The sequence below is a fragment of the Protopterus annectens genome, chromosome 11.part0 (assembly GCF_019279795.1).
Source record: "Protopterus annectens isolate FY-2018-M chromosome 11.part0, PAN1.0, whole genome shotgun sequence".
Taxonomy (NCBI): Eukaryota; Metazoa; Chordata; order Ceratodontiformes; family Protopteridae; genus Protopterus; species Protopterus annectens.
Genome location: NC_056745.1, coordinates 355,452,560 through 355,524,648, shown reverse-complemented (window position 1 = coordinate 355,524,648; position 72,089 = coordinate 355,452,560).

Genomic DNA, 72,089 nt, shown 5'->3' with positions numbered 1-72,089 from the left:
CAAAGAGTCCAATAATTCTTCACAAACTAAGGTAGGTCAAGATGGGTTACAATTTACATTATACATAAGGCAAACAAAGCAATATATAATACAAACATAGAAGTTTATATTCCCCTACTAGAACTTAATGAATAATCATCTTGTTCATTTTTCATTGATTTTACTTTAATAATTTAAGTAATTAATTAACTAATTCAGCAAGGTACCATTCATCAGAGTTCAGACTCAAATGTAACAAATTAACAACATATATAACAATAGTAACAGTAGAGTGTTTTGAAAAAAAAATGCTGTCATGGAGACTAATGCCTTCTTCAGCTAAAGTATGATTTAGAAATGTCATGATCTGTTTTTTTCTAGGTTATTTTTCTGGCTGTTGCCTCACTGAAAGGGACAGAATTTAGGCTTGAAGTTGCAGTAAAGTGAAGCTTTGCTTCAGGTGCATCGTGAGCCTCTTGTATGCAGTACACAGACACACTAACAGAAACAGATGCTCCCAGGTTGCTATGGTAATGGAGACAGAGTGATGATAATGCTTAATGGCTCTGAGGAGCCTCCGAGATGATTCTTGGCAATGAAGTTTTTGGTTTAAAACCACATGTACACATATTGAATGTCTCCCAAAACTTCATTTAGCTCATTAAGTTGATTCTTAATAAAAAAAATAAATAAAATAAGCAAGATTTTATATTTAAAATGTATTTTGGTCCAAACACATTAAGGACTTACATAAGAGTGGAAGTCTGAGTTATTGTGAAAGACTGAGAGCATTTGGTCTTGTGCAGTACTCTTTGCAGTGGTCTGGGAGGTGAGCTTGCTCGGACGTATTGGGCATATGAGGATAGCTGATTCTAGGGGTGTTTGGGATTGCCAGGAAGTAGTAGAGAGTCATCAGATTTCCTTCATGGAAATATCTGTGGGAATGGAAGGTGTGTTGAGTGGTTCACTGGCAGAGTGGCCACTGCATGGAACAGGCTGGTAAAATGGAATAGGGCAGATATTGGTTTGGTTATTTTAAGAACAGCCTGGAAGCACAACACATGAACTAATAAATGGTATTCTGGCAAAACTGGCTGGGCATTGTTGCCCGTGCTTGAAGTATTGATATGTGTGTATGTAAGGATGGAAATATACTTATAAAAAATAAGAAACTAGAAAAGTCTCATGATTTAAAGTCTATGGACTATATAAACATGCTTAGAAGGAGCTAATAATAAGAATAAGCATTGCATCTTGTGGTCTCTCAAATAACTAAGCAACAGCCAAAAAAAAAAAAAAAAAACGCACACTAGTTATGTAATGTATGATTTTAGTAAATCTAGACATACAATATTTAATTGTCATATAAGATGAAGCAGTCTGCTTTATTTAGGTATTAAAGACAGGATTTAATAACATGGGCTTGTGAATAATAACACTACTGTCTTAACTTGTCATAAATGACATACAATACAATGAACATCAAGGGGAAGCATGATGATTTTCTTATATAAGTAAATATGCATAACAAGTCATGTAATTGCTTTAACTTGAATGAATTGTAGTTTTTGTAACCCATCTTGACGATATATAATACTTAAGTGGTTACCAAGGTAACTAATGTTTTATACATGACATCAAACTAACAAAGTTGTTCAAGGGAAACAATAGAAGCCTGAACTAGGAATGTCACAGAATGTAACAATCACATTCGGAACAAACTAAACAAACAAATCGTATTAAATTGACAATAATCACTCAGTTTAACCTTTGCTGATTATACAAAATAGAATGTTGCCATGTAAATCTAAAAACTTTCAGTATATGCCATAAAATTGCAATTTATGAATATGGAAATGGAACTTGTAATCATTAATCACAATAAGTAATTTTTTTTGTTTTTAACCTATAATTTCACTCATTTTATAATAAGAAATGGCAGATATGAAAATCATTATGTGTAGGAAATGGGGGGAAGAGGGATGCACTGATAATTAAAATGTACTAAATTTCGTCAATGTTCACAGAAAACAAACTTGATGCTTTAAGTACGTTAGCAACAAAGTGATTACTTAAATGCTGGCAAACAATGAAATATAACTTTTGATATATCCAGTAAAATACATTGTATTATAGACATTGGATATAAATATTATTATCATCTATTTATATTAAGTAATAAGTTTTTAAAGACTTCATCAATAAGGGTGAATATGTTAAATAACTGTGTGCTATAATCTTTTACTGCGGTTTTATATATGATAAATCCTACTTTACTGTGAATGAATTGCTTGCCATTTATCTTTCATGTAAATATTAATTGCTTATACAATAAGTAGACATTTATATTGTATTAGAATTCTGTCTAATATACAATAGTATTATATGTGTTCAGAATAATATAAATATTGCTTATTCCTATTACACATATTCTCCATATGATAATTCAATTTATGGAGCTCAGATGTTCTGGATTGTCAAGGTATGAGTGATAATCTGATGGATTTAGGATTATCCATCAGATTAGGAATGATTTTCATTCCATGGCTAGTACGAATCTTAGTTTTGTTAACATTTATTAATTTAAATTTGTTTTTTCACAAAAACATTTTTAGTATGCCTGACCAAAACATTACTTTACTGGTAAACACTCAAACTATAAAACTGATAATTTCCTTTAAAAGCTCAAACATATACTTTATAGTTATCAGAGGAAAATGTTTAATAGTCACAGTAAAACAAAAAAATACATACCCCCGGATTCATGAAGCTCGGCGCAAGGCTGGTGTAAGGCCTGCGCCGGCCGTGCGGCGTATAAATGGTGTAGTAGCGCCATATGCATATTAATGAAGGTGCGCCGCTACCACATCCACGTGCATAGGACACGTGCGCGAGTGCATGGGGCGTTACTAAGCTGCGCCCGGAGGCGTGTCAATGTCGTCTGGCGATGAGCAACCTAAACTGCTGAATATTATAGCCTGCCTGCAATAGTAATCGCACCTATCAGTGTCCGTGGATAATGAAACATATGCAAAGCATGCAAGACAGTTCCCGGCCACACAAAATGGAGAACCAAACAGAAATGCACGCAACATAATATAAGGTTCCGTCCATGGAACAAATGACATTTAAAATCGTGTGTCCGTAATGTACTGCACTGTCAGAAGTTATACCCAGTGGAAGTGAAGCGCATCATGTCAGCGCGCCGCCAATACACACGTCTAGCCCCATGGGTATGGTCACCAGCAGTCCCACAGTGGTAGTGATAGTACACAGCAGGGCAGTTGTGGCTATATAACAACCGTAAAGAAACCTGACAGTCCATATTGTATATCAAACACACACAAACATATGTATATTAAAATGTGCTATACACATGAACAGGAACATAACCATCACATACACATAGGATGCTATATGCAGAACCGGGATATCCAAAAGTAGAACCCATGCATGCAAATGCAATACGCAACAACCCCTGTATAGCACATAACCCGCACCCATGTCCGAATGTCCACCAAATCCAGCTACCAGCCTTGCGCATCCGTACACCTACACATAGCGGGTATTCCCCATATGTAGTAGGAAGTATTGTCCTAGGCAATGTCCAGATTGCAAATATGTATCCCACATTTGTAAACATCCCATCACAGGTACGTAAATCCAAATGGCCGCGCGTTAATGTTACGGCAAAATGTGTGTACATCCCGCATGGGATAAGTAACCTGTTGAAACCTCAGAGTTGTTTACACGCCACGGTGTCCATTACTGTACACATCTGGACAAAACATGTATGTGTAGTCATGGTACTGGTCAGTATCTACACAGACATGCAATTCATACTACGCAGGATGGAACAGCTGTCCACCATGCAGGTGACCCCACTAGGGTTGCCACCTGTTCAGATGGCCAAGGTGGGACATCCCTTGTAGAAATGTGAGAATTTGCAGGATAAAACATACCCCGGCCTGTGCAAAGTACAGAATTACACGTGTATGCCAAGATAAAAGCTAATGCCATAGCATTTGAATAGCTTATGCTATCCCAAATAATAGTTATGTGTACCAGATACAAAATACCTGTATCATGCAACTAGTACAGAAATTAAGAAATATATTATTGTCTTAAAATCACAGGACATTTGCCATGTCTTAGGTGTCATCGCAGGACACAACTGTCCAAAGTGGGACCTCGCAAAGAGGAACAAGTGGTAACCCTACTCCCCACTGAATTATCGACAGTATATATTCAACTCAATCACATACCGACACCACCTCTCAACCTATTACAGCAACAAAACCTGGACAAAGCCTAAAAGGATGGGTGGACAAATAGGGACAGATGTAATTACTGCTCTCACAAGCTTCGAAAGTTCAAGGAATAATAGTATGTACATAAGCAGGAAATGCTGTGAAGGATGTGGGGTAGTCCCCAGTATTACAGAGGTCTGTACATATATACTGTAACAAGCCGTCACATATGTTGACTGTACTACTGTATACCCGTAGTTAATTCATAGTTAAGTCATGTGCAAAATAATAACCCTCGTAAGAATGAATATAGGAAATAGTCAAACGTGAATGGGAACACCACTCACCGTGGATTATGTATCGTAACCGCCCCCACCCATATTATGTATTGCCAACATCATAAGCTGCTGACAGGTGCCCAAACACCTGTGTCTGTAAACACAGATTAAATGTTTAAAATGGACAAACCCTGTCCATGTGCTTTGTCTGACATTTGAACACGGTCAGGGCAGTTCCGTTCACCAGGCGGACAAGCCTAAACCCAGATCACCACATGAACACCCTGACAATTAAAGACCTGTATGTGTCAGGACTATAAGCCTTTGGGTTCTGAATATCCCTGCAGTGATGAAATATGTAGCGTGGGTTCAGAGCAGTAGGGAATAGGGAATGTGTAACATGTAGTACCGCATTTCTCCCAGCAGGAGAATGGATGCCTGTGACGTAAGTGAAGCGGTGAGGCATATGTTAATGTAGCTATGTACTATGGGTATGCATATAAATGAGTCAGAACACCAAACGTATAGTGCTTACAGCATCCGGCCAACGTGAATGCAGTCCCGGTTGAACAACGACTACAGCACATATAATGTGAAAGTGTAATGAATGCGTCTGTGCTGTACAGACAGTTAAATATGTAAAGGTGAACGTGTGTTTCGCAAACGTCCGTTAACCGTAGTACAGATAATTACTGGTACTGTCACAAGTAATAAAGCCCACGTAAGCACAAAGACTTAGTAAACATATGTAACCCACAATAAGGATATGCATGCGCCTGCGTAACCCACAATAAGGAAATGCAAGTGCGCCTGTGTGTGATCCGCTCACAGCATAGTAAATGAATGCTGTTTCCCCCATGTTAGTTATACATGGCTCAAACCTGTTAACCTCGTAAAGTATGAAACCGGACAAAGCCATGCAAACTACCGGTACAAATAGGGACAAACACCAGATATGTGCCAGAACAAACATAGAAAGTGGATAGAATAACGGGTGTGTCAGTAGCATGGATTCTCTGAAGGGTATGCAGTCGTAACCTGAACTGCTTGCCAGAAATCCCCACTGTAAGTCTCAAATGAAATGCCACAACATTGCCAGATAGACACAGGTTTATTTAAAACACAGTGAAGATAAAGGGGCAAGCAGCTGTACACTCTGCGACAATCTGTATAGTGGAAAGATATGGTATGGATATAGATATATGTGTATACACATAATCCACAGACGTAAACCAAAGCAAGTTATGAAATGAGGATTGTACATGTATATATGTATACACAACAGACTTATGTCCCGTAGATATGACATATGTACATAAATAGGCAACGTTATATCTAATATGGGTAGACAAACAGACATGCAGGAAAGGTGAATAAACCGCAGCATTCCAAACCATTGGCCAGAAAGTGACAGTCCAGCAAGTTCTACACTTTAAACATGCAGATAGGTGTCCATTGCAGGACTCCAAAAATTGAATCTTATGTAGTGTCAACCGACATTGACGCAAAACAAGTGACCACAGCGAATACGAAATAGCTGTACATGCAACAGTATCAGGTGCAAGGGTGACGACACATGTGTCGATAGAATGTATGACGTACGAACTGATATCCGGAGAGTGGGGAGTGCATATAAGTGTCTCCACACTTCAGTACTGCACACATTAAACATGTGTAATGGGTACTGTAGAGGGTTGTCAGGTATGGGAATCATGGGTATGCAGAAATGGGCCTAGGTGTTGTTTGGCAGGGATTTTGTAGGCCCGCCCCATGGGAGTGATGTGGGTATAGCACACACCTATATTCTCAATAATGGGGCAAACCATCCACTGGATATTATGGAAACCATTTTGGCAATATGTAGGGCCCTATATCAGTGTCATGTAGGCGATTATCATGGATGGACATGCGTACGACCAAGATGGTCCCCATAACTGGCAAACTGTCAGAATAACACAGCTGCACTAAGGCATAGTACATGAAATACAAATAGGGACTATATTAGATATACCCCAGACAAAGTCAGAATGTCGTGAGAATACTGGCGTACCCATGAATATGGATGTTATGAGTGTTACTAATCATGTAATGGAAATGTCAGTCATTATTATCTACCGCACAATCCGTAATGCCTCGCCAGCAATTTACCAGAAAGGCACATCACTATGACAAATGTAACAAGGTCAAACGTCAGGGTGTTTACCCATAATGTGTACAGGTTAGGGGTATGAAGGTAACCTGTCCAAAATACATGTACAGAACTAGTGATACTAGGTGGACAGGTGAGAAGAAAGACATCAGGACAAATGAGAAAACATGTACAAGACACACGCATGTACTCTGAAAAATGTGAATGACAACGTATGCCCTGTGAATGTCAATGTGGAAGGTTAATAGACACAAAAGTAATGTGTCCCTCAGGGTGTCATGCAGTGTCACCGTAACAATGTCCAGTCCCCCAGACACGTACGTGAGCTCTGCCACTGATGGAAAGCGCAAATACATACGGTACATGATAGACCAATCAGTGTGGATAAGCAGCTGTTGGCCTGTGTGAGGAATACAACTGTCTGGGTGGGTGTGTCCTGTAATATAAATGTAATGGCATGTGGCCTGTGATGCCGCCATACAGTGTGTGTATTGGTGTCAGAAAGTTGATATTTTGTTACAGACACATACTCCGCAACTGTACAGATTTACGCAGAATGTGCAGAGTTCTGCCTCATATGTTTGGTGTGTTCCACGTAACAACAGTAACATTCTGGCACTTTCATGATAACTGAAGACATGAAATAATGACAAACATCTGAGTACGACACCAAATCCAACAGAAAAGCCATACTAATGCAAAACCTATTATTGTGTCAACTATCTACGTTTGTAAGAGCAACATGTCAATACTGCCCCTATGTGTCCCACTATCAGATAAGGCCTTGTCCAGCAACTTGCTCTAGGAGGTGGAGTGGTATGAACAGAAACAGATCCATGTGTGAGGAAACAACAATATCGACTGCAAGATAATGCAGAAGGTATGAAATGCGCTGCAGTAGGACGTGCAGTACTGTCCGCAGGTATGTGCTGACATGTCAAATGACACAGCAGTCTACATGAAGAACCTATAGGGCTGTCACCTTTACAAATGATGATAGTGGGACATACCCAGAGACATGCATACAGCACAAATAGACATACACACATCAAAACTAGGCCATGATACATGAAGCCTCCGGCGTGTACGAGTACAGTGAGAGTACAGCAAGGATAGATGTCTGCCAAGATATACAGCAAACGCCTGTAAGGGCATGTAACACCGCCCGTAACATGGACGTTGCATGGACAATGCTGGGAGTTGCAACATACCTCATTGGTATGTGAAAGCTATGCAAATATGCGATACATGAAACAGTCAGCTGTCCATGCAAGAGCAGAGGTATGGGCAGAAAATAGATTTTATATATATATATATATATATATATATAGAGAGAGAGAGAGAGAGATACAGACATACACACACACACACACACACACACACACACACACACACACACACACACATGTGGCAGGGCTGGTAATCGAACCTACACATGACTACCCTATCACACTACAGCATGACGCATTTACAGAACACACTTCCGAGATTACTAAACACAGCAGACACACAGGCATTCTACTAGGTGCATGTCAACATCTGCAAAGACAAAGACGTCAGCAGGGTACATCTGTGTTGCGAAGCGTCTAAAAGCATAACCTGAGTCCCCAGGCAGACGGGAGCATGCACACACGCACACACACACACACACACACACACACACACATTTGGCAGGCCTGGGAATCGAACTTACACCTAACTACCCTATCACACTACAACATGACACATTTACAGAACGCGTTACCGAGACTACTGAACACAGCACTCCCAGAGGCATACTTCTAGGTGGGTGACATCATCCGCAAAGGAAAAGATGCCGATAGGGAATGTATGTGTTGTGAGGCATCTAAAAGCTTTACTGTGTCCCCAGGCAGCTGGAAACACACACACACACACTTGGAAGAGCCGGGAGTTGAACATACACCTACTTACTCTAACACACTACAGCATTATGCATTTACAGAACGCGCTACCAAGATTACTGAACACAGCACTCCCAGAGGCATACTTCTAGGTGGGTGACATCATCCGCAAAGGCAAAGACGCAGATAGGGAATGTATGTGTTGTGAGGCATCTAAAAGCATTACTGTGTCCCCAGGCAGCTGGAAACACACACACAGACACACACACACACACTTGGAAGGGCCAGGAGTTGAACACACACCTACCTACTCTAACACACTAGAGCATTACGCATTTACAGAATGCGCTACCGAGATTACTGAACACAGCACTCCCAGAGGCATACTTCTAGGTGGGTGACATCATCCGCAAAGGCAAAGACACCGATAGGGAATGTATGTGTTGTGAGGCATCTAAATGCATTACTGTGCCCCCAGGCAGCTGGAAACACACACACACACTTGGAAGGGCTGGGAGTTGAACACACACCTACCTACTTTAACACACTACAGCATTACGCATTTACAGAATGCGCTACCGCGATTACTGAACACAGCACACGGAGAGGCATACTTCTAGGTGGGTGACATCATCCGCAAAGGCAAAGACGCCGATAGGGAATGTATGTGTTGTGAGGCATCTAAAAGCATTACTGTGTCCCCAGGCAGCTGGAAACACACACACACTCACACACACTTGGAAGGGCCAGGAGTTGAACACACACCTACCTACTCTAACACACTATAGCATTACGCATTTACAGAACGTGCTACCGAGATTACTGAACACAGCACTCCCACAGGCATACTTCTAGGTGGGTGACATCATCCACAAAGGCAAAGACGCTGATAGGGAATGTATGTGTTGTGAGGCATCTAAAAGTATTACTATGTCCCCAGGCAGCTGGAAACACACACAGACACACACTTGGAAGGGCCGGGAGGTGAACACACATCTATCTACTCTAACACACTACAGCATTACGCATTTACAGAACGCGCTACCGAGATTACTGAACACAGCACTCCCAGAGGCATACTTCTAGGTGGGTGACATCATCCACAAAGGCAAAGATGCCAATAGGGAATGTATGTGTTGTGAGGCATCTAAAAGCTTTACTGTGTCCCCAGGCAGCTGGAAACACACACACACTTGGAAGGGCCGGGAGTTGAACACACACCTACCTACTCTAACAGACTACAGCATTACGCATTTACAGAACGCGCTACCGAGATTACTGAACACAGCACACGGAGAGGCATACTTCTAGGTGGGTGACATCATCCGCAAAGGCAAAGACGCCGATAGGGAATGTATGTGTTGTGAGGCATCTAAAAGCATTACTGTGTCCCCAGGCAGCTGGAAACACACACACACACACACTTGGAAGGGCCAGGAGTTGAACACACACCTACCTACTGTAACACACAACAGCATTACGCATTTACAGAACACGCTACCAAGATTACTCAACACAGCACTCCCAGAGGCATACTTCTAGGTGGGTGACATCATCCGCAAAGGCAAAGACACCGATAGGGAATGTATGTGTTGTGAGGCATCTAAAAGCATTACTGTGCCCCCAGGCAGCTGGAAACACACACACACACACTTGGAAGGGCCGGGGGTTGAACACACACCTACCTATTCTAACACACTACAGCATTACGCATTTACAGAACATGCTACCGAGATTACTGAACACAGCACTCCAAGAGGCATACTTCTAGGTGGGTGACATCATCCGCAAAGGCAAAGATGCCGATAGGGAATGTTTAGAGAGTGAGCGGTCTGAAAGCATATTACCGTTCCAAGGTAGACGTACACAAACACGCCAGTGCTGTCAACGGGCCAACTGAATATCTATGGAGCACAACAACACTGAATAGATATGGGGTGCGCCACAGACAGTACACCCTTCAAGAGAGCAACAAGTGTGTTCAATGTAGGCATCCATCGTGACATTGAAATTGGACATCTGGTGCCTGGATGACCACCATGGCTATACAGGATGTCAATGGCCATGCCCACATGCTTAGTATCACACGTCTGTTTGGAATGTACTGTGTGTCCATCTACACAATGGTGTACTGGCATGCTCACACACTTAGCTGTTGCAAAGGGCCAACTTGCATGCACACGGAGTCTAATCATGGAAGGGCGCAGTGTGGAATGTACTGTGTGTCCATCTACACAACGGCGTACTGGGCATGCTCACACACTTAGCAGTTGCAAAGGGCCATCTTGCATGCACACGGAGTCTAATCACGGAAGGGCGCAGTGTGAAATGTACTGTGTGTCCATCTACACAATGGCGTACTGGGCATGCTCACACACTTAGCAGTTGCAAAGGGCCATCTTGCATGCACACGGAGTCTAATCACGGAAGGGCGCAGTGTCGAATGTACTGTGTGTCCATCTACACAACGGCGTACTGGGCATGCTCACACAGTTAGCTGTTGCAAAGGGCAATCTCGCATGGAGATGGAGTGTACACACAGAAGGGCACAGTAAGGTATAACTGCCCTCACGCACAGGGCAGTCACACATGCAGTGACCTGTACACACACAGCTGCCATCACAGCTGTCACAGGTGCAGGTCACACACGTACACACTGCAGTGTACACTGTAGCTGTCAGGTCAGCACCATGTCGTTGGTGCAGCACTACACAGCCATACAGTCCAACAACACCATGTGACACATGACCACTGGGCTGTACAGCGGTGTACACCAGCTGTGCAGAGTACACACGTACCAACAGGGATCCAACAGGTGTTATGCATTGCAATGATACCAGTATACATGAACAGGTCGGCTCAAGACATACCATGACCCTTACACAGCTGTGACACCTGACTGTTGCTGTACACCAATGAACACACGTCTGGGTATGTCATACATGTGATTGTGTGGATGTGTGCATGGACTGCACACACAACACATACATACATGGCCTTTGATGTACCTCGTGCATAACACTGGCCTAATCAATGCTACACACACGAATTGAATGTGGGCCCATGTCTGTTGAATGCTCACACTACACGGTGTAGCAGTGTTGACCGGGACACATACCCTTGTACTGGTCGCCTGTGACACCCGTGATATCATACCGCAGTCCATGTGTTATGTATGTCAACACACATGTCCAACAATAGCAATGCATACAAACATGGCAACAGGAGACACATGTGACATCTGTACTGTGCATGCAGCAAACATGCATGTGCAGTGGCCGATGTCCGTAACATAGTTGCACCTACGTACGACATGCAGATGCAATGCAGACCCATCATTGACATCTGTATACAGTGACATACAAACAGCACGTATGGAGGGATGTGTGTACATAACGTGGTGAACCACCTGTCTAGATGTATGTGTGCAGGGGGTGGCTCACAGTTGTGTCACACACCATCCTATCATGCCATGTGCTAACTGTACGCTATGTCGCTGTTACATGACGGTGCTGACATAATGCATACACAGCGGTCAGGTGTTAACAACTATATGTCATATGGCACCTGTAACACCTACAACCTTTCCTGTGTATATAGCAGCACATTTGCCAGATATAGCATTGGTACACATAATGCAATCAATACCGCTGCATGTCCATCAAACGTGTCATCATATGGCTGGTATATCATTCCCAGCACTGCCATGTGTGTCCGAATGTGTGACCAGGGATGCCACATATTGCGGGGAATATGTCCCAGTTGCTACACATCCCTGTACACCATTGTAGAGAAGCGTACATACGTCAGTGTGGGAAGCATGACGTTCGCCGGTGAGGTGCATCACACACATCGGCTGTCCGTATACACATGTGTGGTCACCACAGTGTGTGTGTCTGTATGTATGTCTGGTGCTTGGTGTGAGTGTATATGCTAATATACGGTGGGAAATTATCACTGGCCCCACGTGTTGACTAACCCGTAATGGTGATGCATTGCACAACCCTGTTGATGCCATAGGTCCCAGCCATACTGGCTACCTGTGCATGTCCCTTCTCTGTGACACATCGTGTGGGTGCATAGTACTATGAGGGTGATGACCACAAAGGCAAGGGTCCCCAGCTGCACACTATGGGGTGTGCGTTATAGTGGTGTACACCCCGTGACTGTGGCCATGTTCACGTACTGTTACAGGGTCCTACTGCTGCACAGTGTGGCCTCCAGCTACCAAGTGACACCTCACATCATCATTGGCCAGGCCACTGTGTACAACCCTGCACCATGTCACCATACCTGTAATGTGTCCTGCTATGTATGTCACGTCTCTGTCCAGTGTAGCCTGTGGCACTGACCACATGCGTCAGGTGCAGTATATGTGCGGACATCTGTGTCATGTTTGTGTGTCCAACAGTCAGGATGAAGGTACATGTAGCATGCTGATATTGCCAGACGTGCCTGTGTGTACTCCACAGTTACACGTGGGGGACTGCAAACACTGCTACCTGTAGGCACATGCAAGTACACCATAGGAGGGAACCAGGGTATCACAACCAACATGGTGCTACAGATGTAACCGAGACACATACCGTGAACACATCACAATGCATGCTGCACCTGCACTACATGGTGTGACTGGTGCATGTCGACAGTACATAACCTATGCCACATACACAACTCAGTATTCACACACAACCACTGCAACATACACATCCCTCACTATGCATACACAGGTATTACATACACCTCTCACTATGCTGTTCACCCTGTGCATCAGAATATTTGTGCATAACCCTGCACTGATGGAGTGGATGACAGGGATGCGGCACAGGCTTCATCATATGCACAGGGTGATATGTTTGCCAGGGGCATAGGCTGCACCAATGGATAACATCATGTGTGTGTGTAAGGGCCAGTGAGTTGACTGGACATGTCTGTGCAGAATGCATGTGGATGTTGTGGAGCCCTACAGTTGTGTTTGCTGTGTGCGTGTATGTGTGTACACAGTTGTGCCATTTGTGATGCCTACACGGGGTATAATTGACAGCCCCAGATTGTACAGTGCAGGTTGTACAGGTCACTGTGTCTGTCCACGGCCACGTGACCTGTGCCTGTCTTGGGTTGCGCGGGCACTACCAGGTGGAGGTACAGAGTGGCTACTGTCCGACGACACATGTTCGCTTGACATGTGTCCCCACTGAGACCGTCCAGGGCCATGTCCACGTGGCCTGCTGTGTCCTGGTGTTGACAGCACAGCAGCAGCTGCACTGCTACTGCTACCGGCACTATGGGAGCGGGCATGTGAGGTGGCATGCTCACGTCGACCTACACTAGGTGGTGTTGCTGGCCTACATCCACATGGCCAACGCCTCACTCCTACCAGGTATTCCAGCACAGACAGCTCCCGCTCGCGGATTGCCATGCCTCGGTCAAGGATTCCGACCATTTCACCTAGTCGCCTATCCAGAACATTAGCAATCTGCTGTTGAGCATTTGCCAATGCCTGGATGTTGTCATTTAGGGTATGGATAGCAGCCCTCTGCAGCCTCTGCCCTTCTCTGTTCTGCCGTTCAGCACGTGCCTGTGCCGCCATTACAGTCTGGAACATACGTCTGGTGATACCAGCTGCTGCGCTCTGTCCTGCAGGTGCATGTCTGCCAGAGGTCCTCCTACGAGCAGCACCGGCCGCATGCCTGTGTGGCACATCTGCAGTCATTACACTGACACTATGGTGTGTAGACACACCTTCTGTAGCCACCACACATTCCTGTTCCACGCCAACAGATGCTGACTGTCCTTCCACTATGGCCACCGGTGATGCGGTATGTGTTGGCAGCAGAACTGTCTGCAGGGAAGAGGGGGACATAGCTGGGATGGTAACCATTGGCACAGATTCAGCCCCTGACAACCCTGCCTGTACCTCATGCATATGTTCATCACCACTAGTATCTGTGGGGACACTAACATCAGATGGACCGCAGGAGGGTAACGCACCTACATCACCTGTGAATGCAAAGAAATACTGTAAAGTACAATAGACACAGACACACACACAGATACACACACAGATACACACACAGACACACACACACAGACACACACACAGACACACACACACAGACACACACAGACACACACAGACACACCATGCATGTGATTTGTCAGATGGCATGCAGCATGCCTGCGATAGAGCAGAGGGCATGCAGCTCAGACATTAATAGTGTTAGTAAGCATACCTCCCTGGGATGCACACTACAGCAAGCAGGTGTCATATCAGTAGGCATGCAGTTCACACAATCTTGGTAGTATGCATGCATCCCCGTGATACACCATGTGGCCCAGAACAGGATAACAGTACACATGGCTGACGTGACCTTGACATGTAATTTGCTGACATGTGCATTAACATGCATACATGTTTGACACAATGGTGTCCTGACACATGTACAGCATCATAATGGGCTTCACATTGCAGTGTTGTGTGTATGCCTTACAGATAGAAAGCACGTTTAGCAAATGTGCATGAGCACGGGAGGGTAGTGTGAGCAGTCTACATTGCTATACAGTGTGAAGTACAGACACTGTGCCATTGCATGGCAACACGAGGCATGTATGTTGCTGTAGAATGCATAATATGTACACATTGCATAGCCATAACTGCAACACAGTCGTGATGTTCGACAGATCGTATATGGTAGACTTCAGTGACACCTCCAGTAGCTGTGGACAGGCTTTTAGGTTGTCCACTGTACCACATCAACTGTATAATTGGTCATCTAAGGCTATAATTGGACCATGTGTGGACAATATGCAACAAGGTGTATACACATCCATTGTACTGTGTGGCTACATGTCTCTGGCCATCCCCCATGGCCATGTGTGCACATGTGGTGGCCAATTGTGTGTGATGGGCATCTTCTCCACATGTCTGTGTGGTCCCATATGACATACACCTATACATGTCAGATATGTCACATTCCACAGGTCTATGCAGACAACAGGTTGTATGTTTGGTATGTGGGGTATAGGTCATGTGATAGTGTGACAATATTGCAGACAGAACACTACATGTCTGGGACATGTCAGGTGGCACATCACAATGTGTGCACCCGATGCAGGGGCATATGACACAATGGTGAAACTTGTGGGCTGCCCATATCACAGCTCACTGTGTGGTACTGTGTGCGTACTACACATGTTGTTCCAATGCATACTACATATGCCTCCATTGTAGAACACCTCTACCGTTGTATGCACAGCTGACCACACATGTCGCAATGACAAGTACTGTGGTTTCAAGTCTGTGTATCATTACGTGTGAATATATTGCACATGGGTGGCATGTGTGAATGCATGGTGGTGTGACCTGCATATCGTGACTGGAACAAACATCAGGTGTGCAAGTGTTAACTGGCCACATGGCAAATAGATCTACACTGTAACATGCCTGATACTGATGACAGTCTCACCTGCAACGGACCCATGTCTGTGCGGCACGCCAGAGGTACCTGTATAGGGGTGACACACCAGTATGAACATTATCCATGACTGTATGACAGCCACAGTTTGCACTGCGCATGTGCATACATTCACCTGTGTAATAGCATATAGTATGCACATGTGTGCATACACAACGTAGCATACTGTAGTATGCAGCATGTGTGTCCACATAACTGGCATATGTTGTTACTTTACATTATGTACAGTGACACATGCAACTACATGGGATATAACAGCCATATGTGCATTACTGACTTACCAGGCAACTCCAGGCTCATTGGTTGGGAGACACCCACCTCCACGATGGCAGCTAGTGTTTCTGGATGCTGTTCCCTGGGTGTCCCCAGACTGGCCAGTAGCTCCTCGGTGTGTGTGAGTGGGGGCTGGGTTGGTGGCCCACCACCTGTTCCACCTTGTTCCCTGGTGATTGCAGTGGCATGCTGTTTTGCATGTCATATCAGGTCCGTGCAGTGTCTGAGCACCTGCTTTTAGGTGCGGTTATGGCCACCCACATCGTTCACCCTCCTGGGTAGATCTTGCCACAGGTCATCCTGCTGCTGGGCATGCTGTGGCACATGGCTGAACAACAAGTCATAGTTGTCAGGGAGCTGTGGGATGAGGACATCATCCTCCTGGCGGGTGTATGCTGGGAGGCGTGTACGGGGCATTATCTGTACAACATAATGATGGTGGCAGGTCACAGTTTCAGAGATGTACAGAGATACTGCTGCACATACATTTCTATGACATCTACTGCATCTGCACAGTTATCTTTGCAAAGCACCATGACACTGACATGACTGACATGTTTGTGTCACACATGTCACACCCATTATGCATTGGATATCATCACCATATATGTGTGTCACCTCATTACAGTGTTCATACTCCATGTAAATGCTGTCTTGCTGTGGGCATGTCTATTTGCCTGCACTTGTGTTCTTACCTATCTGCACATGCCTCGATGTGTCCACGGTACTACTGTTGACCTGGATGCTGTGTATATGTCACATATCAACACAGACACAGCCGGAATGGACTTGAGCAGTGACAATGCACACATACGCATGGACACCTGTACATGCATGTGTTTTGCTATATACATCTACACAGCACTGTACAACTGTTCAACATCCTGACACGGATCGCCTGTATTACACATGTGATAGACATGGGACAATGGATAGTCAGACGACATTCGCAGGGATGGTCATCAACCATAGCATGTGCGGGCACAGTTTCCACACTGTTACAGATGGCCATTGTGCCACTGCAAGCTGCATCAGTGCCACATTACTGATCCAGTCAGTTGATAGTACATCTACCATGCGACCATTACACCATGTATGACTGGGATGACATCTGCAGCTTTGATGGACAGGGTTGCATGGTATGGTGGGAGTATGTCACATATATGGCACAGGGATCTGTCCAGCCTGTGGCGATCCTAGTATTAGGATGGTGGCTGTCCATGACATATGTCATATAGATCAGGATATGGACATGTAGCATGTCCATCATCATGGTGTAGCAAATGTCCTTCTGCAAGGTAGACGGCATGCTGCATAGTGGAGGTGTGGATTGTGAAGGCTGTTATCGCACATCCATGCATAGCCATTACCCCTTACAGGTGGTATGTGATCCAATATTGGTCACCACAGTGCTGTATATGCCTGGCCACTGATCTCCGTGCTCATGGATGGCACCCTGACATGACATGGGTACCTCAGATGACTACCTAAGGGGCCTGGAGACGTCACCATGTCAGGGGTGCACTGCACAGCACCATCCCTTACACAGTGTCCATAATGTTGACCACAGCCTAGGTAGCAGTTTATGGATACAGGGATGTTTACCTAGCGGTGACACTGCTGGTATCATCCATCAGACTGTGCACATATGTCACACACGTCACACACACAGCCCATTCTGTATGTTGTTCACAACACTGACACAGCTAAACTGATAGGTCATGGCCATTCACAGCCTTACATACACAGATGCCTAACATTTGTGTGTGTGGTATGGGCTACAATGAGGGTGGGGTACAACACATTAACCCTGTTCTACTGTATCTGGCACAGATGTGCTGTGCACATGTCACTCTTGCACCTTTTGTAGTTGTGGGTCTGTCAACAGGCCACTGGTGGAACACACCTTTGACATGCAAAGGTATTTGTAATCAAATATCTGTGCTATCTTGTACAGCTGTACTGCTAACATCTACAGTGCTAATGGTTCATGGACATGCACACCATACTCAGCAGGGTTATAGTGCGGTGCCACCCTAAATGACTGTCATCACCACTTGTGGGTTGATATTATCCAACACCCTATCTGTATTGTATGGTCATGCTAGGCTCTTGTTCAGAACATGTGAGCATGTCATGACCTAATGATTACTATAGTGCCCATTCCACACCATTTCTCACAGGTACACTGGCTGTCCTACACTTCCCAGCTTGCTTAAGGTACGACAGCTGTTGTACACACGTAACGCACATATCCTGTGGGACATGGTTGTATATGCAGGCATGTCCAACTGTCACGTACCAGTGCTACTGCCTGTCTATATGAGGGATATGTCGTACATATGGCAATAGAGCAATTGTCTCATGTACACATTCAATGCTCACTTCCCAACATACGGCACTACAGCCTGTGGGGGATGCACGTCTGCAGCCGTGCTGGGTCCATAGCTCTCAGGTGTACCTCATTACGGGGAACGTACCTCATTTGGGGTTCTAAAAGATGCATGTTCCTCAAGGTTCCACATTGGAAGGGTCTGTCACACATTCATTGTTGTACATAGTTTACCTGCTAGCCATGGCTAGATAGATGAGAATCATAGTAATTCATCGGAATATCTGTTTTATACGTAAGACCAGCCTATTTTAGCCTTCATATGCCCTTCCTAGTTGACGCTGTTAGTAAGCCAGTTGTAAGTGTTCCACGTTTCGCCCATTGTCACACTGTATGAGGGCTAATGTTCCTCATTTTGGGGACAGGAGGCTGACAGCTATGGCTGGGGGTAATGCTGTCGCCAACCCTGACTGCACCTGAAAGTCATTTGGGGATGTGTAACATTCGCAACACACCCCACCCATCACATAGTCTCACATAATCTACACCACTGGCCACACCTACGAGGACAACCTGTGCAGTACGTCTCCATACTCACTGTAGGCACCAGAGGTAGCCCCCATCATGGAAGACAACATCACCAGCTTATAGCCCACAGACTCATGTGAGCCCACCACATACAGCCAATAGTGTGTTATAACATTCACAACACACCAGTCATAGCTGACTCTGTAGGGTGTCACACTGCAGTTCCACACAGCAGGCTACACATGGCGTTAGTCGCTTACATCTTGCTGTCGGGTAACTGCTTCTGCAACCTAACCTATGCACCCATGCCACACCTCACCAGGTATGATATGTCTGTCATTCGCCATGTTAGTGTGACTGCCCTGTGATGCCACTTCACAGACTACGTGTGCAGGGACATGCAATAGCTCACCAGTCTTATAGCCTTGAGGGTGTGGGCCTAGCCCTGGGGAGCATTTTGCATTCGTCCAGACACGATACCACTGTACAATGACCGACTGTGTCACTTCAACAGTTGCCTATGCTCCTATTGTCATTCCACAGGCATGTGGTATCTGTCCGCTATGACTGTCCTGGTCAAACACAATGCTGTGGCACAGATGACTTGCACCTGTCAGCCCTGGGAGTACAGCTCACATGCTAGGCTCTTGCTGCTGCTATACTGCCTGTCCTGCACAGTTTCCAATAACTGTCACCGGCAGGGCGGTAACTGGCATGCGCGACATGGGGTCATGTGACACATTGCTTGCATCTTCCCTGTGACGACGCAGGCAAGGCACACCTTATAATGCACCACTCCAACATCTCTGCAGTGACTGGGACCTGCCTGTAGGCTCTGCAGAGCACACCTGCAATGACAGGTTATAGACGGACCATACCTTCCAGGCACATACCTGGACCGGCACACCCACAGCTGAGGGGTTCCCATATCCCACTATGTTTTGCACACATCCTGGCAAGCTGCTTAACACAATGCATCAGAGGTGCTCCACGTGCAACTAACTGTGTCCGGGACTGCTATACACATTGTAACAAGCGACAGAGTCAACATCATACCCCATGGGTAACATACCTTCTATGGTGGTATAGTGGACAGTGGGCCTCAGCTACTACTGATGTGTGACTGACACTACCCCACACTTCACTGGGATAGCCACTCATGTACCAACACATCCATGAGTCATACCCTCCACTCTGCTGGATCAACACATACACACCACCTCCAAGACCTACATTACCCTTGGCATGAACACTACCACCATGTGACTGGTGTTACACACCTGGGGTTATCCCCTCATTGGTGGATTCCAAACATATGCTAATCTACCTTGTTAGCCACATCCCGGCAACACACCCATCACAGCATACACAGTACATGTGTACTACTACACCTACTACAGACGTCTGCTGACAGCGGTTGTTAACATCATGACACCCGTGCAGATGGACAATGCACATACAAATGCTGACACATACCCCAGTGCACTTAATTAGCATGGACACAACTGCATGGATCATGCTATTCCACACAGAGCCATGATGGTACACACCAGATAACAGACGCCACTCTGCTGGTCATGTTCCACTGACATATGATGTACAACAACAGGTGTAGGCTGTTGCACAGTGGAGTACATTCCCATGTGTGGGGTGGCTCACTGGTCAGCCATGGTGGGGCCACAGGGTCCCTCATCACATACTCCAAGACTAGCTACGTAAACATGACTGCCACACATTCCGGGGTGTACCACCAGGCATTATGGTGGTATGTCAGTATTCGATGGCAACCCCCACATCTGCTGTCACATACAACAGTCACTCAGGAACATTGCAGACCCAGGTATTGTTGGCAACATGCTGGAGGATGGATTCAATGCTGACAGTACACCCTCTCACTCACTACAGGGCTGCAATCCATACATGAACATTGTGGTGTCCCTGTGGTCACACCTACACAGTACTGACCTACACTCTATGTGTCCTGGGACACTGGCCCCATGTCACCTTCCAACATCCAAGGCTGTGATGTCCACCAACCTCTGAATTACTTGTCTCCCCACTAGGCCACCTTATTCAGTAATAGCCTTGTTTCAGACATTGTAGACCCTGAATGGCACACAGCAGCATTTATCACACTACACACAGGTGGCACCGCATTGCACGAGTGGGACTATAGTCCTACACACCTGACTGGACTGTTCTGCATGGCTATGGGGCACATCATCAAGGACGTCATTCTCAGAGACATTGCTGGTCTCCCGTCCTCTGCTGCCACCCGGGTTGGGCTTGTTAAGGCCAGAGCATGGCCCCTACACATGGTGGACTCCTTTCATACAGTTACCAGGGCAGTTGCTGATGGTACGGGAGTCCACACATCCTACATTGTCCTCTCATTGCCTTTCAGCACCATTCCCCATTCTGGTATTGACAACATACACATCCACCTGCACATCATACCCTGTGTCTCAGGATGTTATGCTATGTGGCTCATGGACAGGACACACAGTGAGGCCAGCATACCCTAGTACCTACTACATGTCAGGTACTTTGGCATACCACAGTCCTCAGTCATAGGGCCCCTCATGTTAAGTATATGCTTCCCTGCGGAACAGGCTGGCACAGGGGACTTTCCCTGCCTAGCTTTAGAACCCCTGCATACCAAGCGCCATGATTGCTCCACCAGCTGATACTGACTCCAACCATACGGGTGTCGCTGTGACAGATACATAATATGACTATCATGGCATCAAGCTGCATGACACAAGTGCATGCACATCACCTTTGCATTACACCATTCACCCACTGACTATCACATGGATGGTAGTCCCCTACATACATATCACATTGTACATGTTTGCAGTACACACATATGTCGAACCCACTCCTGTGGTTACTGTATTGCCACTGTCGCGTGGATATCCTCCTACGTGGCCACACCTATCTGTACTGGGTGTGTAACTGGTACATAGGCACCCATTGTACCTCTGAACTCAAGACATCTACACACATTCAAGGGTAGACCACCCCATTTAGGGTGTACCTTACACAACAGCTACAGCTTTACATGCCACAACATTAACACGCCATGACGTTTACTGAGCTCTGACAGTTTAAATATGCGGCTGCACTATGGACACCACATCTGTACACATTTGCATACTACATACTCAGGGGTGACCTCTGCTGATCAGACAGGGCCCATGTCCACAACATTATTGATGGATATACTCCTCATACGCAAGATAAGCAGAGGCCACTGTGAGCAACATGCTCATGGATATGTGCACACATGCCACAATGAGTGGGATGTGCTTCTGGGTTACATTCCCAAACAGGACACTCACCATGCTGTGGAACATAAGTCCTCTGTACATCACGAAGGGACACTCAGTAGCACTGTTCATGTGATACCTCCCTTGGTGGTTGGGAGACACATGTAGGCCTGGGATCACTGCAGTGGCTGTACTGTGCAGTGGTGCAGGTGACACCTGGCTCTGCTCTTCACAGGACACTACCCTGGAGAGGTGCCACTAGTGTGAACACTGTAGTTGTGCTTACACATGGACTTGACAGACTGCATAGTACCCCACTATGCACCTGTGCAGCTATTACATGTCCTTTGTGCATGGTTACTTGGTAGCCCTTCCATTTAGATTAGCTATCATGCTATTACTATGTCCCATACCTACAGGCCATATGTATCCTGTTATTGTACATACCAATAGACGGTACCTGTGGTATGCATGATATGCCTGTTATGCTGTGTAGAATATCTGTCATATCTACCTATAATTCTATACATTACACATATTTCACATAGTATCCCATAATGCAAAGCATACTTGCTCAGCGGGACCACCTTACATATGTCATTAACGTTATTTAACCATACACATGCGTGCTGTGACAGTATATCAACATATACTATCCCCTGCTATGGCACGTCCTTGTTGGACATACCCTACCACTGACAGCGGGTTGTATGGCATTGTTCTGTTTAATGGCCTCATGTAGCATCCCTTCTGGTGTCTGTGCTGTGTACCTTGTGTCCCACTGCTGGACGCACAGATTCCACAAGCGTTAGTATGCTCAGCAAGACATCACTACATCAATACCTTTCCCCACTTTATGCATTGCGGACACGTTTAATTAATGCAAACCAGGCTATACATACAGTAAAACTAATTAATACAGATCATGCTATACATAACCTTACATATCGGGCGTTCTACATACCTTGTTGTCATTACGGCATTTCATTTCTATCTCTCTCACAGTGTTTCAACTGTTTTTAGGTATGAGCATATGTTTTGAATGTCTGGCAAGTCATCCTTATATACGTCGATACCTGAAACATGTGGATTCTTCCCGCCAGTTGGTGTTCCTGAGTGACTAATTACTTGCATATCAGCTGTGCAGCTACTCCATTTGCCAATTATGCGGCGACAGTGGGGTATAATTTGATTCTCCACTTGGGCGTTGCCTATTTGCCCTACCTTCGGGGAGACGGTCTGTATTGTGTTTTGTTATGAGTAACTGCAACTGCTATGCATGGAGACAAGTATAGTTTGGATTCATGTCCTCCGTGGATTGTGTGTGACAGGTAGAGTATTTGGTTCAACATGTGGGTGTACCTGTCATCCCGATGTCTGTTAACGGAGTATTGCAATCAATACCTGCAACATGGCTGTTTGTTCCATTATACAACGCCTGCAATATTGCATGTCGCCTTTAATTGTGTCTCTCACATGGTATGTTGAGGGTTCTGCAGATGTAATTGACTGACTGGATGTTTGTGCTGCTATTACAGTTTGTATCACTTCAGTTTCTAGTGTGGGGGATGTCGGTGGTTGTACGTAAAATATACGGTTTGTGGGCCTTGCATTTCTACATAATCCGTATATATGTGTGTGGGCTCCATCCCTGATTAGCGAGCTAACAGTTAGTAGACTTATGTTACGGGATTGTACGCTATTGTTGTTAATTGGTTTCTATATCGTCTGCAGGTGAGCTTGCTACTTGTATACCTCCGTAATTGCAGCGATATATCAGGGGATATGTGTAGGTGACAGCTATCCCTTGTATTTCTGTCCCAGATATTTGCAGTCATTGTGATTGTGTTGTTAAAAGAGCCTATTTGCCATGGGTTGCCACCTTATCATATGGTCATTGTTGGACACTTGCGGGACACAAAGCAGTGTTTACAGGCCAACACGTAGCCAAGGTCAGTACACAGGTAGCACAGACTTTTATCCTCACTACATACCTATTGTTGTGACTTTGGATACTTATCATATTGCATGTAACATTTAAGTTTCTTACATACAGGCATAACTATTAAATATGACTGTTACATTATATATGGGACATATTTATGTCCTACCATCTCGGACATTTGCCCTTTGTACTGTTTTATGTCAGGACACGCCTGCCCAGGGTGGGGATGTCCCTCCTACTGTGGTACAGGTAGTAACCGTATGCCTACGGCTAGCTATACCCACACCTACCATACTGGTCTGCCTCTGACTTGGCACCAACATACACATGTTGTGGACACACACACATTACAGTCACACAGAAACGCACACGGCACCCTCAACGCACACTTACACAGACTACGGCACTCACAGACACAGTTGAACACAGTACCTATGTGGACCGTGACACCGTCAGCAGTGACTAACCGTCCCTTCATATCATCATACTGTTACTCGCGGATGTACTGTTCCGGTACTGTGTTCTATCGGTCTTTCAGCCTCGTGGTTACGCATGTCGGTATGTTACACATTCCATGGTTGGCTGTATCCTATTTACTTGTACCTCCAAGATGTTATGAATGTCGTTGAACTATCTTATCATATTTGCGGATATCGCTGAATCCATCTATATCACCATATATCCCTCTATTGCCCTTTCTATCTGTATTATATATATGCATATGTGTACATATATATATATATATATATATATATATATATATATATATATATATATATATATATATATATATATATATATATATATATCTATATATATATATATATATATATATATATATTTATATATATCTATATATATATATATATATCTATATCTGGCGGGGAACGTGACAGGCACACAGCACCACCATATGCTGTAAGACTCATGTACTGTTCAGGTGTTGGCATTCCGTGTTGCACTGGCTGTTGTGTTTACAATATTTGAGGGCTGCCTATGTAGGAGTCACACATTGGGCCACCTATACATTACAATTTACAGGTGGTCATGTTTGTGTGCCATCCATATATGTAGGTAGTATCATATTTAATGAATTACGTACTATGGTCTTGATAGGAATTATTCCTTATTAAAATGATGTATATTGACAAGGTTAATTACTATATATTTACAGTATATTTAGTAAAAGATGTTAGATTGCATTGATTCTACATATATGTATGTGATTGTAATATAGGGGATCTTTCCCTTTAAATTGAAGGCTTGGCACTGTATATAACAACACTTAAGGGCGTATTCCGCCACTCACTGATGACGCTCTGTTGAGCGAAACCGGTCTGGAGGGGATTGTGTTCACAATAAAGATGGTGTAATTCACCGAGCTGCCTATGTCTCTTAATCAGTGCTGGAAAGTTTTTGGGACTGTGTGTTAATGTTCCGGGCACTAGCTTTTGTTCCGTGCAATCCATAATTGGTGTGGATTATTTTTTGGCTTGCTGGAGCAGTATATTTTTTGAGGTAAGCTATACGGCTTACTGGATTAGTGGTCGAGAGTGACGAGGAGATACGAGACGTGATAGTGAGCGGTTGGGTGAAAAGAAGCGAAAGCTTGGAACGCGACTCCGGTGATATGGCGGAATACAGGGATCTTAAAGCGTTTACTGACAATATAATAGCGGATCGTGATGATTTTTCTGTCTTTGGGTCTACACCTAGCCATCCATCGACGAGCAGGACAACGATGGGTCCGCGAGCGTTGGGAACCGAAGCAGAAATCGGTAGCTGTTTTAAAAAGATGGTGCAGCACACAAAAAAGGTACGCTCATTAGTCTGGCATAACAAACTTTTAAAAGCTTATTTGCAAGCCAATATAACACCTCGGGGGCTACGAATACATGTAGAGCCAGGAGTAGGGGGAGAAAACAAGGCCTTTATGTCAAAATGGAGGGCCATACAAATGACTGCAACAAAAATGTTTATGCAAACTTTAGTTGAATATTATGAACAACAGTTGGTGGAAATGAGTGAGCAATTAAAACAACTGGAACAAAATACTTCTGTATTTCAAAACACTTCCCAATATGACGAGTTATACTCGCAATTCAAGGCTGATATGGAACTGTTTGAAAAAGAGCTACAAGCTAGAAAAAAGAAAAAGTATGCCAGAGATGTGAATGATTATAAGACTGACCAAGTGTATACTTGGAAAAAACAAAAACAACGCGCCAGAGGCGTACATTTTGAATCCAAACAAACACTGAAAAGGAAAAGGGGCAAATCAATATTGAGGAAACAGAGTAGTAACAACCAATTGGATTACTCATCAAGTCGTTCAAATACAGATACAGACACTGATCTAGGAGACATAGAGCAGCAGAGTTCACCAGCTGCTAAGAGGTCTTGTACCCCTTTAGAAGAGGGGGTCGAAAACATCGAACTAGAGGCCATAGAGCAGGCCTTTGTGACCAGCCTGCAGATGGAGAGCATTTAGTGGACATTAATATTGTCAGAGATGATGCTAATGATTTGGTGGTTAACTTGTCCAGATACAATTTTGACAGTGGTGAATTACAGCTATTAAACAAGGGTTTGGGATATGTGCCTTCCTTTTTTGTCTCTTATTATGATGTTATTAATGACTTAAAGTCTTTTTCTAGGTGTCTGAATCTTAAGTATTTTTTTGCACATCAAGGCCAAGGTCAAGAACAGCGAGATGGTGTTGAACAAGGTTTTTATTTTAAAAAATCTGAATTTCAACCACCATACAGTGGGATAGTGAAAACTTTTGAAAATCTAGTAATGAAAGATTTGCATTTAAATAAAACTAAGATATTCACACATCACACTCACAACTTGACCGTAGCAGAAAATAAAGCATTACATGCTTTAGTAGAGGCACATGATATCATAATAGTAGGAGCTGATAAGGGAGGGGCCACTGTTATATGGGACAAGGCAGAATATATTCAAGAGGCCCTAAAACAGTTAAATGAGCCTACCTCATATATAAAGTTACCCATAGATCCTACTCTTGATTTTAAACATACCATAGACAGTTTTTTATCTAGAGCAGTGAAGAGAGGTTTAATAGATATAAAACTACAGGAACAATTGACAGTTGGGGCACCTAAACATCAATATTTCTACCTTGTCCCTAAAATACACAAATCATTGGCCAAGCCACCAGGTAGACCAATAGTGGCCGGAAGAGGTTCGCTGACGGAACCACTGTCAGAATATTTGGAATTCAAGTTAAAACCATTGTTGACATTAATAAGGGCACGCATACAAGATACAACACAATTTTTGAACCTTATGAATGAGTTACAGGTTTCGACTGATACACATTTAGGCACTCTTGATGTGCAGTCTTTATATACCAGCATCCCTCATCAAGGGGGTTTAAAGGCGATCAATTACTGGATGTTACAGGAAGGTACATATGCTAAGGCAGAGATAGACTTTATCATAAATATTTTACAGATAGTTTTGGAACATAATGTTTTTCAATTTGAAAATCAGTGGTATCTGCAGAGCAAGGGGACAGCAATGGGGGCTACTTTTGCCCCTATTTACGCTGATCTGTTTATGGGGTTTTTTGAGGTGGAGTACATATATAATGAACACTTTCCTTTCAAAAAAGAATTGGTAATGTGGCGTCGGTATTTGGATGACTGTTGGGTAGTATGGCACGGAACATCGTCAAAATGGCAAATGTTAGTGGAATATTTGAATAATAATATATTTGGCATAAAATTTACTGGAGTAATTAATTTATTTACGGTAGATTTTCTAGATGTACATGTCACTAAACTTTTGGACGGTACTATTAAAACAACACTATATAGAAAGCCTTTTTCAAAAAATTCCTTGTTACATGCAAATAGTTGCCATCCCCCACATGTCATCCGAAACATACCCAAAGCCCAATTTCAACGGATCAGACGTATATGCTCCACATCAGATGAATTTGATATACAAACAGGAATATTAAAACAAAGGTTTCTAGATAGAGGCTATCATAAAGCCCTAGTGGAACAGGCATACACACAGGGTTACCAACTGAATAGATCTCAGACCCTACAATACAAAAACCGTAATGTCCAAGTAAAACATCAGGGAGTAAGGTTTATTACAACATATGGAAGTAATACCTTTAGAATAAAAGAAATTATATCCAAATATTGGTATCTACTTGGTAATGATCCATTTTTTCAAAAAGTGGTTAAGCAACAATGTGAGTTTGGATATAGACGAGGAAAAACGATTGGACAATATTTTTCGGGTTTTAAAAAACAAACCACTAAGATAGAGCATAGATTGTTAGGTAGGGCAGGTAGTACTTTTTGTGGAAATTGCAAGTATTGCAAAATAGTGTCAAAAACTTCTTCCTTTACATCAGTAAATACAAACAAAGTGTATGAGATTAGATATCACATCAAATGCACTAGTACCTGGGTAGTCTACATGGCAGTCTGCAAATGTGGAGCTTTCTACATTGGGCAGACTTCTTGTAGCTTTAAACAGAGGATTGCACTGCATATAAGTGACATTAAGTGTAAGCGTGCGCGTAGTGCACTATATAAACATACGTTAAGTCATCCTGCTTCTCATTTCATTTTTGTGGGTATCGATAAAGTAAACATGTATGATAATAATGAATTTTTAGCTCACCAATCCTTAACAAAAAAGGAACGAAGATGGATAATCAATTTGGGAGCCCTTTTCAAACCAGGTCTGAATGACCATTGGTAAGGTTCAAGATAAATTGATCTAATTTAGAATATCACATTTAGGTTAATCTATAAAATAATATAACATTCACAAGTTAATATCGGTATGTATATATACATTATATTTAAGTGTGTATCCATCTAGACAGGGCTTTGGATAAGGGTAGAGGTATTCACATAGATAGGTAGTATATTGAGCAGACGTAGATATAGGGCCATTGAGTTTAAGGTTAATAATATATGTAGGTAGTATCATATTTAATGAATTACGTACTATGGTCTTGATAGGAATTATTCCTTATTAAAATGATGTATATTGACAAGGTTAATTACTATATATTTACAGTATATTTAGTAAAAGATGTTAGATTGCATTGATTTTACATATATGTATGTGATTGTAATATAGGGGATCTTTCCCTTTAAATTGAAGGCTTGGCACTGTATATAACAACACTTAAGGGCGTATTCCGCCACTCACTGATGACGCTCTGTTGAGCGAAACCGGTCTGGAGGGGATTGTGTTCACAATAAAGATGGCGTAATTCACCGAGCTGCCTATGTCTCTTAATCAGTGCTGGAAAGTTTTTGGGACTGTGTATCTATATATATATATATATATATCTATATCTGGCGGGGAACGTGACAGGCACACAGCACCACCATATGCTGTAAGACTCATGTACTGTTCAGGTGTTGGCATTCTGTGTTGCACTGGCTGTTGTGTTTACAATATTTGAGGGCTGCCTATGTAGGAGTCACACATTGGGCCACCTATACATTACAATTTACAGGTGGTCATGTTTGTGTGCCATCCATTTTACTGTGTGTGCAGGTGGAGAGGTGTCAGTCCGTAGGGTCAGTGTATGTGCTATACGTTCCCTCTTTGCCAAGGCGTAGGCATATTAGGCATGCCTCCGTCTGCCTACTGGGGCTGGCACTGTGTGTTCATGGTCTGAATCCCTCTGTGCCTGTGTGCCTGTACTGGCCTTGGCAATTGCGGTGGGCTATGAGGGCCTTCACCATTTTGTCCCTGCTGCAGCTGCTTCCGCAGGATCATATTATGTAGCATGGCACATACTATGACGATGTGGGCACACGTGCCTGGGGAGTACTGCAAGGCTCCACCAGATGTATCCAAGCACCGGAACCGTGATTTCTGCATCCTGAACACACGCTCTATGATGATTCTGGTTTGTGCGTGTGCCTCATTATGGTGTTCTTGCATGGGTGTGTGTGCATTTCTGATGGGAGTCATCATCCACGGCTCCAGTGCATAGCCAGCATCCCCCACGAGATGGCCATGTGGGATGTCCCCCCTGACAAATACCTGATACAGCTGTGAAGCATGCCAGATATGGGAGTCATGGTAGCTTCCAGGGCTGCCAGCACACACATCCATGATAATGCCCTGGGCATTGCACACGACCTGGCAGTTGATGGAGTGGAATCCCTTGCGGTTTATGTAGCGCATACCCTGCTCACCGGGTGGTGACGTGATTTGTATGTGTGTGCAGTCTATCGCACCCAGTACCTCCGGGTATTGTGCCACATGGTGGAAGTGACGCATATTGCTGGCCAACTCCTCCTGAGTTCTGGGGAAGTATATCTGCTCATTGGCATGTGGTAACATGGCATCCAGGAACTGGTGTAGTACCCTGGATGCTGATGCCTGTGCAATACCCATTATATCTCCAGTTGGCCTTTGGAAGGTACCCGTGGCCAGTATTCGCAGGCTTACACATACCTTCGTGTCCACTGGTATGGGTTCCCCTCTGTTGTTTCTGGTTCTCAGGCGTGGCCGGCACAGCTCCACTATTTGCTGTAAGATGTCCCTGTCCACCCTGTAACGATCTACTATCTCCAGGTCATGTAGCCCCTGGTAGGTTACCCTTGGTCTGAACACTCTCCTTCTCCTCCAAGGCCTCCGGTGGCTGTCGGCATCATCCTCCACAACACCGTCAGTCTCTACCACATGCTGATGAATCACAGCTATGGCAGCTCCCAACATGTACATTTTAAAAGTTCCCCGTGTGTTTACACCTATGGTGCGGTGTTTGGGAATACACAGGTGTGTGTTGGGTGCTTACACACTTTATACTATTGTGCTGTGAACACCGATTATGTCATGGGGTGTGTATGTACGTTCATAGCTACAGGTTATGTTATGTGTTTTACTGCCGGAACTACTATTGTGGTGCCTTTGGTGTTGAATTACATTTGCCTGCTGTGGATTACCTCTTGACCTTCCCTTTACATTTCTGCGCGTTGCACCTACCATTTTCTGGCATGCATCCTGCAGCCTACTTTCATTTGTGCTTTCCTGGACCTGGCGTATCTTGCGTTATGTGTGCTACTGCCGGTCTGCTGTCGGTTTGCTTTGCTCTGCTGTGTCAGGTCTCCTATCTTTGTAATCCAATACCTCCCTCCTTTCTTTGCATTCACATGCCTCCCCTATGCTGTTTTGCAGGTTTCTGCAAGTGGACTTGTCAGCTGCCGTCGATTGGCCTTCGTGGGTTGATTGGTGTTGATTGCTCATTAGTACTCCAATTATCCTATTTCCGCATTTCCTTTCCTTCCCCTGACTTTCCTGTTTCTGCTATTGTTTGCGGCGCGTGCGTCCGATTACTGGGTTTCGGGCACGTTTTCATCCTCGTACACATGCGCTTTTGGCCACCATGTGTGCTCTCAGCTAAACGATTCCTCCCCACCCCTATCCTGCAGCTTTGCTTAGCAACGGACAGGCCAGATTTGCAATGCTCCAATGTGCTTAGTGCTACAGTAGCACACCCCTCTGCTGATGTCATGTATCTCCTCTGAGCCACTCCTCGGTGTTATACCACTGCGCCGTATGGTACAACCTTCCTCCGGTGGGACATTTGCGATTCAGTATTATCTGCCTCATTTGCATGGCATTGACTACTAATTCATAGTTACCGCGCCAAACACTATCGCAAGCCCTTAGCAACCCTTGCACCTTGGTTGTGGTATTCCATGCCTACCATTGTGTGTTATGCTGTAAACCTGATTTCTATTACGTTGTGATTTTATGACATTTTTATATTATTTCTTTATGTTACAGCTTCCACACACATGCCCTGCGGTTCTGCTGTGCGTTACTGTGGACATGACATTAAATGTTGTTATTTACGTGTTGTGCATCTTTTCTTATGCCATTGGCTTTGTATTTCGCCATTGGCATATGTTCACATTGTGATACCTGGGTCTGGCCCTCTTCCATAGCTCCGATGTTATGTTTGGGAACATGTAAACCGTGTTTTTTGGTTTACATTTCTGTGGGCTTACGCTACACCTACACCACTTCATGAATCACTATATGCCTTCATTTGCATGGTGCAACACTGCACATGGGGTGATTTGCATACCTACACCAGGGGCTGCGCAGATCTGGCGTACGCCAGTAGTGCACGTGGAATTAGATCGTACCTGAATCGCTCAGCGGCCATATTTGGCATTATAATGCCTACACTATGCGTGCGCCTGGCGCAAGCTTCATGAATCCCGGGGATAGTCTAAATAACCTAAGATGGATTTAACTTTATTATCTTTAAATACCAATGGCTTCAACAATCCTAACAAAAGATCAAATCTATTTAAAACTGAACAAAACACACATTGTCTTCCTTCATGAAACTCATTTCAAAACAAGTGACAATTACAAATGGAATTCTAAGGAATATATGATATTGGCACAATCCACTTATAAGACAAAGACACAAGGGATAACAATTTTATGTAAAACAAATGTGATTAACCCAGAAATCATTTATAAGTATGAAGATAAAGAAGGCCTTATGGTATTAGTAATAGTTAAATATAATAACAGAATATGGACCCTAGCCAATCTATACTGGTTCCCAGGCATTGGAACAGGAACTGTTAAAAACACTTGGATTTCATTTCCAATAATTATAAAGGCAACTTAATATTAGGAGGAGATTTTAACTGTATATTTGATATTTCTGAAACTACAAATAAAAGACTGTTGAGTACATCTGCTGTATCAAAACTTTAAACAAGTGGGTAGAATAATTTCATCTTATAGATACTTTCAAATTTACAGAAGACAAATCTTTGTTGTTTTCCCATCAAGATCACAGATTTGGTACCCAGACTAGAATAGATAAAATATTTACTGCCTAGGACTTGCACTCTAAAATAATTAATTTCTCAATCACTCCCTGACCCTTTTCATGCCACAATTCATTGATACTAAAACTTCAAAATGGGTGCAAACCATTAATCTTTAACTCCAGAATTCCAGCATATATAACTAAAATTAAAGAGTTCAAACCCTGGTTATTATCTGAATTACAGTTCTTCTTGGATATTAATTAAACCACAGAGATAAATAAAATAATGATATGGGACTCATTAAAAGCTTATATATATGGTAAAACCCTAACTTGGTATAAAAAATCAGAGAATGGGATTCTGAATAATTAGTTGTACAATCCAACCTTTTGTCAGTAAAAGCTGAAAAAAATCTAAATCATTTGGAGATGAAAAAGAAAGTAGAAGTATTAAACAATAAATACAACAGAATTCTAACACATGAAACTAGTTTAGCTTTAGAAAAACTAAAAATTAGTACCTTGGCCACTTTTCCCAAATATCTACATAATGTATCCACAAGAATCAAAATACAATCAAAAGCTAATAACATTAAAAGTATCTTCCATTAAAAGAAAGAAAAAAATGTCTCAGATATAGGTGACGTTCTTGATGCCTATAGAAATCACTATATGGAAAATTTCCAAAAAGAAAATATACATATCGATCAATTAAATATAAATGAAAAATGTTCTAATATAAAAAAATAACACAAAATGTAAAACTAGATCTGCAAGCACCCATATCCTACAAAGAAATTACAGATACAATAAAAGAGGGTAATAATAATAAAGCTCCAGGTATAGATGGTATAATGATGGAAATATATAAACTTTTTCCTTCAAAGATGCTATCCCTCTTCCATAAAATTCTATCAGAAATTCAGTCACAAGCTTTAATACCACCCTCTTAGAGATATTCCTTAATCACACCAATCCTAAAGGAAAACAAATCCCAAACCTCTGTACCTCATATAGACCTATATCATTATTAAATAATGACTATAAGATATTTATGACAATATTAACTAACAGAATGAAAACACCGCTATCCAAAACAATAAATAATGATCAAACTGGATTTATATATCATAGACACACACATGAGAATATAAAAGGATAATTTCTCTTATAGATTATATTAATAAAGAAAATAAACACTCATAATTGGCTTAGATATAGAGAAAGCATTTGATTCCCTAAATTGGAACTATTTATTCAAAATCCTAATGCTATTTGAATTTAATTTCCTGCATCCTTTGTTCATCTCCTAAAGAATCTATATAAAAATAATTTTGTGTATGTCAAGTTAGGTCCTTTTACCTCTGAATCTATACATATAACAAAAGGCACTAAATAAGGATGTCCCATGTCACCAATTTTATTTGCTCTGGCTATTGAAATATTGGCAGATTCAATTCGTAACAATACAAAAATCAAAGGAATAGATGTTTATGAACAATACAATTCTAAAGTAATGCTATTTGCTGATGACATATTGCTAACATTAATACAAAAGAGACATTAGAAGAATTAGATATATTAATTGACAAATGTCACATGACTTTAGGACTCCATTTCAATAAATCAAAATCAGAATTTTTATTTTTTAAAAAAAAAGAACTGTAGACTAAGGGAGATCACATCATAGAGAGACAAGAATCTACTTTAAAATATCTAGGAATTGAGTTATGCAAGGATAATAATGAATTAGTCTCCAAAACTACAATAATATCATCAATACAATTAAAATTTCTGTGGAAAAATGGAACAAAATAATATTAACATTTGAAGATAGACTACAGTTAATAAAAATGGTTTTACTGCCCAATATCCTATATATAGCCTTGGCACTACAACTGTTACCAGAAAGGAATAAGCTTAAAGAAATAAATTCATGTCTAATAACAGAATAGCTTTAATACATCATATCAGACAATGGAAACAGGGATGATTAAACTTTCCTGATACAGAAGCATCAATATCTAAAACAATCTCAGATTGGTTAAGTCCAAATTACTCTGCAAATTGGAAAGAATTACTAATTGTAATATCAATAAATTAATTTTATTTACAAAAGAAAATTCAAATAACAGATAAAAACTATTTGCCATGGCACATATTATGTATTACTATGCAATATAACATAACTAAACCCACTAAAACCCATATGATTAATTATTACATTGACTCATTTAGGAAAATTATTAATGCAAATATCGATTTAAAAATCTGGTTTGATCTTTTAACACCATTTATAGTCACAAAGAACTTTCCACATAAAATATATAGATAAATTATTAATTCATGAGAACAGAAAGAATTTGTTTGCTGGCTCCAATGTATTAAAGAACTAAAAGTTTTAGATATGCAAGTAATAAAAACAATATACAAAATTCCACAACAGGAGTGGTTAACTTTACAGAGTATTCTATTATTTTCACAAGATTTAAGTAGAATAATTAACAATTCTTCATTTAAAGAAATACCTAAATTTACGAAATACATATATGAAATCATATATAATGACTTTGACATGGGAAACAGTATTTTACAATTCTATAAAATATTGATAAACTATAAAACAACAGCCAAAACCTCATATTGGAAATATATAACAAAATGACACTTAATACAGTTAACTGAAGATATTAAAACAAATATCTTATTATCGATAAAATATACATCCTTTACACATTACTGGAAAGTTTTTAATTGGAAATGCTTGCACAGAGCATTCTTAACCCCAAACAGAATCAGTAAAATTAGTTCTTCCATAAAAGGAATATGTTGATGTGAGCAAGTACACAATGCAGATTGGAACCACATTTTCTTTGACTGTGTTACAAATAAGCCATTTTGGAATGGTATTAATAAATTTCTACAAGCTTTATTTAATGACTAATTTTATTTAACTAAAGATCTTGTATTATTAAATGTGATTGAAGATCCTCATTTGAATAGGTCAAACGTATCTAATATGGACTATACTTGCAATTTTAAGGAAATGTATAACAAGAAGATTGAATAGAAGCACAATACCAACTTTGGAAGACTTCTACAGCCTACTGAAGACCACAGCATTATTGGAAATTAAAATTAAAGAACTAAGAATTTATCTAAAGCCATTTATCAACAACCCTTGGGGAAAAGTCTTATTGTTGATTGACACTATACAATAATTGATCAGACACTGATAATGGATTGGACATATTTATAAAGTAACTGTATACATTAAGATCTGTTATAGTGTCAGGCTAATGTAAATAGTATACATAGTTATTTAAGATGTTATGTATAAATACAATGGAATTCATTCAAATGTATTTGAGAAATAAAAAAAAAATTTGAGAAAAAAAGAAAATGGTGTAAAATTCAGTCAGAACCAGGGCTTACAAAACAATAAAAATTGATAAAATGAATGATAAAGAAAATTAGTCAGAGAAGGCTTGATACTAGAGAAGTACAATATAATGTCTAAGCCTTTGTTTAGAAGCAAAGAGTTAAACTGCAAGCAACAAGAATCTACTTTTGTACTCTTTTTGCTCAAAGAACAAACTGAGTAATATTGGGCCTTGAACTGTGCTTAGAAAAATAACCAAATATCACTCATACCTCTCAGCTGTCCAGATGTTTGCAGAATGTTCATATTTTTGCTTTGTATTTTTGGCCTGCTTCGCATAAAACTGTGGTTTATCTGGCAGATCACTGGCAAATCACTGAAAACTTAGGTCAGAAAATAATGGCAGACATTTGAGTTTCAAATAACTCACACTAATACAAAACATGTTAGTCTATCAACTTTCTAAGTTCATAAAAGCAATTTTAAAAACTGTCCCTATTTTTGGGCCTTCATTTCCCCCCATTATTTTTATCTTTGTCCAGATTTCTTGCTCTAAGAGGTTGAGAGGCATGCATTACTTTAGTGTTAGAGGATATGCTGATGATACCATAGGTTACTATAATTCATAAAGCAAAATCAGTGCCAAGTACATACGCACATGGAACAGCTAGACATAACTGTTCAAAAGACTGAGCCTACAGAATAGGTTAACAGTATTTTAACTCCTAAAGTAAGATAAAGTCAGAATGTATTTAGATCCACAAGACCTTGACAAAATGGAGTCTGAGAGTACATTGACTTTATAAGGGAGCAGAAGAAGTGATTGCTACTATGCTCAATGCAAAATTCTTTTCTGAGCCAGATGCTAGTCAAGGTTTTAACAAATCAAGTTTGACAAAGCAAGTTCAAAGCTATGTACCATTAACACATTAGTTAGTAGATGCAGATTTCAGAAACTACACCTTGGCACTTCTTTGGACCTATAATTCTTTCCTAGACCAGTAGCTGATTTGAATGAAAGCTTAGAATTAACTCTAAAATATAACTGATGACATTTTGGTATGAGATGTAACCAAGGACGTGCTTGATTAGGTTAATAGATAGACAGAGGTCCCAGGGTTTAAAACTGGACAAAACAAAATGTCATTGTGGAGTGTCATCTCTTTGACACTTCATGAGTTAAAATACTGTTAACCTCTTCTGCAGGCTCAGTCTTCTGTAGGCTTAATCTTTACAGTTACGTCTAGGTGTTCCATATGTACCTGCACTGTTTTTACTTTAAGTTTTAAAGGTACTCTATGTTACCAATGGCACCTCTTATAGCTAATTGTTACAGTCAGAAGCATGCAAGGTGTATGCTGTTGTAAATGTCTCTACATCTTTGTATCACAACTTCCTTGTCAATGGCCATCTTGTTACAAAAAAAAAATGATCAGTGGAATGCTGCCATTAACTGTGCAAACTGATCGAGCACATAGTGATTGAGACCACACTTGGCTGTATATGCACATTCACTAGAATGGCACTTGTGCCTGTTCTTAAAGCTTCAACAACTTGTAAAGGGGCAATGCAAGTCCCTTTCTTTTTACTGTATTTTTTGCCTCAGTGAATGTTGAATATGAAGCCTGTATGGCACCATCAAGACATCCATGAAGTGCTTTGTGCTGTCTTCCTTTTTCATTTATGAATCTAAACCCCATCCTCAATGATGATGTGATTACTCAACTCACCATGAGTGCTGTCTATGCCCTTCCAGTCCATGTATGCATACATGTCCCAGCATGGGCTACTATCAGTGACATGAGCATCCCTGTCCAAATCCTCCCTACTCAGCACCCCCCCCTTCTGCATGAAGAATTTTACTTCCCGGTGGAGTCCTGTTACTGGAGTCATGGAACATGCTTGGCAAGAACCAACACACCTCTTCCATAGGATGGGCATTCCTGTCTGAACCTGCAAGTTCCTGAGATGCTAGTCAAACTCGGGTTGTCTGGGTTGTAGCCAGAGCTTCATCTATCTATCTATCTATCTATCTATCTATCTATCTATCTATCTATCTATCTATCTATCTATCTATCTATCTATCTATCTATCTATCTATCTATCACACCAATAAGGCCACACAAGTCGCCACATTTTGATAGTGGAAATGTGTGAGGTGTGTGTTTCATGAATGTTAGGAAGAACTTCTACCAACAAGATACATACTTCTGAGAATATGGTCACTTACTGTGGGATAGGCTGTCAGTGTTTTAGCATCATACATTGATTTTGATTGGAATTTTAAGTTTTAAAAAGGCATGTTTTTTAAAATGTATTTTGGTCTGAAGAAGCTATCTGTGTATCATGGAAGCGCAAATCTTTTGTTCCTTGTTTTGATATTAAAGTTCATATTTATTCAGCTGTGGTGGTCATTTATTTTGATTTGGACTGTGTATTTTGTGATACATATGACCTATATCCAGTGCTGCATCTTTTTCATTTAGCTGTTGACTAGATCAAGTAGCCCACCAGTCCCTAATAGTGTACCAGAACATCCTCAGGCAGAGCAGTCTCCAGCCTCCTAGCTGGCAGTCAAACAGCTTCATCAAACATAGAGAGAGACCTGACCAGTACTCAGCAGCCAGCTCTCAATCTATTGGTCAGCACAGCAACAGACAGAGCAGTCCACCATCTCTATATGGGAGACTTCTGTGTTTCTATATAGAGAAATCCTCCTACAATATGTACAGATGCAGGACCTATATATATATATATATATATATATATATATATATATATATATATATATATATATATATATATATATATATATGCTAATAGAGGAAATCGTCATTAGCAGAACCAGATCACACAGTTATCTGTATTATTTAAATATTATGTTTTACAAATGAGGAAGTAAATACATTGAGTGCACATGTCCTGCATCATGCATGTGTCATGTTGTGAATATGCATGCTACCTAGCAATGATGTTGTCAAAAGTGCTGCCTATCAGTGTTAGCATTCTACAGGTGCAAACTGCAAATTAATTTAGGTAACATGGCTTTTGACAGGATGGTCATAGATATTAAGGGCAAAATTAATTGTAAACGTGCAAACTCCAACAGAAAAATCCTCATGAATGTGTTTTTAAGAAGCAGTGTGATACTAGTCCAAATTCCTCTCACATTTGTCAGATACAACTGCTCATCTATGGGACTTATTAGATCAAGGCTGGAACTGGAGCTGGAATGATGATGAATAAAGAGTTTTGAGCTAAACAGAATTTTCTAATTATAGTGTGTGAATACTAAAATTACAGTGCTGGAACATCGGCAGCATGTGAGGTCTAAAATTATTCAGTCAAGGGGCACTCAGTTGTATAGATAAGATCACAGACATTTGTTGACGTTTCCTCATCAGTTTTTTTCCAAGAGACAGACTGACCCTTGAGATGTTTAAGATGTGACACATTTCTGGGAAAGTGTCTTCAAATGACAGTAAGGATGAGACTTTAGAACTGAGATCAGGGACTGTTATGAGCTCCTTGAGTGAAATGTTACTGTGTAAATCTTCAGCTATTAGAGTTATTTCCTCATAGACACCAAGGTTTACTCTATTAAATATAACAGACTTGTAAAAAAAAACACAAATTCAGGGACTGTACATGCAAAGTGATTTTACTTAAAAATGGGTTTCTTATGTATTATCACACTGACTTTGACTCAGAGGTAGCAAGTGTATCATAGTACATGTGTGTATGTGTGCATGTATGTACACATATATATCTATATGTGTGTGCATGCACATGTATTTGTGTGCATGTATATATATACACATATATATATATATATATGTATATATATATATATATATATATATATATATATATACATATATATATATATACATATATATATATATATATATATATATATATATATATATATATATATATATATTTATTTATATATATATATATATATATATATATATATACATACATATATATATATATATATATATGTATATATATATATATATATATATATATATATATATATATATATATATATATATACATATAGATATAAATGCTTTACATGCAACTGTTCAAAGCATGAGTGACTACAGATAAAGCATCCATGCACAATTGATTAAATCCAGTGTAGCAGACCTGTACTCTTCTTTATGGACTTATGCTAAAGCCTAATTCACAGTTATGCAGAGTAGTGTGCACATCAGCTTTTGGCTATTCTCCTCTGCAGGTCTCATGTTAAAGTCCATCCTAGTATTTTGACTGTAATGATTCAAACAGTTTGTTTCTGATGCATTGGTATTTGCTTAGCTTTTATTCAATATGATAAATGTTTTTATTCCACAAACACTAAGTACTAAAAATGCATATCAGGTTTCATTCTAAACAGAGCATCATCAGTGTATCATTGAGAGTGTTCATGTAGTAAAATAAGTTATTGTATGCTGTTGATTTTGGGTGCTGCTCTTTTTCGTCCTTGAGATCTGGTACTTGCACCCTAGATAATTGATCCTAGTACTGCATACATAAAATACATATATAGATATAGCAGTGTCATGGGCAAAACCGGTAGCATAATCACTTTTGGTGCAGAATGCTGTAGGTTCTATTCTCACACTAGGTTGATGGATCATTGATACTGCAGTGTAACATAAAGGGGGTGGTATAAAGTGGATGCTGCACTCTAAATGTGCCTTATTTCAGATAAGACATTAAACCGAGACCCCATCTGCCTGAGATGATGGTAGCTTAGGTGGATGTAAAGGATCTTATGGCACTTAGGGAAAAGAGTTAGGCTTCTTTATTTAAAATATTATTTAAAATACTATATTCAAACATACATATTTAGAATTCACAAGTGTACAGTTTCCATTCCTTTCCATTATTGTCATACAATCATAAATATCTAGTGTTTCATTATTACGTTAAACTTCTACCTTCATTATCTTTATTTGACTTCCACTCCTTTTTCCACAACCGCTATCTATTTTTTCTCAAAATTATTGCTAGTTTCCATTATCATTTACCACTAAACATGATTTAATTTATCCTTTCATTCCAAATGGTCCACACAATGTAAAATAATCAAAAAAGCTACTCCTCCTATCATAAATATATTATCAAATCTTTTACTTTCTTCTTTATTCTATGTAACGCCTATTATGTTTAACCACTGAAGTATATAACATATAACTTCTTTCATCTAGACAACAAAGTATTAGTTTAATATATAATATCATCTGTATAGTAAACAGAACCGGAACATTTATTCCTTCATTAATAATATATATAGTACCTTTCATATGCAAATTTACTTCTCTAATGCATTCATAACCAAAGCAACTAATATGCTACTTACAGGACATCCCTGACATATGCCATTCTTTACATCTATTTCTTTGCTTAACCATTCATTCATTAAAACTTGTATTTTATTTTTATTGTATGCAGAACACCCACGTCCTCAGTTTTCTCACTAATGTTATACTCTTCCATAATTGTCCACAAAAGTTCAAGTTGTGCTGTATAAAATGCTTTGTTTAAATCTTCTATCAGGACTTTGGTTTCAGCAGCCCTGTTTATAAAATCATCCACAATTTCTCTTGCTATTGCTATTTCCTGAAATTCTTTTCCCTGTAAACTATATGTACTATCTTCCATTATACATTCTATTTTAATTTCCATTCTCTTCTGAATTATTTTCATAAAAATTTTATAATTTGCACTGATCAATACAATAAGTCTCCAATTTTCAATTTTATTTTTGTCTTCCTTTTTCCATACTATTTAAGTATACCACTGCACAAATCTTTATACATATGACCTTCATTTAACCACCGATTCATAACTTTAAAGAAGAGTTTGGGTGGAATTTAATAAAGCCTACCTAGACTTATTTTCCATGTAGGCATAGTGGCACACTGCTTACATGAAGGTAAACGGGTTTGCGATCCAGTAAACAGAGCTGAAAGGCATGCACAAGCACGTCAACATGGAAGTGTCTGTGGCCTCATAAGCAGGTGAACTGCATGCAAATGAGGGTGGTAGAGTGATCCAGCAAGCAGATAGGTATTCCTGCAGCACCCGTTTTGGTATCTGAAATGTACACGGAAAAATTGAATGTACAGGCTGTTAAACAGATAACAGGGGTTATAAAGTGCAGTAAGAAGGACAGAAATAGCATACCAGACACAGATATGTGCAAAATGGGTTCCTATTACATGATTGCAGATGCATTCTGTCGAATGCATCTTGATCGAACATAAAAGAACGAAAAGGCAAAATAGCAAAGTGACTTTTAAGCGAATTCTTTTCCTGGGAAAGAATTTGCTTGGCCACTTCCGTTATTTTGCTGTTTTCAGCACTCTAGTGCAATCTTGGAGTTTGTATATTTACGTAGGGGGGTGTGGGAGGTGAAGACCCCCACTTTATGTAATGTTTTAAAGGTTTTTTTTTTTTTTTTGGAACAGCGATTTTTTTTCCCAAGGGAAAATAATCGCTGTTCTGAGGTTTTGACATCGTAAGCTTTCACTTACCTGGGGTCGCTTAATCATCGTTTGCTTATTTAAGCGTTCAATGGTGTAATATAGACCCTGCATAACTATCCACTGTGTGTCCAAAACCTAATGGAACATAATTTAAAATAATATTTTTTTTTATAATCAGGTTATGTTTGTGTGGTGCTCTGCAGTGTGCAAACATGCTGCTAAGAAAAAAAAAATTAAAAAGTGTAAAAAATGAAAGTCATTAGTATGTGACAGTAATGCATTATAGGACCCTGCGTGGAGTATGCAGAATGGTAGACTGCTGTGGTTGGTAATGAGGCAAGGCCTGGAACTGTGTAGTTCCTAAGTTGTGTACATGGATCTCTATGCAAATGAGCTGGGGTTACTGAATAGCACAAATGGGTATCCATGTACGCAGATCCCTTCCGTGTAGGCACTGAACCATGTTGGTGTCCACAGAAAAGGAAGCTGATAGCAAAAGGGGGTGTGTCTGCACTCTTTTAAGCTTATTGGAGCACAGCGGTGCCTGTTTGTGTGGCATGCCACTGAACTCAGCAGGGGGGCATGTACATTGTCTGCTAAGCTTTGTTTATCTTCATTGCGCATGTTTCAGTGGGTTTGAATATGTTTGTATGGTGCACCGCTGTGCTGAGTGTGACCTTTCATGGGGTGGTGAGCAGTGACTACTGAGCATTATTTACCTTCATGGCAGGTGTTTGCACAGTGCACTGCAGTGTTGAGCGAGGAAAGCTGTTAAAAAAAAATTGGCTGTGAAAGGCAATCATGCCTTAATTACTGATGACCCCTGTTCCACTTGAACTAGGGCCATTAACAGTCCTTAATGATGTACTTGGCAGGTGGAATGCATCATACATAGCCAATCACAAAGGTTGCACTTATAGTAGAGCACTATAAAGGTTGAAGAAACCCTACAATCTGATTTCACCCCCATACTCTGCACCATTGGAGAACACACTTGGGAATTTTAACTGACAAAATGCTAGGGGCTGCTGCTGCTCTGCTACATCTGTGTGTGCTTGAGGCTGAGGTCAGTAAAGATGATAATGCTGACAATAAGCCCAGACTGAGAAGGAGAAGAGTGTTCAGGCCCAGGGTAACCTTTCAGGGGCTGCATGAGCTGGAGATTGTAGAGTGCTACAGGGTGGACAGGGACATACTATAAGAACTCACTGAGCTCTGTCGACCTCAACTCAGACCCAGAGCCAACAGATGGGAACCCATCCCAGTGGAAGAAAAGATATGTTTAGCTCTTAGGATACTATATACGGGTACATTCCAAAGACCAACTGAGGATATGATGGGGGCCTCACAGGCATCAGCATCCAGAGATCTCTACCAGTTCTTGGATGCCATGCTATCACATGCCAGTGAGCAGATTTATTTTCCCCTCATCCCTGAGGCGAGGGCCAGCAGTATGCAACACTTCTACCATGTAGCATGCAACCCTTAGGTACTGGGTGCCATAGACTGCACTAATGTACACATCAAGGCACAACCTGGTGAGGAGGGTAGAATCTATGTCAACCGCAAGGGGTGTCACTCCATCAACTGCCGGGTCGTGTGCAATGCCCAGGGCATTATCTTGAATGTGTGTGCTGGCAGCCCTGGCAGTTAATATGACTTCCATGTCTGGCACACATCACAGCTGTACCAGATGTTCACTAGGGGGGACATCCCACATGGCCATTTACTGGGGGATGCTGGCTATGCACTGGAATCATGGATGATGGCACCCACCAGAAATGCACACACAATCACCAAAGAATGCCATGATGAGGCACACGCACAGACTAAGAACATCACAGAGCATGTGTTTGGACCACTGAAGTCACGGTTCCGGTGCCTCAATATATCTGGTGGAGCCCTGCAGTACCTTCCAGCCACATGTCAATACATGCTCACAGTATGTGCCATGCTACAAAATATGACCCTGTGGAAACAGCTGCAGCAGGATCAGCAAAGGGGAGGGATACACAGCCCCACACCAGTGCCTAGGTCACCACAGCCACACCCACATGGTGACTCAGAGGAGGAAACCCCTGAGGTTGCCCCTGTAGGCAGATGTAGGCGCCAGTATGCCCTCACCTTGGCCAACAGACAACACATAGCACATGCACTGACAACCTAGGACCCCAGGGATTGACACATTACTCCGACTCACATACATATTAGTAAAAATGATGCCAGCCAGCCCACACAAACTGTACCTCACCATGTATTGGCTATGGACTGCATGCATCAGACAGAGTTAGCCCTGAACTACAGGTCTGTCAACTGTTGCATTCGGAAGGTAAGTCACACAGTTAATCACCACTTGTAAGGGGTAATAGAATATGGTAGCAAATGTATAGACCTGCCACGTGTATGCAAGGGAATATAGTGAGCTACTGGGCTACTTGCTGAGATCTAACAGCCATTTGGGACAACAGGTACTCTGTCCAATAGAATGTACCCCATAATATTCACTAGGCCACATGCCTGGAAACCCCACTATATTTTTCAAGGAAGATGCCAAGCAGTGGGGGTCACAGAATAATTGCATGACTGTGTATGCCAGCAGAGCATGGAGTGGTTGTCCCCCATACCCAACACATCAGTGTTCCCATACAAATGCTGTAACAGTACATCTGCAATGATATATCAGCAGACCAGACAATTCCAAGGCTGTGACATAGAACCTGGCCACACATTGTATTTCCACATAATTCAGAGGTGACAATGTATGTCTGTATGCTGTTGATAGTGTGAGGAATGAAACCTCTCTGTCTGGTGACTGGTGTGGCTCACTGGGCTAGGGACATCAGCATGGGTGATGGCATTGATTGTTTGAATCAGGCACTATCTACATCTTTTGGATGTGAGGTACACATATGGTGGTATTCTTACAGATTGTCATAACCCCTGAATGTGTTACTGCAAGAAAGCTGGACAGAGCCAGAGAGAATTCAGTACAAAGGGCCAAAACTACAGACAGACATTCCCTGTGTTCTGAGTAACCTAGAAGGTGGCTAGTATAACAGCAAGTTGCAACAGGTCAGATTAGCTGCAGGATGTAAAGGTCGTCACTTAAATGTGTCAGTAGTTACAACAATTCAGTGACTGCATTGTACAGTATAGTACCAGAAAACCACAACTGTATGAAGAACAGAGCAGACATATGGGGCGGAATGCTGGACATTCTGCAAAAACCTGTACAGTGAGAGGTATACAGACTGTCACCCTGTGTGTGGTGTTACATCTTGCACCCCAGTCACATCATATCTCTCAACCTCTTAGAGCAAGATATCTGGGCAAAGCCATAAATAAAAGTGGGACAAAGGCCCAAAAATAGGAACATTTAAATATTGCTCTTACAAATTAGACAGTTGATTGAACAATAGGTCTTGCATTAGCATGAATATCCAGATGTGTATGGAGTCTGAAGCTGAAATGTCTGTCATTATATTTTAACTTAAATCTTTAATGATCATCATCATCTTCTTTCGGCTGTTCCCATTAGGGGTCGCCACAGCGGATCATCTGTTTCCATTTCTTCCTGTCCTCTGCATCTTGCTCTGTTACACCAACCACCTGCATGTCCTCTCTCACCACATCCATAAACCTTATCTTAGGCCTTCCTCTTTTCCTGTTACCTGGTAGCTTCATCCTTAGCATTATTTCCTGTACCTCTTTTCCTGTTACCTGGTAGCTTCATCCTTAGCATTTTATTTCCCAATATACTCAGCATCCCTCCTCAGCACATGTCCAAACCAACATAATCTTGCCTCTCTGGCTTTGTCTCCAAACCATCCAACCTGGGCTGACCCTCTAATATATTTATTCCTAATCCTGTCAACCCTCATCACACCCAGTGCAAATCTTAACATCTTTAACTCTGCCACATCCAGCTCAAACACCTGCCTTTTTGTCAATGCCACTGTCTCCAACCCATATAACATAGCTGGTCTCACTACCCTCTTGTAGACCTTCCCTTTCACTCCTACTGGTACTTGTCTGTCACAAATCACTCCTGACACTCTTCTCCACCCACTCCATCCTGCCTGTACTCTCTTCTTCACCTCTCTTCCACACTGACCGTTACTCTGAACTACTGATCCTAAGTATTTAAACTCATCCACCTTTGCCACCTCTACTCCTTGCATCCTCACCATTCCTCTATCCTCCCTCTCAATCGCACATGTATATTCTGACTTAGTCCTGCTGACCTTCATTCCTCTTCTCTCTAGAGCATATCTCCATCTCTCCAGGGACTCCTCCATCTGTTCCCTACTCTCACTACAGATCACAATGTCATCTGCAAACATCATAGTCCACGGGGACTCCTGTCTGATCTCATCTGTCAAACTGTCCATCACCATTGCAAAAAAGAAAGGGCTCAGAGCTGATCCTTGATGTAACCCCACCTCCACCTTAAAAGCAATTGTTACTCCCGCCGCAGACCTAACTGCTGTCACACTACCCTCGTACATATCCTGTACCACTCTTACATACTTCTCTGAGACTCCTGACCTCCTCATACAATACCACAACTCCTCTCTAGGCACCCTGTCATATGCTTTCTCTAAGTCTACAAAAACACAATGCAACTCCTTCTGACCTTCTCTGTACATCTCCATCAACACTCTCAGAGCAAACATTGCATCTGTAGTGCTCTTTCCCGGCATGAAACCATACTGCTGATCACTATTCATCACGTCCCTTCTTAACCTAGCTTCCACTACTCTTTCCCATAACTTCATGCTGTGACTGATCTATTTAATCCCTCTGTAGTTACTACAGCTCTGCACATTACCCTTATTCTTAAAAATCGGTACCAAAACACTTTTTCTCCATTCCTCAGGCTAATGATGTGCCACTAATATGCCTGAAAACCACAATGTTATGAAAAACTGACCAAAAATATGAGGCAAAAATTAGGACATTCTGTGAATATTTGTACAGTTGAGGTGTGAATCACATATTAAGGTCAGCAAACAGCTGGGGAATGCCTTAGACAATATCAGGGAAGTGCTGTACTGTGAAAACAGGTGCAGCAGCCAATGGCCTGCAGCACACATAATCCCGGACTGAAGTACAGATAGCTCTGGCCTGGAGTCACCTTGTAAGTACTGACAGTCACACTGGGCATGCTCCTACACTTAGCTAACTTGAGCCAAAGTCTGTTGCCTCTTCTTCCCAAAGACCTGCTATGTGGAAATACGTCTATACATACATACAGCTATGTATACATATCTGTCTCTTCTGGTGCTTGATTAGTGTATCTATATATGTATATACATATATGTATATATATATATATATATATATATATATATATATATATATATATATATGATAAGATATATGTATATAGCTATACAAAGTACAATGATACATAGACACTCCACATATATCTGGATAACACATTTACATAACATACACACACAACAACAGTTAAGGAGACATCCCTGTTATACACATTAATATAGATAAGTATGGGGATGTATTTTTGTTTTTATTTATTTTACATTTGTTTACTGGGATAGTTCGACTGGGCACATGTCCTTTTTCAGAGGAGGCCCAGGGAAAAAAGCTCCACATAGAAAAATACAGTAAAATACAGAAAAATAAACAGTGGTGCAATACACAAGTAACAGTAAAAGACAGTGCAATATAGGGTACATTTAAGCAAATGTAAGATAGTTCTGTTTAAACACAACATTAGGTATTTTCTAACATAATATTCAAACAGTTAATACTTCAGTGGATTGTCTTAGTATGATAGGATAATGAACCAACTACGGTTACGTATAATACAATGTGAAATAAAAATCCTGGTGTAGTCAGTGCTTGTGTGATCTTAGGAATAAAGATAGTGAAAGTATAGATCATATAGATAGCAGGAATAGTAACTGAAGGCAACAAGAGTATAGAGTCTTTTCCTTATGCTGAGATAGTGGTAGGCCTGGAGATAGTGACAGCAAAGTTAATCAGGGGCAGAACAGGGACACAACCACCTGGATAGGAGGTGAGTTTTTAGAGTAGTTTTAAACTGAGCTAGGGATGTGGCAGTAGTAGTATTTTTTGGCAGTGCATTCCAGATTTTTCCTATGTGGTTAGAGAAGAGGGAATGATCTGGTAGTAGTATAAGGTTGTATTAGGGTTTTTAGGCCGGGAATTTTTTCAAGGCTTGTTAGAATTTTGTGGCCCATTGTTAACTGAATGTAATGTAGGAGTTGGGAGAACTCTAACCATTTAAGTTACTTGTGAGCGATACAATAGTGGGATATAGCTGAATAGTTTGCTGCATATCTGGTGATTTTATTGTAACAGGATTCAAGTTTTTGTATCTCTGATTTCTTTAGGTTTGTTAGTATGTTAGCTGCATACAGCAGGGAGGATATTAAATGGGTTTGGGCAATGGCAATCCTGGTATTCTTTGTTAAGTAGTGTTTGTTCCTATACAGTGTACCGAGTTTTTCATGTACTTTTTTTATAGTCTCGGAAATGTGTATATCAGATTTAAGTTTGTAGTCAATTTCTACTCCTAGAAGTTTGGTGTGAGTAGATGGAAATAGGGTCTATAGTAGAACATCGAAGTTTCAAAACTTCGAATGTTCTAATATTGAACCCTATTACGCAAAAGCTAAAAACATCGAACATACAGAACAGCAAATTTTTTCCTAGGGAAAAAAATTATTTGTTCCAAAACACATGCAAACAACACAAGCACACCAAACAAACAGCAATCCACACACATATACCTAAAATCTTACACCTAACCCTACACTAAACTATACACACACCACTAACTATCCACTTACCTTAACCCAAACTCTAACCCTAAGGTATGTCACTATCGCACACTTACCTGACCCACACCCTAACCCTAACTCACCTACCCCACCTTAACCCTCACGTCCACACAATCTCACACTTACCTGACCCGCGCCCTAACCCTAACTCACCTAACCCGCCCTAACCCTCAAGTCCACACAATCACACACATACCTAACCCGCGCCCTAACCCTAACTCACCTAACCCGCCCTAACCCTCACGTCCATACAATCGCACACATACCTTACCCGCACCCTAATCCTAACTACCCTAACTACCCTAACCCGTGCTCAATCGCACACTTACCTGAACCCGACCCTTAACTTTCCACCACAGCACTGAAAATACCGAAGCAACAGAAATGGACAACCAAATTCTTTCCCTTGGAAAAAATGTGGTTTTCTGTTGCTTCGATATTTTCAACTTTCGCGTAATAGGGTTCAATATTTGAACATTCAAAGGTTTGAAACTTCAATGTTATAATATAGACCCTGGAAATATACTAGTGTTATTTAGTGAGGAGATCTGAAATGTGAAAGTGGGGGAGACAGAGTTATTAGGATGGAATAGCAAAAGTTTGGTTTTATTGGGATTTAAGATTAGTTGATTGTTAGTGAGCCAGGATTCTACTGAGTGAAAGGCTTTTTGTGTTAGAATCTGAAGTTCAGGTAGTGAGGGTGCAGCACATATGACTGTTGAGTCATCTGCATATTGTATGAGGGAGGCCTGGGGGGATGACAAGTGGAGGTTATTGGTAAATACTGAAAAAAGAAGTCATCCTAAGATAGAGCCTTGGGGGACTTCAAGGGTTACAAGTAACAGGGCGGATAAGAACTGTTGCCAGGAGACTGCTTGCTGGCGACCAGTCAAGTAATCTTGGAACCAGGCAAGAGTAGAGTTACAGAAGTTTAGTTCAGAGAGGACTTGTAGGAGTTTTGTATGAGAAACCATATCAAAAACTTTTGATAGGTCAAGAAAGATAGAAGATACAAAGCTATTATTGTTCCTTTGACTATTGACAGTGATAGCAAATGACATTAGTGCAGTAGTTGTACTATGGAATGGTCAAAAGCCATGCTAGCCATGCATGTTAGTTAGAAGATTATTGGTAGTCAGGTGGTTAGTAACTTGCATATGAATGACCCTCTCTAACATTTTAGACAGTGGGGATAATATTGCTATTGGTCGATAGTTAGCAAAATCAGTCGAGGGGCCACCTTTATGTAAGGGTATTATGTAGGAGGTTTTTCAAATGGGAGGGACTTGCTGTTTTGCTATGGACCAGTTGATTAATATTGATATAGGATAGGCTATACCATCTGCTGCTAACTTTAGGTATTCAGCAGGTAAGTTGTCTGCTGCCAGTGTTGTGGGTTTTAGCCTCATCAGTAATTTTTTGATTGTGTTTTTTGCTACAGGTTGTAGGGTGAAGTTTGTGTTAATAATGGGTGTCATAGTAGTAGTTTTGAAAGGAGGGGGAGTTTGTTTTTTGGATATTGTTAAGATAGTTTCAGGAAAGTATTTATTAAATTGAGTAGTGATGTTTTCTGAACTATTTGTGATAGTGAGTCAGGGTGTATTGATTTTGCCTGGTTAAAGTATATTATTTATTGTAGACCAGACTTTTTGTGGGTTTTTATGGTGGTTGGTTTGTGTTTCTGAGTAGTAGTTTATCTTGTCTTGTTTAATCTGTCTCTTTGCTTTATTTCTAAGTTCCCTGTAGGATTGGAAAGCTAGGTTGGGACTTTGTTTTAGTACAGTTAACTCATGCCTTGTCTCTGGCTTTAAGGAGTGTTAATGTTTCCTTTTTTAGCCATGGGGCATAGTTAGATTTTACCTGTATAAATTTACTGAGGTCTTGAGAATTTAGTATGGAGAGGAAGGTTGAGTTGAAATAGTCAACAGCTTCCTGTAGTGGTAGCTGTTTCAAAGGTGTCCAATTGCTCTGTTTAAGTTTATCAATATGCTTACTGAGGTTTAGGTGTTTTTTGTTTCGCATTTGTAAGAGTATTGGTCGTTTAGTTGGGTTTGTATATTTCCTGACTAACTATCTAGGAAAGTGATCGCTGAGAGTATCTGATAGACAACCGGAGTGGGGATAGAGGGCTGGCCTATCTGTTAGTATCCAGTCTAGAGTGAAGTGTTTGTTAGATGGCTTGTTAATTCTAATGGGTGCTTGAATGAGTTGAGAGAATACATGTAGGTTAATACAAATTTTTGGATTAGGGGAGTTGCAGTCTAACCAGTCTATGTTAAAGTCACCCATAATGAGTGTTTCCTGGGGTAGGGTTTTGTTGCACGATTGTAAGAAGTTTTCTAGTATCTTGATATTGTTGCCTGGTAGGATGTAGATACCTATTATGTATATGTGTTTTCTGGGGTTGGCATTCAATTTGGCAAATATTGCTTCAGAAATTGTTAGGTGTGTAAACGTTTCATCTACTATTTCTATTGAGAAGTGATTTTTGAAGAGTAAGGCTATTCCTCCACCTGTTTTATTTATTCTGTCTGTACGTATGATGTTATAACCTGGGGGAAATATTTAATTGCTGGAGATAGTATGGTTTAGCCAGGTTTCAGTGAGAAGTATGATGTCAGGGAAGTAAAGGGATAGGCTGGCATGTAGGTCATGCATTTTGTTGTTCACACTCCTTATACTAATATTCATTATTAGAATATCTGTTTTGTCTCTATTAGGAATGATTGGAGCCTGTCCGTTTTTAGATTGTGTACTATTTTGTGAGACTGAGTTGACAGGCTTAGTAGCTGGGCCAGGGTTTGGATGTATGTCCCCACTAAGGCTTAGCTTTAAGGCTATGTATAACACTAATTTTAGGCACTTATTTATGTTTTTATAGTATTCTTGGGACAAACAAGGTAAGCTGGGTTGAGAATGTAGTGAAATATTTGGCTTAATGTGGAGTTATTAAAAATGGAACTACATATGGGGATATTTGCTGGTTTGGGTGGTGGTTGATAGGAGTTTGAGGTTGTATGGAAAGGGGGAGGGTTGTTGAGAATAGAATGATAGGAGGTTACACAAGAAGCAATTGTTAATAGGATGAGAGTGGCTAACAGTAGAAGTAGTTAGTTAATTGCTATAGTAGACAACAGGTAAAACTTGGTTCTGTTTGTGTTAAGAGGTGTGATATTAGTGGTCATGTTAGATATGATAGTGATGATGGAAGATGTATAACTACAGTGGAAGGCAGATGTGGGAGTGTTTCAGTGGGGGCGTGTGAGTAAACTGAGAGGAGGTTGAAGAGAACTGGGTGGGGTGTAGAGGTGATAGAATAGAGGTGAGTGTATATGGGTACGTGAATATGATTGGAGGTTGTAATGAGAGGGTGAGACTATGGAACTATAAAGGTAATGGATGCAGGAGTGGGTGGGAATGGTGGTAGGGGAGCAGAGTGAAGTCCGAGCAAAGCGAGGATGAATGGAGCAGGCAGGTCCTGGGCACATTTCTGGCAGTATTACAAAAGCAATCAGCAGGTATGAATGGCTCCACATACCCCAGAATGCTGGGGTTATCTGCACTTACACATCACAACAGTTGTCCGATGGAACCAGACCAAGGCTGCAACAGTGCATAATCTACTCACCCACAGACCCATGTGCCTGCAAAATGTCACCCTGTAGACAGACACAGGTGAGCAGGTGGTTTAATGTATAATGGTTGCAACACATGCCTTGGACCGGCCATATAGTCCCTGGCCACATGTCTGCCTATCAAACTGCAAACAGCCATATATGGCCATACTGGTAATTGTACATGCATAGAAGGGATATTACCAGTTATCTCACACCTAGGACACTAGATACAATAACTGTACCAAGCAATATCACTCTGCAGGCAACACATTATGTCTAACAAAAGGCCACTTCACATACTCGGTAAGCATTGTGCCTGCATCTACATATACAACAGACATTAGCTGTGGCATGTGCAATAAGTAGTGTGAGCTGTAGTGTGTAATAGTAGATAGATAGGGGTTCTAATCTCCCTTCAGCCGATGTGTGTGTGTGTGTGTGTGTGTGTGTGTGTGTGTGTGTGTGTGTGTGTGTGTGTGTGTGCATGCATGTGTGTGAGCGTATATGTAAATATATTCTCTTGAGGCACTACAGACATGCCTATCTGTGCAATGGTTATGCATTTTAAGGCCCTATGACTAGCTGCTGGCCTCTACATTGACATCCTTTACAAGGCTTGCTGATGTCATATCCACCTTAAAGGTGTTAGCTGACAGTCTAATATTAGATCAACTCGGTGGTGCATGTGATAAGTACTGCAAGCTGTAGTGTATAATAGTAGATAGGTAGGGGTTCTAATCTCACATCGGCCAACTTATCTCTGTGTGTGCATGTGTAATTATATCCCCTTGCAGTACTATGAATATGCTCATATGGGTTATCCATGTGCAATGGTATGCATTTTATGACCCTGTGACTGGCTGCTGGCCACTAAACTGTCTTCCTCTACAAGGCCTGTTGATGTCATCCACCTTAAGAGCACTGGCTCTCAGTATAATATCAGATAAACTCAGTGGCAGATCTGATAAGTACTGTGACCTGTAATGTGTAATAGTAGATAGGTAGGGGTTTTAATCTCACATCAATCAACTCTGTGTGTACTTGTGTGTGTGTATAAATATATCCCCTTACAACACTAAGGATATGGGCTATCTCCCTGCAATGGTTATGCGTTTTATGGGCTGCTGGCCTCTAAATTGCCCTCCTCCACATAAGCATAACTGATATCTGCCACCTTATAGATTTGCATGTTCAGAAAACCCAGGCGACATGTATTGAGGGTAGTAGACCTTGTCAAAAATTATGAATGCATGATTATGCTGACTGCCCCCATTGTCCCTGATACATTGCTATATACATATGCACCTAGGGAGCCATGCATGTATACTGCCTTACCTTGCTGGCATCATATTTCTGCTGTACTGTCATGCCATCATGTGCCACTGTATTGCCATTTATCAAAGCCAATGACTAGCAGACCGTGGTATATAGCACATTATAATATATTTAATGTTTGTGCTAAAAAGCACATTATTCCATAGAGTGAAAATTTCCACTGCATTGCTACCATTTGTTCATTGTTTAACCCCTTTGACTCCTGGAATGGACACATACACAGGTCCATGACATACCTGTCATTCAGTAACACTACCTCCAGTCTAACATCATGCAACAAAGTTACACAAAGTTTGATGTGTAGTCATGACACATGCCAGCATACAATATGTGTAGTGGCCCACAAGTGACATAGCAAAACAATATTGCACTACACAAGTACATGTAAAGTAATATAGTCGCCCTGTGCATCAGACACATATTTGCATTTCTCTGCATCGATGGCATGGATGGCAGGGATGGGGCACAGGTATCATCACATGCACAGGATGTGATGTGGGCCCAGCGCCCTTGGCTGTGCTAAACAGGTGACAGCATGTGTGTGAGTCAGGAAGGCAGACAGGTTAGATGGCCCATGGCGAGGTGCCTTGTGTGTCTGTTGGTGACCTGCATGTGACAGTGTTGTTTGAATGTGTGCATGTACACAGTCAAGCCCAGTGCTAGTCTACATGCGTGTATGTTGGACAGCTGTGGACTGTACATGGTAGAGTGGACAGTTCACCATCTCTGGCCATGAACACGTGATTTGGCTCTGCCAGGAGTAGCACTGTCACCACCATGACCAAGGTCAGATGTGGTGCTAGTACCTGATGGTGACTGAAAAATCCTGGGGCTGTGGCCTACCACATCATGGTGTGGACAGCAGACTACCCTTTGTAGCACTGTAGTTACTGCCACTATGGGAGCATGATTGTGTATGGCCACATGGACTCCCAGCAGATGGCGTTGCTGACCTTCATCCAGATGTCCGATGCCCAACTCCAACCAGATGTTCCAGCAAAGACATTGTGTGGTCAAAGACAGGCACTGTCTCATTCCACTATCCACTACAGCAGTGAACTGATCCAGGGTGTCCCCAGTGCAGTGGAGGTAGTCACAGATGTCAGATCGTCCTGCATCCATAACCCTAAGCATCCATCTGGTGTTGTGTTTAGAACATGCCTGTGCCTCCATGATGGACTGAAACATGCGGAGAGTGACCCATGATGTGATACCAGCAACAGGTGGTGGATGGACAGCAGCCCTCCTATGAGCACCTCTGTCAATCCACCTGTGCAGGACCTCACCAGGTCTCTGGCTATGGCCAGTGTCTACACTCACTGATGCCATAGTTGTCACACTGTCCTGTTCAATGTCACCACCCTCTTGACTGTCCAATATCTGTGGCCTCTGCAGACTGGGTATGTGTGGGCATACTGACTGTGTGTAGTGACAATGGGGGCAGAAGAGAGATGTTGACTTCTGAGACAGATTCAGCCACCAACAACCCTGCCTGTGTCACACTATGGCCACCATCATCATCAGCATCCGATGAAACACTGACATCAGGTTGTGAGGGGGACAGACTCCAATCCCCCTGGTTACCTGTGAGAAGCAAAACAACATCAGTACATTACTACCAGCACTATTATGTATGGTAATCCACACAGACTCATACAGATGAGGATCCACAACTGCATTAAAAGTCCCACATCTTCATATCTCTGCTCCCATTTACAAAAGACAAATTCACAACATTCACAGACAAGTCAGGCCCATTATAACATGTACTTCAGCTACATCCAGTTAACATTGCCAGTACAATACACCTGTGAGGTATGCAATATAACAGTGTATGTGATAGAACTAAACATAAAACCCAGTGCACCCACACTGAAAATGATATGCCAGCAGTAGTATCACTGCCTCAGGTATGTACCATCTCCCTGTTGTGTTTGAACTGGCATCTTGGAGTACTTGCCTCATGTATAGCAGGCTGCATAGTCACTCATAACTATAAGTGCAAATGTGTTAATGTTTATACAATTACACACCTGTGATTACCCAGACTATGCACTGTAGTTAACTGTTCCAGAATGGAACACACAAATATCCTACTCTGGTTAAGCACAACAGTTGTACATAGGGCAACATGGCAGCCCTTAACTTTCTTAGGTATATATGATCCTTAAAACAACAGTATCACACTTACCAGGTACAGGACCATGGACTTGGGCCACACCTGATGGATCTATGAAAAGGTGAGGGAGAGGTATTGTCAGCACCACCAAATGTTGCAGCACTACAAGATAATATGTGCATATATCCACATGTACAGTGGCTGCTGTGATACTGGCTGTATTGCTGACATTCTGAGTATGTGTGCTCATATGTTTATAAACCCTAACTCCCTCCCAATGCAGATAGACATGGCACCCGTGTACTGTTATGTACAGCCTGCCACAATGACTGGTACAGTATTACACAGGTGAACGCAGTAAGCTTACCTGGACGGTCCACTCCTGTGGGCACTGTGGCACCTACCTCCATTATGTATGGCATGATAGATGCCTGGGAGCTGTTGGTTGTTCCTAGGTTCACCAGGAATTCCTCTGTGGCTGAGAGTGATTGTTCCATTGCAGGCCCTCCACTGGTGGTGGCACGACTGCCATTCTAAAAACATTTTTATAGTGTTCTTTGAAAGCTAGCCACTACTCAGACCAGTTTTTATAATATAATCTAGTGGAAATGTGAGCTCTACATAATTGCATACTTATTTTCTTTCCAATTTCATCCCATAATTTCTCTTTTATTCTTTTTATTCGTTTCTCCAATCTAATATACTCCTTATTTTCTTGTATCTCTATCCATATGGCTGAATGATCTGAAAAGTCTGTTACAAGGTTCTCTCCCTCAGTTATATTTAAACCTTTTCATACAACAAAATAATCTACTTCAGTGTTATATGCACCTCAACTATATGTCCAAAAATTATTATTCCACAATATTTAAATTGACACATTTTATAACTTCAAAACTGTTCTTAACATCATTTTCACATTCACATTTAAGAAGTAAAGATCATACATGGGTATTTTAGTTGTATGAACAAAGATTTCTGGTAGCTTACTTGTAAGCTGTTGAGCTAGCAGCATGTCTGTCTTATGTTGCTTCATTACTAAGATCTTACGCTTACTGAGTTATCATTTGCCAGACCTAGCTAGCTTGCCTTAGTATGGTGGTAGGCCTTACATTTTTTGCACCAGACGTTTTCACTGAAGTTTCAACCAGTCACATCTTTACAACTTTATGAGCAGTTCCATTGGTTATTTCTTATCACATTAACTGCAGCTTTCCTGATCATTTGTCTGTTACTCTTTACACTAATGTACATAATAGTATGTTTGAAACTTGCTACCTTTGCAAAGGCAGTGTGTCCCATCGCATGTTACTCTTCCTGCCAATGCAATACTCATGCATGTAAGTAGCATATATAACACTGCTGGAAACATAATACACAGCCTAGTGTGGCACTTCTAGAAGATAAGAGACTACTTTCGATCTAACTAAATGCAAAAGTACAATAATAGCAAAGTCTATTCTTCTGTGAGGAAATATCCAGCCTACAATGGTCCAGTCATAGGCAGTGTGACTCTCACTGACTGATATCATCTAGAAATCACAGCATGCAGCCTAAAATGAATGTATGTAAGTATCCATAGCAACCTTAATGAACCTGAACTTATTCATCGTTCATTCTATACAAGACTGACTTTCTGATGGTCAAGGAACTTGGTTGATACCACATATAAGTGACGTTGAAGAACTGCCTACTGGGTAAATTACATATAGTGCTGACAGAAAAAAGTTAGTGAATAGGTGGAGTGGATACCCTTCTGTCACATCAGAAGATAAATACCTCTGTTTCCTTTTAATTATCGGACACATTACAGAGTGAAGCTATTACCTCTGTCAGGATTAGTTCTAAGCAACACCTCACAATTAGCTACAGATGTATGCCCTGGGTCTCAGGAAGAAAACATGAAGAATGTTCTCTCCGCAATGACAAATATTAAGGGAGACACAGCATTATAAAGTATTCTTATCACAGACTGTAATTTAGAAAAAGACAGGATGATGTTTCATATGATAGGTACTGCATAAATAATATGGTATTACATGTATATTTTAAATGTATAATGAAGTAGATAGCTATTAAAGTAAACTGGTCTTATCTTGATTAAAAAAGAAAAAGGACCATTTCTAGACCAGAGCATGAAGGGAGTTTTCTTTGAGTACTAGGGTAACAATCTGCCGTAAAGTGCATGAATCACAGAGCATTTTTGGAGAGGTTGGTCCACCTTTTCGAAGGTTTACACTAAAAACTAAATTGCTTAGAAGTAGCATCTGCATTTAGCTACACTAACAAAGTAATCTTTGTACACTCTGATGAATTTTGAAGTAATAGGAGGATTTAACAGTTTTACAGAAAGGGTATTCAAGAGCTGATAACTTAATGCACATTTTACCACTGATTGTCTGTCAGGATCTGTACAGAACAGTTAAAAGCTATGTATATATGCATATATGCATCCATCCATTCATACACAGTCCTTTTTCCCATTTTTGCATGTGGGGTTGAGGTGTTGCTTCAACAGTGACAATCATCTTGTGCTCAAGTTCACACCACCCAGTGGCTAGCCCTACCGCGTCTGTTCTTCCATAGCACACACACTCCCACACGCACTCATACCTATGGCCAATTCAGAGTGTCCAATTCATCTACTGTATGTCTTTTGAATGTGGGAAAAATCGTTACACCCAGAGGAAACCTATGCAAACACAAGGAAGACATGTAGACTCCACACAGAAGGCACTCCAGCTGAGAATTGAACCTGAGAACTTCTTGCTGAGAGGTGACCATGTTATCCACTGTATCTGACCATATATATTCATAAATATATGTGTGTGTGTGTGTGTGTGTGTGTGTGTGTGTGTGTGTGTGTGTGTGTGTGTGTGTGTGTGTGTGTGTGTATGTATATACATGCTTGCTTCTCTGTGTTGCCTAGAAATGTCCTTTATGCATTTATGCATGTATGTATGTATGTTTGTCTGTATATATGTGTGTAGGGCTATGTCAGATGATCGACTTTTCAGAAACTCCAAAAGAAATTGAAGATACCATATGTCTGAGCTTCCAAAATCTCAAACATCAAAAAAGAAAAAGAAAAAGAAAAACAAAAAAAAACGACAAAAATCTACCTTGCACCCCCCCATGCACTCCACAACCCCTGCCAATTATATATTCCAACTCCAAGATCACACTACAGTGAAGAAAAGGGTACATTTCCTGAGCCTCGCTGTACAGCAATCTCTATTCAAAAGCTTCAAGTCTTCAAAAACTCGATCATATTGTCTTGTTCATATGGAGTTCTAGTTTCTGAAAACATGATCAACTCATAGGGACCCTTGTATGTATGTATGTATGTATTTTTATTTATTTTATTTGTCATATGTTAACCAGGTTGGTGAACTGACCTTCTGTCCTTTTTCAGTCATGACCTGGGCTCAAAAAGCAGAGAAGGCACAACAAATAATGGAATATAATTAAAGCAGAGAAGGTTACAGTGTTGTAGTAGAGCAGATTACAATATTGCAAAATTAGTGGTAGACATGCAAAACAGGCATGACATTCTTTACAAGTCTTGATTATTTAATTTATTGGCATGATTTGATAAGTGCTGCGGTAATAGATGGTCTTAAATGTTTACATATGGTTGATGAAGTGTGAGACTGGATTATTATCCAGCTTCATGAAAACACATATGTAACCATCAGGAATCACATTGTTGGTATCATTTTCTTTCTTTCTTTCTTTCTTTTCTGGCACTGCCTTTTATTCCTTTATGCATCATTGAGTATCATACCTCTCAATCTCTTTCCTCAAGAAATTTGAATAAAGCCTAAAAATGAGAGCACAGAAGTTCAAAAATAGGAACAGATTTTAAATATCTCTCTTATAAACTTAGAAAGTTTCTAGAATAACATGATTTGTGTGAGCATGCATTGTTTGAAGGATTTGAAGTTTGAAACACAAAAGTCTGTCAGTATTTAATAACTTCAATCCTCAGTGATTTCCCAGAAAGCCACAAAATTTATATAGAAAAGACCAAAAATATGGTGCAAAAATCTGGACAGTTGAGAGGTATGCTGAGTATTGCAGCCCTAGTTTCTTCTAATTCTGCTACTCTAAGTTGCTACTAAAAGGTGAAATCCATGTTAGTTTAGTATACAGCATTCTCAGCACAGGCTTCATTATGGAGGAACTGGCTTTGATGACACTGAGGTTGGCTGATAAACCATTGCCTCTGCAGCTCCTTGATGTCTTTGTTACTGTTAAAATTTAGGCTGAATGACACTGCAAATGAATGTTGTTCATTTGGGGTAACTGTTTTCTGGGAAAATATTTATACTATGAATAATATGGCCCTATGGGCTTCCGAACTGTGATTATAAACAACACAAAGCCTTGAACTCTGGGGTTATAACCCCAAATAAATTGATCCTGGAATTGTTGTTTCAGTCCACAGGTTGTATCTGAATATATTACAAAAAAAGGTTATGTCTGTCATTTCAGGCTAATTCAAGAAAAAATGTTTTACATGATAAAGTGATTGAGGACATTAAAGTAAAATTATTTCAGTTTCCCAGTATTAAGGACAAATTAATGAGAAGTCTAAGAGCCATACAAGACAGCAAATGTAAAAAAAATGCCAGGCAGGATAAATACCAGAAGCCAGGCTTCAAAATACAAGGAAGGTGTTGTAAGAAAATAAAGAGCATTGACTTTAGAGAAATAGTAGAAAATGAGCAACTAGAAAAGTTTGTACAAGAAGCAGTAAATGGAATGCTAAGCATGTGATAGCAAAATTTATAAGGTAAGTAAACTGCACAGAGTAACAAGACAGAAGAACGAACACTAGACCTACTTTAGTCATTGGTGGTTACTTCGACCACTCAAACAAAGCATTCTTTTTATAGTCTAGGCTAGTCAACGTTGGTGTCCCTTCCCTTTTAAATTAGGTAAATCCATTAGGTATAAGTGCCTATTTACAGGGTGACACAGTTGGTCCCTGTCTGGTTAAATAACATATTCCTAGTTATACATCATACAAGTAAAGCCTGAGAATATTGAACCACGGACTAAGAATGAAGTTTGTTAGCAGTCCATCACCTCAGCATATTCTTTTAAACTGCCAGACAGCAGCTACCATTTGAAGACCCAATCACATCATATGAACATTCCTTATTGAACAAAGCTTTGCTTTGTTTTTCAAGAGTTTGCTATCCTTATATTTCTGATTATCTGTTTTCTGTTACATTAAGGAATAACCAATGAGGGTGGCTATGTTTTAATATTAGGGCACTGGTTCTTCAGGTATATTGCTATAGAGGGATCATGAAAGAAAAAGGATGTGCCAAATCTACTTGAAAATAAAAGAAATCATTATTTTTATTCCAGTGGGTATTTTGTTTCATGTCCTAATCGCACAACCCTTAGGATAACCAAACAAAATAATAACATTATAGTGATGCTGGGTGAATGTGAAAGCAACAGTAGTTCTAAGCCACAATGAAACTGCACACCTATTAATGTGGCAGCCATTACTGTGTGGTGAAAAAGCAATACCAGGCATCCACAAAGCTGAAAAAATGGCCTCATACAAAGATATACTCAATGAACAGAAACAAACAAGCATTCCTCTCAACTATCCAGATTTTCACAGAATGTCCAGATTTTTGCTTCATATTTTTGGTCTGTTACTCATAAAATGTGGGTCTTCTGGCAAATCATTGAGGGTGGAAGTCACAACATAATGACAAGCATTTTAGTTTCCAACTTCATACCCTTCAGAAAAAATTCATGCTAATGGAAAACCTGTTATTCTATCAACTTTCAAAATTTCTAAGAGGAATATTTAAAACTGTCCCTATTTCTTTGCCTTTGCCTCCCCCATTATTTATAGTTTGTTTATAGCTTTGCCTAGATTTCTTGCTGTAAGAGGGTGAGAGGTATGCGAAGAAGGTATGTCTATCCTAAAAGGAGTACAGACAGATAAATGATTGGCACCCTTTTTGGTAGCCATTTGAAATGTTGGGACCTGCTAGAGTGAGTCCTGAAACATAAAGACTGAATGGCTGAAAACAATTAACTTACTTATACTAAGTCTGAGATGCCATTTCTCGGAATATTTCCTTCTCTCAAAGGTATGGTGATCTTGGAGTTGGTATATATAAGTTTGGGGGTAGAGAGTGGGTGAGAAGAGCAAATTTCGAGATTAGCTTTTTTCCAGGTTTTCATTCATTTTTTTTTAGCTTGTCACATTTGACATTTTGAGTTCCAACATTACAATAGGGAGCCACATTTTTTCTAACTGAAGATTGACCTAAGTTAGCCAAACTGGCCCATTTAGTAATAAAGCTTTGTCTATTTTTTTCTACTATTATTCTGTTCTGGTTATACTGTATTTAAATGTACACATTTGTTAGATTTCAAGTTTATTGCATTGTATGGTTCTAACAGTTTTTGTAAAGGGAATTCCCTTTGTTTACTTGATTTAATTTTTAAATAAATATGGCATGAAAAACTAGAGCAGTGTTGGGCATTATAACGTTTTGCTGGCTAATAAATAAAGAATATCAGTCTTTCAACCCTGTTACTGGTTAATGCAATAAAAGTGTTGACTCACATAGCTGGAAATCATTGTGAAAAGCAATAATGTTATAATATTGTTCAACTGTTTTTATATCAATATATTTTAATGTTCCCATTAACCAGTTATCAATTATGATGCAATGGACTTATGCACATGATAAAACAGTAGAAATAATAGTACAATAAATGACAAAATATCAACAATGTCATTTTTATTGCATATTATGCTGCTGTTGGCCTTTGCAAAATGGCATGAAAGCAGCTTATGAGCAGGTACAGCATTTGAAAGTGAAACAGATGTCACAAAATATCAGGAGAGTCCCTCTTCCCTTAAAAATATAGTCATTAAAATGTATAGGCCCAATCTAGTTATATACTGAAGACTCATCTGAAGAAAAAAGTGACAAAGGATCTTTGACTGGGGTGAATACTGGTTTGTTCCATGAATCTTACCAGAAGAAAGGGACTTCACATCTTCATTTGTACTACTATGCACTTGCATATTTTGAATTACTTTGAGTTAGAAAAGCTGCCATTTCTGTCATAGAAAACCTTTATTGCTGATTCACATTTCTCATCAGCTTGACTACTTGCACTGTACCACAGTGAACCTATATCTGTAATTAAAAGTGGGCAGTATATTTTACTAATGCATCTAAGCAAGGCCTGCATGTTGGACGGAGGTACCTAAGGGAAACTTTAATTTCAAAATAACTCACAGCGGAGTTTATGAGGGAAGTGTGAATGTTGTGGAATGCAGACAGATAAGAACACAAGTAGTTTTAAGTATACTTTCTATTGCCCCATTATGTAGCCTTAAATTGATGAAAAAGCATACAGTATAGCTCAGGACTGGGTACAGGAGGAGGCTGTTAAGCTATACCTGTGCTCAGGTGTTGTTCACATATGAGTGATCTGAAATTCTGTAATGCCAAAGAGGTAAATGGTTTTACTAACAGCAGCCCTAGTGAGTTTGAGAACCCTTATCCTTTAGAACAACATGAAAGGGCTAAAAGAAAAGTTTGATAAACTGCACAGGAGAGTTACACATTCTTTTTTGTGGAAGAGGTGGAAGAGATGAAAGATGTCAAGCAGAATGTCAGAAGTTAAACAACAGAAGCATCAAAAGTAGCTGAACTACATACACTGCAATAAATTTACTAAGTAGCAAAAGCATACATAGAAATGTAGGTAATTTTTGGACAGAGTTATAAATAATCATATCTGGTGTTGTTATTGCTGATTAGTCATTTAGTCAAATCTGGCATTTTGAGACATCAAAGATGTTTACATGCCAGGCCCATCTGTCAAAAACTGCTTCCTATAGTTCTTTCAGATTTATATTTATTACTTGAGTAATATGAATCCACCTTTTCCTATGCCACGCCTATCTTCTTATTCCTTAAATTTTTCCTAACATCAGTGTCTTCTCTTGAGAATCCTGTCTTTTCATTATGTGATCGAATTATCTGTGTTTTAGTTTTGCTACTAGGCCTTCCATTCAACAATCTGGATTTATTTCTTTAAGTGCTGACTGGTCTGATCTTCTTGCAGTCCATGGAATGGAATTCTCAAAAGTTATCTAAAACACCAGAGTTCAAAACCATCAGCTTTCTAGTACATAACATTAATTATAGTCCAAATCTCACAGACATGTATTGCAACTGAGGAAACCATAGCCTTGACTATATATGTTTGCTAACAACAGGACATCTTTCTCTTTAAAACCATATCAAGATTTACTATAGCTTTCTTTCCAGAAAGGAATCAATTTTTAATGTTATGGCTACAATTGCCATCTGCAGATATCTTTGATTCCAGAAAAATAAAATATGTCACTGCCTTTACTTGTTCTCCATCTATTTGCAAAGAATTGATAGGGTTCAATGACATAATTTTAGGTTTCTTGATGATGATCAATAAACCCAGTTTTGTATTTTCTTTTTTTATCTTTATCAACAGTCTTTTAACTCTTCCTCTCTTTCAGCCATTAGAATGGTATCATCTGCATATCTGAAGTGGTTAATATTTTTCCTGGCAATTTTGATTCCCATATCTGATTCATCTAACCTAGCAACCTTGACTTACACCCTTTCCAGTCTGGAATCAGCCTGTTATTGATTATTCAGTTCCAGTTGTTGCTTCTGGTTTTGTATAATGATTATTCAAGAGACAAATAAGGTAACCTGTTATTCCCATTTCTTATGGTCCACACAGTCAAATGGTTTACAGTGTTAAATAAAGCATAAGTAATATTGTACTGGGGCTCTCTTGTTTTCTCCATTATCCTTCAGATATTGGCAATTTGTTCTCTGCTGCCTCTGCCCCTTTTAAAACAAGTTTGTGCATCTAGGATATTTCAGTCTTCCATTCTTCTTGGACAGATGTCTTGTCCTTCCTTTGAATTGTCTTCTTCCAGTTCTTTGCTCTGCTGATTAAAACATGCATCCTTATCTCTCCTTGTTAATCTCTGAATGTCTGCATTTAGTTTAGCATATTTCTATCTATGTCCACTGCCTTTTGCTTTCCTTCATTCCTCTGCCAAGTTTAAAGCATGCACAAACAGCCATTTTACCTTCTTGATCTTCTTTAGTTTGGAATACATTTTGATGCCTTCTCCTGGACAACATGACAAATTTCTATCCAAAGTTTTTCAGGTATGCTGTCCATCAGAACTAATCCCTTTGAATCTATTCTTCACTTCCATTACATGTTCACTTTGAATATTGCTGAGATCATATCTCACTGGCCTAGATGCACTTCTTGTTTATATATTTTTTTATTTTAATCTTTGCAATAAGAAAATGATTTTCTTAGCCACAGCCAGTTCCAGGTCATGTATTTGCTGACTGTATGGAATGTTTCTCTCTCTGACCACAAATTTTATTGCCAATCTGATTTCAAGAGATATGCCGCACATTAAAAAAGTTATGTTTTCTGTCCCTGAAAAACAAAGTGACTATTATAAACAGGTTTGGATAAATTTATAATAGGGATAACAAATAGTAATAAATATACAGCAACTAGACCAGAATTGTTTTACTAATGGTGACCTCATAAGCAATCACAAGAGAACAAGCTTCATTGTATAGCCCAGAAATCACATTAAGTAGACATTTTATTTTCTTAAACAGAACTGGTTATTTTGTAGATCTTTTATACATTATTAAATGACAGCCATTAGTATGAGTTGCTAAATAGGGATCCCCTTAAAGAATGCAACAGTGGATTGCTAGATTTATTCATATCTGAAAAGTTGTTTTTAGTTCAGAATATTTAAATTGTTACACATTTTGAGACTCTGTGATACTTAGACATTTTCAAAAGTTTGCAAAAATAATTTATTCCGCCAGTAGACCAGCTTTCTCTGACGTGAAGTTTTTTTCAATATAATGTACACATTTCATTAAATTTATTTCATAAATTTTTTATAGGTATAAGTGATTATAATATAAAAGATACTGTTGAGATGTTAAAAGGGCAACTCAGGTTATGTGACATAATAGTTCTGTTAGGCAATAGCTGATGTTATGAACATACAGTGAAATACTCCATGCAATTTTGCAAGTAACAAATTATTTAATATTCTTGGAGATGTACCCCAGGCATATCTTACTCTGTCATTATTGCATTTCTTAATATTTAATATATATGTTTTAATTTAATTTTTAGGATTATTATTATTTGCAGAAAAGATGAACTGCTTTGGGACTGCATACGCCTCCTCATATGCAGGTTTATTCATGAATGCATTTATGAAAGAAATAATTTTCAGTACAGATTTTATCAGAGATTGTGTAGTGCTGTACACGTGATTTAGTTGATGATTAATTATATTTTGATTGCCTGTTTGAGTACTTTTTAATTAAATGGTATTGGGTGAGCAATCTAATTCACCCCCACTATGCAAACCTCAGGAGCAATATCTGCATCCATCTATCCATCCTCAACCCCTTTTCCCATTTTGCACATGGGGTTGGGGTATCACTACCACAGTAACAATCATCTCGAGCCAAGTGTTACACCACCAGGGGGCTAGCCCTGCCACAGTAGCTCATTTGTACCATTCACTCACACACACATACACCTACAGCCAATTTAGAGTATCCAATCCACCTACTGCATGTCTTTGGAAAGTGGGAGGAAACCAGAGTACCTGGAGGAAACCCACATGACCACATGGAGGACACGTAGACTCTACACAGAATGCACCCCAGCCAAGAATTGAACCAGAGAACCTCTTGCTGTGAAGCAACAATGCTAACTGCTGCACCACCCCAGTATCTGCATATCACATTGTAAGTGATTTCAATGAATTTACTCTCATTGATCTGTAAAAGGTTCAGCAACGCACTCTTGGATGTGTGCTACAAGTACAAATACTAAGTATTTATCAGAGATGTTGCCCTTTTGAGAATACGTACAGGTAGTTCTAATGACTACAAGAGATAAGGATGTGTACTTACTAAAGAAATAAAAGAACTCTGGAAAATAAATGGGCTGCAGTCTTCAGGTTTTGAAACATACACATGCCAGGGTGGATTTAGAATATAACAATGAAAGGAAGACAGTGCAATCTTTAGTTTCACAGCAACAGTAACTTAATAATAAGCAAATTCAACAACTTATTTCACATAAATTAGAGACTATTATTGAACGTGAGTAGCATGTTGGTGCTAGGAGTGTACTACTGGTTGTGAAGATAGGTGAAGGCTGCCAGCTTAGCCTGATATAATTTTGTAGTTAATTCTGCCATTTGTAAATCTTAATGTAAGCCACAGGCTTGTTATCTTAAATGTGAAAAGACTGCATTGGATATTGAACTGCAAAAATGTAACAACAGTGCACTCTGCTGTAAGAAAGCTAAGTCAAGCATTTTATGAATGTCTTTGATGTCAAAATCTGGAGCCGATATGTCTAGAGGGAGGCATCCTGCCTATAGTTTTAAGACCAGAGGTAATGGCTAGAATTTGCATGTATAAATGTCCTTTATTGCTCTGGTTTCTGACCAGGTATAAAAACCGTAAATGTAGTTTCTGTCAGCCTGGGAGCACCAGAGAAGTGTGAAGAATGATGTCATGTGAAGCAGCTGTGTGTTATCAATTTAAAGAGAGAATCAGAGAGCTCTGAGCATTTTGTCTTGAGAACATCCAACACCACCAGCACTGCCTGTTTCTATATATAAGTTATTTAGAACTGTGTTTTCTCTTAGCTATAGCTAGAAAATAGGAATATTAGACTAGTTTGTTTTTCTGTGATCTCTGAACTCTTGACTAGCACTGTGTAGTAAGAAGTATTATATTGTGCTTTTATTATTTATTATTAAACATTTTTAAAACTTTCAACTGTGGCTGTTTTGTGCAGAGATAATTTAAGCACTAAGAGTACATTGCATGTGTATAGTGCTACTGTACCAAGTCATTGTAATAAGCCTTGACTGTTCAGTCACACTTACCATTTGGATAATAATAGTGCACAGTAATAATTGGACATGCTTTCAGAAGGGCCTTTGAGTAGCTGATGTTAGTGGGTGGTGGCAGTTGGTGCTACCTTTTAAACTGGGCAGAAAAGGGGCACAGCTGGAGAACCTGTGCCATCCTTCCCCAGGAGTGTCTGTGGTTGTATAAACTCATATCTCAAAGTGTGTGTGTGTCAGCTACTTGGGCAGGGACACTAAGCACTGGTTGGATAGAGAGGGTGCTGGAGATTTTAGCTTGGCACTAGGCTGAGATCTGGACCCTATAGCTGTGCTAGTGGGGAGTCTTATTGGGGACCTGGAGAGAAAAGGAGAAACCAGTCCCAGACTGACTGTGATTTCTGTGTGCTCTTAAGAGAAATTGTAATTTACTGTGTGTGTATTTATCTTTTCCCTGTATGGACACCTAACCATCTTTCATATCATAGTTTCCCTTTCATTCTTTCCTGTCTTCTCTTATTTCCACATAAAGAAAATGGTGAGCAATGAGGCTCCTTGATTGCTGGGCCAGTGCACGGGCATCACACTGGTATTTGCAAGTCAGGGGACCTTATTTCAAGCATGGTCCTCTTGAAACCTTTAAGATCTACATGAAAAATAAACTCCTTGTCATACGTGTTGGTTGGGATTACAGAGATTAAATGTACTGTTGTACAAGGCCTTGCAGAGCTAAATATCAGTGTATGGTAAAGATAGGAAGACAGTGAATATCCACATCATGACATGCAATACTTATGTGCAGTTAGCCATGCTGTAGGGTATATAAATGAGTCACACAGCAACCCTGTAAGTGGACCTAGTTTTGCAGTGGAACTGTATACATATACAGAACCCCGGATTCACGAATCCTCCGTGTAAGACTTAATAAGTCTTACTCGGAGGCTGCAGTTGAATGGTATGACGTCAGCATGCCATGAATATGCATGAGGGCACGCTGACTCAACCGTAAGTCTTACACGGACCGTGGAAGAAAGCAGGGGGCGTGTCCGACTGCCGAGAAGTCTAAATGTCCCCGCCCCTGCAAGTGTTTAAAATAAAAGCAAATAAACAAGAAAGAGTCCGCTCAAATGTCCCTGCACCCAACACCTCACTGTCTGATATTGTAAACCCCCATCACAGTTCTAAAATGCATAACATTAATTTTTTTTAAATTCCCAAAATAGCTGCCCGTATTTGTGCGTGTGCGCGGGTGTGCCCATTGCTTAGCTACAGTTAGCAATTCTGACATGGAAGAGCATAAGAAAGAATGTTTATGAACATCACACCAAATAGCAATAGTGTAATGGTAGAGCATTCACACAAAGAAGAGGCATTCACGGTTTGAGTCCCACCACTCCCTTTCGTATTTATTTTTTTTAAATCAGTATATGGAATAATACCTAACATATTTGTTTAAACATAACTAAAAAGCAGTGAAATGGCCAATGTATCAGTGAACAAAATAAATATTTTAAAGGATCCCAATATAAAATTGCCTGCAGTTAAGCAGCGCTTCACCCAGTGCAATAGAGTTGCCCATAGTTTAACAGCGCTTTACCCAGCGCAATAGAGTTGCCCATAGTTTAACAGTGCTTTACCCAGTGCAATGTATTTGCGTGGACGTGCACGCCACACCAACCAGGGCACCAAGGAGCAACGTAGAGTAAAGTTGCTTAAATGCAGCCACACCCCCTAGCCTGTCTGGACAGTATGAAAATAAAATGAATGACAAGGTTTGAACACAGGACTCTGTGCATCAGAAGCAAAGTACAGAACCACTAAGCCATGACAACATAGGGGAAACAGCCACTGTTAACATTCATATACTTACTAATGGTAGTTTAACCATTACTAAGCAGGTCTGCAGTCAGCCGAGAATTTTACAAAATGGCCAATCACAAAAGAGTGCGGGAAATGCGGCATATTTAAGCCCCACAGGCGGGAATACACACCATAACTGATTGTAGCTCACATCTGCAGTTAGAATGTCTGGTGTCGGAGAGGGAACATGCTTCTGAGCGCAACGTTGGGGCATCGAGGAGTCGAAATACATGGTTTGGCTCCTTATCCACCGTCATGAGTCAAGACTCCTGCAGGGCCAGTTCCAAGGGACGGAGTACAAGGCAGAGGCTTGGAACCGGTTAGCTCGTGACCTCAACAGTGCCACAGGCATTCCGCAGACTGGTGAGCAGGTCCATCACCACCATGCAGACCTGAAGAGATGAAAGCAGGACCACCTGAACCAATGGATACAGGAGGCCCGTGGGATGCAGGATGCCCCTCAACTGAGTATGTAGGCATGGAATGCAGTATGTAAGAATTGATAATGGAGTATGTATAACGGATAGGTATGTCTCAATATCCCTTCATTTACTTTACAGCTGCAGGTGAATGTACTGCGAATCAGCAAGCCTATGCTGATAGGCTGCTAAGGCTGCACCACCAGGCAGGTTAGTGATTATTCTGCATGTATTGTTATATAAAATATCGGAGAGAGAATGAAAGAAAGTGTTGTAGTCCAATGATACAGCCATAAAATTGCCTGAATAAGTCCTCTGCATGTACTGTCAGATAAAAATGTCAGAGAGGCAGAAAAAGAGTATAGTAACCCATTAAGAAAGGTAACATATGTCTGGAATAATATCTCTACAGGCACTGTCATATAAAATAAGTGAGTGAGCCTGAAAAAAGAGTGTTCTAACCCATTAATAAAGGTATAATATGTCTTGAACATGTCTGCCATATACACCGTTAAAACAAATAAAGGAGTGAGCCTGTGGAAAAGTGTGTAATGTCATTAATAAAGGTCTAAAACCCAGAGTGTGTCTGTGTCACAGAGTTTGAAATGTTGTTGTACCCTTGCATTATACAAACAGTACTGTTTGAAAAGGTGCTGGCAACCCAGGGTTGTGCAGTCCTATATAAAGTGGGTGATGGAAGTGCTAGTAGCTGTGAAACATATATACAGTCCACAACAGTCAGTACTGGCTGGCATGAATAAGTAAATCTGGCACACGTGTAGCATGTTATTTTTCCCCAGAAATGTGAGTGTGTGTCAAGAAATGCAGGGTTCTGTACAAATCGAAGTGAAAATGT